Source organism: Zea mays, chromosome 7, assembly GCF_902167145.1.
Source record: "Zea mays cultivar B73 chromosome 7, Zm-B73-REFERENCE-NAM-5.0, whole genome shotgun sequence".
Lineage (NCBI taxonomy): Eukaryota > Viridiplantae > Streptophyta > Magnoliopsida > Poales > Poaceae > Zea > Zea mays.
In genome coordinates, this window is record NC_050102.1 from 170610613 (window position 1) to 170682701 (window position 72089).

At 44.3% G+C, this 72089-nt stretch overlaps 3 protein-coding genes across 3 annotated transcripts in view; 2 read left to right on the top strand and 1 right to left on the bottom strand.

Moving 5' to 3' along the window:
- Positions 1-17759: 17759 nt before the first annotated feature.
- On the top strand, positions 17760-25109 carry LOC100382399 (Putative MO25-like protein). Its single transcript, NM_001175144.1, has 11 exons — positions 17760-18216; positions 18840-19001; positions 19153-19271; positions 21660-21734; positions 22369-22462; positions 22544-22603; positions 23547-23615; positions 24110-24208; positions 24493-24537; positions 24619-24721; positions 24935-25109. The coding sequence occupies exons 1-11, from the start codon at positions 18091-18093 to the stop codon at positions 24991-24993; spliced, it is 1011 nt and encodes a 336-aa protein (NP_001168615.1). The 5' UTR covers positions 17760-18090; the 3' UTR covers positions 24994-25109.
- Positions 25110-27420: 2311 nt separating this feature from the next.
- On the top strand, positions 27421-28957 carry LOC100280995 (uncharacterized). Its single transcript, NM_001367155.1, has 3 exons — positions 27421-27631; positions 27781-27952; positions 28648-28957. The coding sequence occupies exons 1-3, from the start codon at positions 27583-27585 to the stop codon at positions 28691-28693; spliced, it is 267 nt and encodes an 88-aa protein (NP_001354084.1). The 5' UTR covers positions 27421-27582; the 3' UTR covers positions 28694-28957.
- A 37666-nt stretch (positions 28958-66623) lies between these two features.
- LOC103633364 (probable amino-acid acetyltransferase NAGS1, chloroplastic) overlaps positions 66624-72089 on the bottom strand; it is a 5840-nt gene continuing 374 nt past the window's right edge. Inside the window, exons 1-10 of the mRNA XM_008655067.3 lie at positions 72072-72089; positions 71396-71483; positions 70714-70922; positions 70249-70400; positions 69534-70050; positions 68488-68585; positions 68044-68155; positions 67766-67925; positions 67369-67441; positions 66624-67252 (exon numbers count right to left, since the gene is read on the bottom strand). The exon at positions 72072-72089 is cut by the window's right edge and continues 374 nt beyond it. Of these exons, the coding sequence (XP_008653289.1) occupies positions 67144-67252; positions 67369-67441; positions 67766-67925; positions 68044-68155; positions 68488-68585; positions 69534-70050; positions 70249-70400; positions 70714-70922; positions 71396-71483; positions 72072-72089 (1536 nt within the window). The 3' untranslated portion in view covers positions 66624-67143. The remainder of the gene's footprint in view (positions 67253-67368; positions 67442-67765; positions 67926-68043; positions 68156-68487; positions 68586-69533; positions 70051-70248; positions 70401-70713; positions 70923-71395; positions 71484-72071) is intronic.

The following is a 72089-nucleotide window of genomic DNA, read 5'->3' on the forward strand; positions in this document are numbered from 1 at the left end:
ATGATCAAGGGGGAGATGCAAATAATCAAGACAAGGAGGATGAAGAGCAAAGACCGCCACACCCAAGAGTCCACCAAGCAATCCAACGAGATCACCCCGTCGACACCATCCTCGGCGACATTCATAAGGGGGTAACTACTAGATCTCGGGTTGCTCATTTTTGTGAACATTACTCTTTTGTTTCCTCTATTGAGCCACACAGGGTAGAGGAAGCTCTCCAAGATTCGGATTGGGTGGTGGCGATGCAAGAGGAGCTCAACAACTTCACTAGAAATGAGGTATGGCATTTGGTTCCACGTCCTAACCAAAATGTTGTAGGAACCAAATGGGTCTTCCGCAACAAGCAAGATGAGCATGGTGTGGTGACAAGGAACAAAGCACGACTTGTGGCCAAGGGATACTCCCAAGTCGAAGGTTTGGATTTCGGTGAAACCTATGCACCCGTAGCTAGGCTTGAGTCAATTCGCATATTATTAGCCTATGCTACTTACCATGGCTTTAAGCTTTATCAAATGGACGTGAAAAGTGCCTTCCTCAATGGACCAATCAAGGAAGAGGTCTACGTTGAGCAACCTCTCGGCTTTGAAGACAATGAGTACCCTAACCATGTCTATAGGCTCTCTAAGGCGCTTTATGGGCTCAAGCAAGCCCCAAGAGCATGGTATGAATGCCTTAGAGATTTCCTCATTGCTAATGGCTTCAAAGTCGGAAAAGCCAATCCTACGCTCTTTACTAAAACTCTTGAAAATGACTTGTTTGTATGCCAAATTTATGTTGATGATATTATATTTGGGTCTACTAATGAGTCTACATGTGAAGAGTTTAGTAGGATTATGACACAGAAATTCGAGATGTCTATGATGGGGGAGTTGAAGTATTTCTTAGGATTCCAAGTAAAGCAACTCCAAGAGGGCACCTTCATTAGCCAAACGAAGTACACTCAAGACATCCTAAGCAAGTTTGGAATGAAGGATGCCAAGCCTATCAAGACACCCATGGGAACCAATGGGCATCTCGACCTCGACACGGGAGGTAAGTCCGTGGATCAAAAGGTATACCGGTCGATGATTGGGTCATTGCTTTACTTATGTGCATCTCGACCGGACATTATGCTTTCCGTTTGCATGTGTGCAAGATTCCAATCCGACCCTAAGGAATCCCACCTTACGGCCGTAAAACGAATCTTGAGATATTTGGCTTATACACCTAAGTTTGGGCTTTGGTACCCTCGGGGATCCACATTTGATTTGATTGGTTATTCGGATGCTGATTGGGCAGGGTGTAAGATTAATAGAAAGAGCACATCGGGGACTTGCCAGTTCTTGGGAAGATCCTTGGTGTCTTGGGCTTCAAAGAAGCAAAATTCGGTCGCTCTTTCCACCGCCGAAGCCGAGTATATTGTCGCAGGCCATTGTTGCGCGCAATTGCTTTGGATGAGGCAAACCTGCGGGACTATGGTTACAAATTAACCAAAGTCCCTTTGCTATGTGATAATGAGAGTGCAATCAAAATGGCCGACAATCCCGTCGAGCATAGCCGCACTAAGCACATAGCCATTCGGTATCATTTTCTTAGGGATCACCAACAAAAGGGAGATATCGAGATTTCTTACATTAATACGAAAGATCAATTAGCCGATATCTTTACCAAGCCACTTGATGAACAATATTTTACCAGACTTAGGCATGAGCTCAATATTCTTGATTCTAGAAATTTCTTTTGCTAGCTTGCACACATAGCTCACAAATGTACCTTTGATCATGTCTCTTTCATATGCTATGACTGATGTGTTTTTCAAGTCTATTTCAAACCAAGTCATAGGTGTATTGAAAGGGAATTGGAGTCTTCGGCGAAGACAAAGGCTTCCACTCCGTAACTCATCCTTCGCCGTCGCTCCAAGCCACTCTCCACTTTTGGGGGAGCAAGCAAAAGGACTTCATCTTTGGTATAATCTTAACTCATTTACTTATGACCAAAGGGGAAGATAGTACTTCGAGGGCTCTAATGATTCCGTTTTTGGCGATTCATGCCAAAAAGGGGGAGAAATGAGCCCAAAGCAAAAGGACCACACCACCACCAATTTCAAAAACTTAGTACTTTCCAAAAGTATCTTTCAATTGGTATCCTATTGTGTTCAAAAGGGGGAGAAAGTAGTATTTCAAAAATGGTATATCAAAACCCTCTTGAACACTAAGAGGAGTATCTCATTTAGGGGGAGTTTTGTTAAGTCAAAGGAAAAGCATTTGAAACAAGGGGAGAAAATTTCAAATCTTGAAAATGCTTTGTAAACTCTTACTCATTTACCTTTGACTATTTGCAAAAGATCTTTGAAATGGATTTACAAAAGGATTTGCAAAAACAAAACATGTGGTGCAAACGTGGTCCAAAATGTTAAAATTAGAAAGAAACATTCCATGCATATCTTGTAAGTAGTTTTATTGGCTCAATTCCAAGCAACCTTTACACTTACATTATGCAAACTAGTTCAGTTATGCACTTCTATATTTGCTTTGGTTTGTGTTGGCATCAATCACCAAAAAGGGGGAGATTGAAAGGGAATTAGGCTTACACCTAGTTCCTATAATATTTTGGTGGTTGAATTGCCCAACACAAATCTTTGGACTAACCAGTTTGCCCAAGTGTATAGATTATACAAGTGTAAAAGGTTCACACTCAGCCAATAAAAAGACCAAGTTTTGGATTCAACAAAGGAGCAAAGGGGCAACCGAAGGCACCCCTGGTCTGGCGCACCGGACTGTCCGGTGTGCCACCGGACATGTCCGGTGCACCAGGGGGACTCAGACTCAAACTCGCCACCTTCGGGAATTCCCAGAGGCGACTCGGCTATAATTCACCGGACTGTCCGGTGTTCACCGGACAGTGTCCGGTGCGCCAAGGGAGGTCGGCCTCAGGAACTCGCCAGCTTCGGGAAACTCCAACGGCTAGTCCACTATAATTCACCGGACTGTCCGGTGTGCACCGGACTGTCCGGTGCGACTCCGGAGCAACGGCTACCTCCGCGCCAACGGCTCTCTGCCGCGCATTTAATGCGCGCTCTGCGCGCGCAGATGGCAGGCTCGCCCATGTTGGCACACCGGACAGCAAACAGTACCTGTCCGGTGTGCACCGGACACCCAGGCGGGCCCACAAGTCAGAAGCTCCAACGGTCAGAATCCAACGGCAGTGATGACGTGGCAGGGGGCACCGGACTGTCCGGTGTGCACCGGACTGTCCGGTGCACCATCGAGCAGACAGCCTCCCAACGGCCACATTTGGTGGTTGGGGCTATAAATACCCCAACCACCCCACCATTCATTGCATCCAAGTTTTCCCACTTCTCAACCACCCCACCATTCATTGCATCCAAGTTTTCCCACTTCTCAACCACTTACAAGAGCTAGGCATTCAATTCTAGACACATTCAAAGAGATCAAATCCTCTCCAATTCCACACAAAACCCTAGTGACTAGTGAGAGTGATTTGTCGTGTTCATTTGAGCTCTTGCGCTTGGATTGCTTATTTTCTTTCTCACTTGTTCTTGTGATCAAAACTCCATTGTAATCAGGGCAAGAGGCACCAATTGTGTGGTGGCCCTTGCGGGGAAGTTTTGTTCCCGGCTTTGATTTGAGAAGAGAAGCTCACTCGGTCCGAGGGACCGTTTGAGAGAGGGAAGGGTTGAAAGAGACCCGGCCTTTGTGGCCTCCTCAACGGGGAGTAGGTTTGAAAGAACCAAACCTCGGTAAAACAAATCCGCGTGTCACACACTTCATTATTCGCTTGCGATTTGTTTTGCGCCTTCTCTCGCGGACTCGTTTATATTTCTAACGCTAACCCGGCTTGTAGTTGTGTTTATATTTGTAAATTTCAGTTTCGCCCTATTCACCCCCCCTCTAGGCGACTATCAGTATGCTTGCAATCGCATAGAGAACGATCCGGTCGAAGAGCCCGAGGAACTCGCAGGAGAAGCCCCTGAGCAGCAGTCGGTTGGTGGAGGCAAGTGTCCTTTGACCTATCTCTGTCCTATTCATTATTTAATTCACCTCCCGCATTACACATTTATACCTAAGGATTGACTAGCTTTTGTTATCCATGTCCTTGATTACCTATTTGGGTTGGATTATTATTACCTAGCTTTATGCTATTGCTTAACTCTAATCAATGAACATGATGAGATTATCTATGATACATTGTTTTCCCTTCTCTTATTATGATGTTGTACTTGTGGTCTTCAAGGGGGCTCGAGCGGTTTCTCGAGTGCCTCTCCGTAAGGACCTGTTCTATGGATGACCGCCCGGGAAAACAGTGCAACCATGAGGGTAGAATGGGGTGCCCTTAGCTGAATAATTAGAGGATCCGGGGTGTAGTTCACTTAGCCGTCGTGCCGTCAATGGGGCTCGGTGTATGCGGCTCGCTCTGCCAAGGTTGATTTGTCCCTTGGGGAGGAGTGCGGTACATTTAGGAAACCTAACGGGTGGCTACAGTCCCGGGGAATCTTTGTAAAGGCTACGTAGTGAAACCCTGCCTATTCACCTTGGTAGTGTTTAAGGGTTTGATCGGCCCGAGGCAAGAGGGAATCACGGCTTGTGGGTAAAGTGCACAACCTCTGCAGAGTGTTATGAAACTGATATATCAGCCGTGCTCACGGTTATGAGCGGCCAAGGGAGCTCCAGTGATTAGTGGTACTTGATCAGAGACATTATGGTACAGGTGGTTATGAGATCGATGGTTCTGGTTATGACTATGGTGCTGGTAAGTGGTATTCTTTCCGTTTGGAAAGGGTATATCGGGCTAATAACTTGGGTTAATGCTAAAACTTGGCTTTCTCTACTAGTAATAATAATCTGACCAACTAAAAGCAACTGCTTGACTTATCCCCACATAAAGCTAGTCCACTACAGCCAAACAGGATACTTGCTGAGTATGTTGATGTGTACTCACCCTTGCTCTACACACCAAACCCCCCCCCCCCCAGGTTGTCAGCATTGCAACCACTGCTCAGGCGAAGATGAAGCTGTGGAAGGAGACTTCCAGGAGTTCCAAGACTACGACGAGTTCTAGGTGTGGGTTAGCGGCAACCCCCAGTCGGCTGCCTGTGAAGGCCGCGTTTATCTACGTTTCTTTTCCGCACTTTGATTTATTGTAAGAACTATATGGACGTCTCAAACGTATGATGTAATCGACTATTATCCCTTTTAATACTATTTTGAGCACTGTGTGATGATGTCCACGTTATGTAACTGCTGTGTACGTGAATAACTGATCCTGGCACGTACATGGTTCGCATTCGGTTTACCTTCTAAAACCGGGTGTGACAACCTCTCCTCCCCCCTCCTCGGCCGCCTATAAAAGGACCGCCCGAAGCTTCCCCAACTCCTCACACCGGCCTCGGCCTCCCCACACCCCTCCCCTGAGCTCAATCGAGCCACGCCGCCACGCCCTTCCTCTGCTCCGATGAGTGCTCCCTCCCCTCTCTAGTAGCCTAGGATTCAATTGAGTTAGCTCATGAGCTTCACCACCTCCCCACGGTATCGAGACACCATTTTTCGCCTCCCCCATCGCAATGCGTGGCCTCACCGGCGACCTCACCGCCGTGAAAGTAGCCACCCGCCGTGGGCCGGCCATACCGAGCACTCAGCGGCCAAATTGACCCCGCCACCATGACCCCTACCTCTGGCCACACTAGCCCACCTCCCCGACCACCCAGAACCAGAACCACGGCGGAGAACCACCGCGGAACCTCGTCGACGGTCGGTTTTTCCCGACCACGGTCGGTTCTCCCCCTCCCCCATCAGACCGCCCGACGCCGTCAGCCCTCCCCCTCTCTCTAGCGCGTGGGCCCGCGCTCACGGCGTCCATCCGCGTCGTCCCCCCTCCTCGTCGGCCGCCTGGGCCCATTCGGCCGCAGCGTCGCGCGCCCGCGCTCGGCTGGGCCAAAATCCCCCTGGCCCAGCTAACCAGAATTCCTTTCCCTTTTTCTTTTCCTATATATATATTGATATTTTATGCACCAAAAATTGTCTAAATAATTTATAAGGCACAAATTAATGATATTTAAAACTTGGCACACTCCACTAAGCCACCATGGTTGATGTATTGTTCTTTACCTAATTTTGCTAAGGGAAGAGGGATCTGCTCCTCCAAAAATTGTAGCTCCGAAAGAAGGGCAGGAACCCGACCTCTCAGAAATAGACCTTTCGTGCCAGGAGAACTTCGACGAAGGCAAGTCCATTCTTCCCTTACCTACTCTTTCGATCACTACCTAAGCCAGGAATAAGGGTTGGGTCCTTTACATTGTGAGAAGAGAGATAACCCACATTAAAGAATATCTTTTGAGTACAAAATGTGGGTTGAGAAAAAGGGGTGGTGTTTTTAATGAATAATGTTTTTAAAAAGTGTATGATGAAGGGTATTCACCCTTATCACCTTTTGAGTGGGATAATCCTGGACTCCCTGGTTTAGGGGAGGGCCTCAGGTGTTGGCTCAGCCGGGTTAGGTGTGAGCAGAAAGATTGTCCCCTCATATAAGGACCGGTTTGTCATCCTTCACTACCTATACTCATGACAAGTACAACCACTCGAGACTGTATGGGCAGTCACTTAATCCGAACTCGTACGGTCCAAACCCTAGGGTTATGATTGTTGGGGAGCACCGGGAGGATAAGGAGGGGGAATGTTTTTCCGGTTTGGACATGGCGGTGGCCTGACTCCTTCCGGTATAACCGTTAAGGTAAGGACGTGCGTGGAAAGAAAGAGATTTGGATTCGGATCTCATTGGCCATGAGACCACAGAGCCGGACTAGTGGGTAAAGTGTACCCCTCTGCGTAGAGTTCAAACCTATTCGAATAGTCCGTGTCCACTGGTATGGACGAGTCTGGTGTGGTATGACAATTAGTGTTTATGATCTCCGTAAACAAGGAAATGTGTGTGTGAGCGTTTTTGGAAATGAAAACAATGCCACGAGAGCGGGAAGCTCAGTGGTGGTTGAGTGTGAAAATATGCTACTTCTTTCTTTGGGGTAAAACCATCAAAGTATTGCCTTTCTCTGAAAAAGAAGAGTGACTTCAACTCCACCATACCAAGGATGTACTATATAGGTCCCTCTCTTTTTACGTGCGGGATGGGCTTGCGGAATACCTCGTGTATTCACCTAGATTTATTTATGTTTTTCAGCAGCCGAAGACTTCTTTTCTGCTATGTTCGACTAGAAGGGGGCTGTGTCCGCACCAAGTCTGCTTGTGGCTTGGGCTAGATGGTCTTCCACTGTGCTTTGTATTTCAGGCTCGCTATAGCTTGTATTTTGGTATTGTAATGACTTTTATTCGAAACTTTGTACTATTTGAAGTAAGGAATTTGGTTACTAGCCTCCTGGGACTAGTAATGGTTTCACATTTGAGTCCCAAAGGATAGGGACGCTTTATGTGGTATCAGAGCCATAGGACTGGTCGTAGATCGCAGCCTCGACCTTAAAAGTTTGCCTTAAAAGAAAAGACCTCTTACCCTCTAAAAAGAATCTTCTCTTCTTTCCCCGATATTAACAAACCCTTCTTCTCTTGCTACCAGATGGAAGGCTTTTTGTCATTAGGACATCCTACTGCTCAGAGGTGGAAGGATTCCCTCATCTTCTACGGAGTTGCGTGCTTCGCATAGGGATCCGCAAGAAGCTGGAGTACGTCTGGAAAGAATACCGTGAGAACGGAATTGAGAAATGCTCTATGACAGTCTACCTGGGAGAAAGCCGAAACTACCCAAATCACCCTCCCTTCCAAGTCACCGCCACTAGACACCGCTTTCCAGACACTTGCCAAAATGCTGCCCAAAGAGCCCTCCGCCAGCTATGCCAAAACTACAACAGGGAAGTCTTTGAGACACCCCTTCGCTACTTCCCACCCAGCAACAAAAACACCCCTACCTTGAGGAAAAGACTTCAGGCCTTGTCAGGGAGAGATTCTAATGAGGATGACCCCACCATAGTCTACATGGCCAGATATCTCCACACCCTTAACAACCACTATGACGACATTTTCTCCCACTGCACCCACCTAAATTCCCGGGTGGAAAGCCTCTAGAGCAACAAATCAAGGAATTAAAAGAAGAAAAGGCGTCCCTCCAAGAGAGTCTCGAAATAGCAGAGGGCGAAGAGGCCAACACTCGCGAGGCCTACCAAACTCTAAAGATGGACTACGTGAAGAAGTTAAAGAAGCTCGCCCCCGCCAAGAAGATCTGGAAGCGGACAAAGAGCCGAGGATGCCAGGCTGACCGAAAAGAGGAAGCCCCACCAACACTGCCTCCCTCCAGGGTAGAAAACTTGTCAGACGTTGAGGAGATGTCCCTAGCTAGCCTTGACGATCTTCTTAGGGAATTTGGGGACACCTTAGAAAGGGAGTTTGGAAGCACCATAGAAAACGCCCGTGCGTAGCGCGATCTGTGACAATTGCATGCTTGTAATGAACTTGAGTGATGAATAAAATAATGTGTTTGAAAAAAGTATGGCATATGCATAGTAGTAATCCTTTCTCCCCCTGGTAGATGGCTTCGGATATAACCACGCCTACCGCCTCAGGGATTGGAGCAAGGTCTCCCCTAGGTGCTGAAGAAGAAGTCGGTGGAGAAGGGAGTGAAACCCACCTCCCCGCACCTCCAGAGCTGCCATTAGATTTAGCCCAAGTTCTAGCCAACCAAACCTGACTCATTGAGGTCCTCACAAGAAGCCTTGAGAACCAGCGCCCGAATGGTGGAAGACCTCAGGACAAAATGGGAGATTTTCTAAGGCTCAAGCCTCCCACATTCGCCGGATCTAGCAACCCACTCGACGCTGATGACTGGCTGCGCACAATAAAAAGGAAGTTAGAGGCCATCGGATGCCCTAAAAACCAACGTGTTCATGTTGCTGTTCATCAACTCTCCGGGATGGCCCTGTCCTGGTGGGATACCTTCAGCGCTGCCGTTAGAGATGCTACCTGGGCAGAATTTGAAGCCACCTTCCGAGAGCATCATGTGCCCCTAGGGATCGTCCAGCTCAAGGAAGAAGAATTTCGGGAATTAACCCAAGGAGGGAGATCTGTTAGTGAGTACATCCACAAGTTCACAGAATTGGCTCTCTATGCGCCTAATGATGTCAGCACAAAAGCCAAGAAGATGGCCCGTTTCTTGAAGGGGCTAAGACCAGAACTCAAGACTATCCTCGCCAGACAAGATTTTCTCAGCTTCTCGCACCTCTCAAACAAGGCCATACAAGTGCAAAGGGCTAGAGAAGAAGAAAAGGATCACCTCAAGAGGAAGTTTCAAGTCCTCTGAGCTCAGCAGCAGGACAGGCACCAGAGAGTTCGATCTCTTGGGTTTCCACCCAAGGGACCAAGCTTCAACAAGCCAGCTGGGTCCACTCTGTCACGTTTCAGTCAGCAGGGTCAAAGTTCCCTCCAGGCCCCCTCCGTTGCAAGCAATCAACCCCCAGTCAATGCTTGTTGGCACTGCGGAGATCCCAATCACTACAAAAATAATTGTCCTCAGTTGAAGACGTCCGTGCCTACCTACTCCAACTCAGTGAATGGCACCAAGAATGCTCCAGCACTCGCCCCCAAGGCACCCTCCTCCAATAGTCAGCTGAGTAAGGCCCAGTTTCATGGCAGGGCACGAGTGAACCACGTCGACGCTCAAGAAGCTCAGCAAGCCCCAGGAGTAGTGCTCGGTGAGTTCCTAGTTGAATGTACCCCTGCTGCTGTACTTTTTGATTCAGGAGCATCCCGTTCATTCATAGCTACTGGTTTTGTGGAAAAGCATGGCATTCCCACTACATCTCTAGAAATTCTTTTGGTCACCCGAACCCCAGGGTCAGACCTTCTATGCCACCTCAAATGCTCCCAAGTCAGGATTCTTTTAAGTAGGGTAGTGTTCTCGGCAGACTTAGTCGTACTGCCATCCCACAGAATTGATGTGATCTTAGGAATGGATTGGTTAACCAAGCATAATGGCGTCATAAGTTGCGCAGATAAGACCATTCTTCTCACTGACCACCAAGGAAAGTCAGTTTCATGTAAGGCTCAGCCACCCACCCAAGATCCAATGGTGTTTAATCTAGCAGCAGAAAGCATATTTGTAGTAGAAGAATTCATGGATGTGTTCCCAGAAGAATTGCCAGGAATGTCGCCAGAAAGAGAGGTAGAGTTCTACATTGACCTAATTCTGGGTACTGCACCAATCACAAAAAGACCATACCGCATGGCTCCCATCGAATTGGCAGAACTAAAACTCCAGATCGCAGAACTTTAACAGAAAGGGTACATTCATCCCAGCTCATCTCCTTGGGGAGCACCAGTCCTGTTCATCACCAGGAAGTATGAGGATGTGCATTGACTATCGATCCTTAAATGAAATTACAATAAAAAACAAGTACCCACTACCTCAGATTGATGACCTCTTCGACCAGCTTCAAGGGGCCAAGTATTTCTCCAAGATAGATCTAAGGTCAGGATACCACCAGCTGAGAATCAAGGAAGTAGACGTTCAGAAGACGACATTTGTCACCCGGTACGGACAAATATGAGTTCACAGTAATGCCCTTTGGACTAACCAACACACCCGCCTTTTTCATGAATCTTATGAATAAGGTATTTATGGAAGAGTTGGATAAGTTTGTCGTAGTCTTCATTGACGACATCCTTATCTACTCCAAAAGTCGCAAGGATCATGAGCATCACCTCCGAATTGTCCTCGGATGACTCAGAGCACATCAACTCTATGCTAAGCTCAGCAAATGTGAATTCTGGTTAGAGAAGATAGCCTTCCTCGGGCATATCTTAACTGTAGAGGGAATAGAAGTGGACCCATACAAAGTAGAAGCAATATCCAAATGGAAGCAGCCATCCAACGTTAGTGAAGTTCGAAGCTTTTTGGGAATGGCAGGATATTACCGCCGTTTTATCAAAGGGTTCTCCAGCATAGCAAGACCCATGACCAAGCTCCTCAAGAAAGACAATAAATTTGCGTGGACCCCAAAGTGTGAGGAAAGTTTCCAAATCATAAAGAAGAAACTCACGACCGCACCAGTATTGACACTACCAGACATCCACCTGAATTTCGTCATCTTCTGTGATGCTTCAAGGCAAGGTTTGGGATGTGTGCTTATGCAAAATGAGAAAGTCATCGCCTATGCATCACGCCTACTCAAGTCGCATGAGCAGAATTATCCAACACATGATTTGGAATAAGCAACCATAGTGCATGCCCTAAAGATATGGAGACACTACCTGATTGGAAACAAATGTCATATCTTCACATATCACAAGAGCCTAAAGTACATTTTCACTCAGCCAAACCTCAATCTCCGTCAGCGAAGATGGCTGGAATTGATTAAAGATTATGACATTGAGATCCACTACCACCCCGAGAAGGCCAACGTGGTAGCAGACGCCCTCAGCCGAAAACCTTTTGGGGAGAAAGCAACCAACTTCTTGGAAGACTGGAAGAGAGAATCAGCTCAACTGAATGCTTGTTTAGGAGACAGTGGTAGCCTAGAAGTTAAGTCGATGCTAGAAGATCTCATACGCAAGGCTCAGCGCCTGGACACCGAGACGACGAGTCTTGCAGAGAGAACTCGCAAAGAACAACTCCTGGACCTCAAGACAGATAACAAAGGAACCCTCTGGTTCATGGACCATTTTGCGTGCCGAAAGGAGAGGCACGAGGAATCTCGCTCGATGAAGCCCACAACTCAGCCTACTCTGTCCACCCAGGGACCACCAAGATGTATCTAGACCTCAAGACCAGATACTGGTGGAGAGGGATGAAAAAGGAGATAACTCAGTATGTGGCCTGGTGTGACACTTGCCATCGAACTAAGGCAGAGCATCATAGGCCTGCAGGTCTACTGCAACCCCTCCCAGTGCCCAAATGGAAGTGGGAAGAAATAGGCATGGATTTCGTAATCGGACTGCCTCGGACCCAAAAAGGGCACGATTCTATCTGGGTCGTCTTACCAAGGTAGCTCACTCAATTCCAGTAAAAACTACCTTCAGAGGAGCCACCCTTGCCCAGATATATCTTAAAGAAATAATCAGACTCCATGGTATTCCACGAAAGATAGTGTCAGACAGGGGAACACAGTTCACCTCAAAATTCTGGATAAGTCTTCAGCAAGCTATGGGCACCAAGCTAGACTTCAGCACCGCCTATCACCCCCAGTCAGATGGACAGACAGAAAGAGTCAACAAAGTCCTCGAGGATTTATTGAGAGCTTGTGTATTGACCTTTGACAAGAGTTTGGAGTCCAGTTTGCCGTATGCAGAGTTTTCTTATAACAACAGCTACCAGACCAGTATCAAGATGTCACCGTTTGAAGCCTTGTATGGAAGGAAGTGTCAGACCCCTCTGATGTGGTCCAACGTAGGGGAAAAGACACTAGAAGGGCCTGCTTTCATCAAGGAGGCGGAAGAGGAAGTTGCCCTGATCTGAAAAAGACTACTCGAAGCTCAGAGTCGGCAGAAGAGTTACGCAGACAACAGGAGAAGAGAACTCAATTTCGAGGAAGGAGACTTCGTCTACCTCAAGGTCTCCCCAATGTGCGGGGTCAAAAGATTCCAAGTTAAAGGGAAGCTAGCTCCGCGATTCGTCGGCCCCTATTCTATCATTGGCAAAATAGGGCCCGCAACCTACCGCTTTCAATTGCCAGAATCCCTGTCAGATATCCACAATGTGTTTCATGTATCGCAGCTCTGCAAATGCTTGAAAGTACCAGAGAGCCACCTCGCAGAAGAAATAGTCCAGATTCAGAAGGATCTGCAGTACCGAGAAAAGCCAGTGAAGATTCTCGATTCAGCCATCCGAAAAACCCGAAACTCAGAAGTAAGGCTTTGTAAAGTTTAGTGGAGCAAAGAGGGAGAAGAGGAGGCTACCTGGGAGAGTGAGGACTCTTTGAGGAGGGAATACCCTTACCTTTTCTCGAACCCAGTCTGAATCTCGAGGGCAAGATTCTTTTAAGTGGGGTAGGTTTGTAACATCCCAATTTTGATCCCAAGGTTAGAAACCCTAAACTCCTAACCCCCCTTTAATTATCTCCTAAGACCCCATCTCATGAAACATTTCCTTCATCATATGCATACACCATGATTGCTAGTAGCACTTCACATAGAATATTTTGACACCCAAGAAATCTAGATAAATATTTGTTTAAAGGAAAAAGATATTATTGAAAAAGAGAAAGAGAAATAGAATTGGAAATAGAAAAAGAAAAAGGAATTTCACCTCCCCCCGGTTGCGCCGATTCTGGCCCAAGCTTCCCCCCTCTCTCCCGCGCGCTCATCTCCCCCGCCCGAGGCCCAGCTCGGCTCACCTCCCGCGCGCGCCCGCGCCACGCCCAGTGTCAGCCCGACCCCACCCATCAGCCGCTCCTGCACTTTCCTCGCATCCGCTCTCTCTCTGTCAGCCCGACCCCGCTTGTCAGCCCCTTTCCCCCTCGCCCGTGATCAGGCTATCGGCACGTTCGTCGCCGGCCATCGCCTGCCCCGTCGCCTCGCCATTAACACGCTCGCCAGCTCGGTTTGGCGCCTTGCATCCCCGCGCACTGTGCCCGAGCCGTCCTGTCGCCACCGCCTGCCCGAGCTGTCCCGTCGCCACTGTGTGCCATCATCGCCGCCGCGGCAAGCGTCGCCGGTGCTCTCCACCTCTCCTCCCCATCCCCGACCGCCTATAAAAGGACCACCTCGAGCTTCCCCAGCTCCTCACACCGGCCTCGGCCTCCCCACACCCCTCCCCCGAGCTTAATCGAGCCACGCCACCGCGCCCTTCCTTCGCTCCAGTGAGTGCTCCCTCCCCTCTCTATTAGCCTAGGATTCAATTGAGTTAGCTCATGAGCTTCACCACCTCCCCACGGTCCTGAGACACCATTTTCACCTCCCCGTCGCACTGCGTAGCCTCACCGGCGACCTCACCGCCGCAGAAGCCGCCACCCGCCGTGGGCCGGCCATACCGAGCACTCAGCAGCCAAATTGACTCCGCCACCATGACCCCCTACCTCTGGCCACACTATCCCACCTCCCCGACCATCCGGAACCGGATCTACGGCGGAGAACCGCCGCGGAACCTCATCGGCGGTCGCTTTTTCCCGACCCCGGCTAGTTCTCCCCCTCCCCCGTCAGACCGCCTGACGCCGTCAGCCCTTCCCCCTCTCTGGCACGTGGGCCCACGCTCACGGCGTTCGTCCGCGCCGCCCCCCTCCTCGTGGGCCGCCTGGGACCATTTGGCCGCGGCGCCGCGCGCCCGCGCTCGGTGGGGCCAAAATCCCCCCTGACCCAGCTAACCAGAATTCCTTTCCCTTTTTCTTTTCTCCTTTTTCTTTTCCTATATATATATTGATATTTTATGCACCAAAAATGGTCTAAATAATTTATAAGGCACAAAATAATGATATTTAAAACTTGGCACACTCCACTAAGCCACCATGGTTGATGTATTGTTCTTTACCTAATTTTGCTAGGGGAAGAGGGATCCGATCCTCCAGAAATTGTAGCTCCGGAAGAAGGGCAGGAACCCGACCTCTCAGAGAATAGACCTTTCGTGCCAGGAGAACTTCGACAAAGGCAAGTCCATTCTTTCCTTGATGCATAAATTACCTACTCTTTCTACCACTACCTAAGCTGGGAATAAGGGTTGGATCCTTTGCATTGTGAGAAGAGAGATAGCCCGCATTAAAGAATATCTTTTGAGTACAAAATGTGGGTTGAGAAAAAGGGGTGGTGTTTTTAATGAATAATGTTTTTAAAAAGTGTATGATGAAGGGTATTCACTCTTATCACCTTTTGAGTGGGATAACCACGGACTCCCTGGTTTAGGGGAGGGCCTCAGGTGTTGGCTCAGCCGGGTTAGGTGTGAGCAGAAGGATTGTCCCCTCATATAAGGACCGGTTTGTCATCCTTCACTACCTGTACTCACGACAAGTACAACCACTCGAGACTGTATGGGAAGTCATTCAATCCGAACTCGTACCGTCCAAATCCCAAGATTATGATGGCTGGGGAGCACCGGGAGGATAAGGAGGGGGAATGTTTTGTCCCGTTTGGACATGGCGGTGGCCTGACTCCTTTCGGTATAACCGTTAAGGTAAGGACGTGCGGGGAAAGAAAGAGATTCAGATTTGGGTCTCATTGGCCATGAGACCATAGAGCCGGACTAGTGGGTAAAGTGTACCCCTCTGCGTAGAGTTCAAACCTAATCGAATAGTCTGTGTCCACTGGTATGGACGAGTCTGGTGTGGTATGACAATTAGTGTTTATGATCTCCATAAACAGGGAAATGTGTGTGTGTGTGGGTGTTTTTGGAAATGAAAACAATGCCACGGGAGCGGGAAGCTCAGTGGTGGTTGAGTGTGAAAATATGCTACTTCTTTCTTTGGGGTAAAACCGTCAAAGTATTGCCTTTCTCTGAAAAAGAAGAGTGACTTCAACTCTACCATACCAAGCATGTACTGTATAGGTCCCTCTCTCTTTACGGGCGGGATGGGCTTGCAGAATACCTCGTGTATTCATCCAGATTTATTTATGTTTTTCAGCAGCCGAAGACTTCTTTTCTACTATGTTCGACTAGAAGGGGGTTGTGTCTACACCCAGTCTGCCTGTGGCTTGGGCTAAATGGTCTTCCACTGTGCTTTGTATTTCAAGCTCGCTAGAGCTTGTATTTTGGTATTGTAATGACTTTTATTCGAAACTCTGTACTATTTGAAATAAGGAATGTGGTTACTAGGCTCCTGGGACTAGTAATGGTTTCACATTTGAGTCTCAAAGGATCGGGACGCTTCACCCTGGCACTATTAAATGGGTCGTGTCTCGGACCGGCTCGCCAGACACAACCCATTTGGTCATCTATACCTCTGCACAATAATGATGGTACTCGTCTCAGTTGCCACCACCTCGTTCGTCATTCTACTTCTTTTCTCTCTCTCCTCATGCCTCCACCTCCGTGCCACCCCATTCTCGATAGAGGGTGTAGGAGCAGGCATCTCCTCCTTGTATTCGTTCGACACCAGCCCCGACATCGACTCGTGCAGTGGCTATTGTACGTCCACGAGGATGTTTCACATCATACGCGCACCATCATTTTCGCCGTCGTCGGACGTCTCGTTCATCTTCCCTGCCTTCGCCCTGTTCTTCCACCCAACCTGCTGCCCTCGCCCACGATCGCAGCCGCGAGCCGACCGACGCTCGTCGACGCAGGTACGGGCGAGTCGGTCACGCTCCTGGCCTTTCTTCATGCGTGTTGTCGAGGAGGATATGGTGGCGCCTGCCATGCAGGAGGTTATCTTAGCGATGAGGAGTCCAGGTCTGAGATATTGGACAACTACGGCCCGTAGCGTGGCAGCAGTCGGCATATGCTACAGAGTTGGTGGTGGTGTTGTGTCGCATCGGCGGGTCCAGGGCTGGGAAGACACTCACATTCTCTCGCCCTTCTCAGACTGACGCCTGACACATGTGACTTTTGGTTTGGAGCTGCTCTGGTTGGACTTCTTTCTCCGCTTGCATGCTCTCTCCCTATATATCTAGCGGTATACTACCTATGTCGCATCCAGATGCTCAGGTCTTCGTCGTGTCCTTCTCCGGCAACGAACAGGTATGCCCGCCTCTTCCCTTCCCCTCCCGCTCTACGAAACCTCGGAAGTGGGGGAGACGATGGATGGGGTTTCTGATTTGCTGACTATGATACTCGTGCATTCATAAAAAATATTATGCGAAGAGTAAAGACAATCAATAAAAAATCTTGATATCTTTTTGGTGGATAATTTACGTGGGTATTGTTGTGAGCCGTCGCAACGCACAGGTAACCGACTAATATTCAATAATGCTCTACTTGTTAGAACAATTAGTCTGTGTCACATTGGCTGATTAAATAACAATTACGAGTATTAAATATAATTTAATTATAAAAATAATTACATAGATAAAGACTAAACGATAAGATAAATTTATTAAACTTAATCAATCTATGACTAATTGTTGTAGCATAACACGAGAGAATTATGGACTAATTATGTTTAATAAACTTGTCTTACCATTTAGTGCTTATCTATGTAATTAGTTTTCCTATTAAATTATATGTAATATTTCTAACTAGTACTCAAGCATTTGATGTGACGGAACTAAAGATTAGTCCCTATGATCCAAACGGGCTCTTAAATATACAACCGACTTAAGGCGATGATCATAAGATCTATAACTATGTGAGCAAGAAATGGACCAGCCATGAAGTGATTAAATTGATGCTCCAGACTTTCACGTTAAGAAATGCTATTCTAGTTACACTAATCCGTTTAGTTAGAGGGTGTTTATTTTAAAGAATCAATTCATTCTAAATAAGCTGATGAATCATGAGTACATTTCATAAATTTGGTGAATGAACTTATTTATCATATTATTACTAATTATTAGTTTATAAAAATAAAATGGTAATTTATTTTATTTCATAAATCAAACAAAAAAATGAGTAAAAAGATGATCATTACTCAAACAAACACGCTATTAATTGATCACGATTCAACATAAATACCAAATCACATTCATGGACGGCCGTGGAGACGTGGATTTGCGTTGATCCATTCATGGAAGGATCCTCGTCTTCGCCACTGAATCCAAAGATGGTGTGCGAAGAAGGCGGCGGTAGAAAAGGAACGTAGAGCACAGAGCGCAAAGCTGAGACCGAGACAGCGAGACGTTGACAGGCACAGGCAGGATAGGAAGTGTCGCGAAACGCGACCGGCCTCGTCCTACCACCGGTCGATAGGGATCTCGGCCTCGTGCCCCACCGCCCTCTGTCTGCCCATCACCGGATCACCCCTCGTCCCCACCCAGCGCGTCACGGGCACGAGCTCGAGCCCTCGTACCCTCGCGTCCGCGCTCTCCCTCCCTCGCTCGCCGCGCTCCGATCGAACTCCCGTCCCCGCGTGGAGGAGAGCAGGGCCCCACGAGGGCCCTCTCGCGCGGCGACCCCGTGGCGTTCCTGCGCGGCTGCTTCTCGTTCGGGTCGGCGGGGCGGAGGCGGCCCAAGGCCTCGCCCTTGCCCTCCCCGCCGCGCCTGACCGCGGCTGCGGCGGCAGCGGACGACGGGGCCAAGATGAAGGGCCTCTTCAAGTCCAAGCCGCGGACGCCCGTGGACATCGTGCGGCAGACGCGCGAGTGCCTCGTCTACCTCGACCTCCACTCGGACTCCAGGAGCGGCGATGCCAAGCGCGAGGAGAAGGTGAGATCGGGTCTGCCCCTATGTCTAGGGATTTGGTGGCCTCGATTCCCCATTTGCCCGCTGGTTCGACCCTGATTGCGCGTGAATGTGGGCTGAACTTCACTTAACTTGTGGTGCATAACACTAATCTCGCGGTGGAAATAGTGCTGGCAGCCACAGTGCCGTAGTTTCCTTTATGTCATTTGTGATCAAATTGTAGCAAATATAGGGGGAATATCTCGTGGAACTCCTAGAAATATGTCTTCGGTGTTTCAGCAGAACTGATCTACATAGTTATGATAATACTTGGCACAAATATAAGCATCTCATAGGTTATCAGCCGTCAACTTGTCACCAAAAGTTCATAATTCATTGCAGAGTTACTAGTGGGTATGAACATCTGTAAGCAAACATATGTAATACATGGATACCCTGAACACCTAAATTCTGTCTAAGTTGCCACCAGCCAACCACCACCCTGCACGTTGTACGAACAGCTTCATGCTCATAATTATATGCTATATCTGAACCTTTGGATACATGTAGAGGCCTGTGGCCGTCTATTGGAAGAAGAAAAACAGATTGTAAATGACAATGTCTTATATCCTTTAGAATGAACTGTGCCTAAGGATGAGTTTATGCAGATGACAGAGCTAAGCAAAAATATCAGGGATATGAAGTCTATCCTTTACGGCAATGGTGAATCAGAGCCTGTAACTGAAGCATGTGTACAATTGACCCAAGAATTCTTCAGGGAGAACACTTTACGGCTATTAATCATACATCTTCCAAAACTAAATTTGGAGGTATGTAATTTGACCTGTTTTTGCATGTAGATTGACAGTACTACTGGAGTAGCTTTTATTACATACATAATACATACCCCTCTTGTTATCGTTTTTACACAAAAAAACTGATACATTCGTATGGATGTATCTCTACTTCTGATTGTTGCAGACTAGGAAAGATGCTACTCAAGTTGTTGCAAACTTGCAAAGACAGCAAGTATCCTCAAAGATAGTAGCGTCTGAGTACCTAGAGTCAAATAAAGATCTCTTGGACATTTTAATTTTAGGGTAAGACTACTGTCCAATAAAAAATAACTAACGACGGTTAGTTTTCTCTCCTTTTTTTATCGAAATAAATCATTGGAAACATTTATTATATTGCTTGTTTAACTCAGTTTTATCTTTGAGATTATTAGTGTTATCCATGTATTCACTGATCCATGTGTTCCTGACTCTTTGATTGACTAAATGAGGCCATTGAAACATAATTGTTGCATGCTCTTAGACTTCTTTGGTCTGATTTTGGTTGCATTTCATCCCCCAGATACTTTCTTGGTGCTTAAATCTCTGTATTTGAAGAATGTTTCCCCCCTTATACACTTCAATTTAACACTTTACGGTTATCGACTTATTGTCATTTGATGGATTATATTACTTTGTATGTTCATGCAGTGCTATAAAGTCGTCCCATTAATCACGATTAGTTGTCCTAGTTGGTATCCTGGATTAAACTAGGGGCTACGACTCGATTAAGGTGATCAGTTTCCTGGCCATCTGATTAGTTATCGACTAATCACGATTAGTTGGTCGACCAGCAACAGCATGGAATTGCTGGGCAGCTGCGAACATGGGCTGCATCTGGGATGGCTTATGCCACTTGGGCTCATGTTTTTCAGCCAATTTGCAACCCTACATGCACCCACCACCCTAGAGTTATCTGCATGCTTGATTTATATTCTAGAACATATAGTATATCCATAATATATTTGGTATATTAGCTTTCATATATATAGGACGACTATGACCGACCAGCGCTAACTAGCGCCCTGGTCCATAGGCAGAGCGGTGGCAGTGTGTTCCATGGACCACCCTAAAATCTAATCCAAGGTTAAACTGTAGTAGATACTATTTATATAAAATTACAAAGATTGTACATGGACCATCCTATAATTTGGTTTTAGATCTAAGATGAACCACCCTAACTATAAATCCTAACTACGCCACTGCCCTGGCTGACGACTAAGGCTATCTCTAGTAGTATCCCTATCCCACATCCTATCTCACTCCCTATTTCAAACTCCCTCTATAAACAGTGCAAAACAGTGTTTTGCACGGCCATATGCGCGCTCTGCTGAGCACAACTTAACTGCGACTAGTTGCCTGGTCGTTCCCATGGTGAGATGAAGACTGACTAGACAACGTGATAACATTGATCATGTATGTTAGTTAACACCTGAATTTATAAATATGTGCACATCATAGTTGTCAAGGTGTCGCCTAGGCGGTAAGGCGCCCCAGTAACTTAAGGGGTCCTGCTCGCCTTACTCCGGCACCTAAGGTGAGTGGGAGAGGCCATCGGTGTCTCTACCAGCGGCGCGGCGGCTGCTATAGCAGCGGCGCGATGGCTCCTCCATGGCGTGACGGTGGCTCCTCCAACATGGTGCGGCGACGACTCCTCCAGCAGCGGCGCGCGGCAGCTCCAGCACAGCGGCGGCGCCGGCACAAGAGAGAGGGAGCCTGCGTGGAGAGAGAGAAACACTAGCGGGGTGAGAGGGATCGGCGGCTGGGAGGATGGAGTCGTGCGGCTGTGGACTGAGGAGACAGATGGAAAGGCTTAGGAGAGAGGGAGAGGTAGTGGGCTTACCCTAGAACAGCGACGCCGGCACAGGAGAGAGGGAGCCTGCGGGGAGAGAGAGAGAAACGCTAGCGGGGAGCCGGGGAGACAGGGAGCGGCTGCTGGGAGGATGGAGTCGTGCAGCTGTGGACTGAGGAGACAGATGAAAAGGCTTAGGAGAGAGGGAGAGGTAATGGGCTTACCCTAGATTTAATGGGACTAGTTTTTTCTTTTCCTTTTCTTTTTCTCTTCTTTATTAATGTTTTTATCCTAAATGCTTTCTTATATATTAATATTTTTCTATTTTTAACTACATTTAAGGCGTCGCCTCTCCTTACGCCTTATCGCTTAAAGAGAACGTATCTAATGCACATGGAATTTTAGTGCACATGATGCACATATTAAATCATCATCACTCATTTTAGATCTAACGTCTGTAGTTGTTTGGTTTATTTGCTAAGGACACCCTCCGACGTGGTGGGCTGTAGTGGTGGAAAGTGTTATTTGTAAATTACAATGATCAACCAGAGACGTTATATCTGGGATAGATAGTGGTGATTTAATATGTGCACCATGTGCACAAAGTTTTTATGTGCACTGGATATGTCCTCTCGCTTAAAAGGTAAAAAGGGGGTCAGTCGCTTTACCGCATTTACAACTATGGTGTGCAGAGGTGAAAATCACCGTATAGCATTACAGCACAAAAATTATGTGTTTTTAGTTTTGTAACGTCTCATTAGCTTGTTCTGGAACTGGAATTAGCTGTGTAGTGTAATATGGGATTAGCTTTATTTATTTTACTCATTGTTTGATCTTCCCCTATATATTTCTTTGCCGTACAGGTATGAGAACATGGACATCGCTTTACATTATGGTGCTATGTTGAGGGAATGTATTCGCCACCAAAGCATTGCAAGGTGATACTACTGATTTTAAATTTTGGTAGTACGTTAATATTTATATATCACTTGATTGATCAAGATTCAAGCATCACGTCATTTGTATCATTAGCAAAGACGGTCATGCCCATAAAATGCTCATTCAAGAACCATCCATGGAAATCCCTATTTGTCAAATATACATTCTCGTTTACCATAATAGAACTCTATTTCTAAGTCTCTGAGCAGCAGAGAACATCAAAGTTGTTAATTAATAAAAGGAATGCATGTGGCAGAATGCCTGCTTTGCAGATGTCATTTTTTTGGTGGTGTCCTTTCATATAGCAGCTCCATGTTTTCTTAGTTGTTTTCCTATATCTGATAGATGTCTGATCGCACCCAATTCAACAAAGGGTGTGCATATTAGCAGTGTGGTTCTTTATCATACGGAATTTTTTTGTGTACGTCTAGAATCACTATGAATGATTTAGAGAAATTCATGATTTTATTTGTATTTGTCCACAGGATATTACAGGTTATCAAAACAAATGATAAATTAAATAAAGATTACTAAGCTAGACATCCATGATCCATAAGTGCAAAATTTTTGTTGGAGTTGGAAGCTCCTGTGGACTTTTGGTGCTATTTTCTTATAGAACTTGTTCATTGACAGGTATGTTTTAGAGTCTGAACACATGAAGAAGTTCTTTGACTATATACAGCTTCCAAATTTTGACATAGCTTCTGATGCTTCGGCTACCTTTAAGGCAAGTTGCTTCATTTTTTAACTCATAAGTACTTTTCATATATTGTGGTCTAGTCTGGTCATATTATGCTACTATAAGCAGGAACTGTTGACAAGGCATAAAGCAACCGTGGCTGAATTTCTCTCCAACAATTATGATTGGGTCAGCATTTTTACCTTGGGAACATTATTCAATCTTATTTCGTTTACAATGAATTTGTATTCTTCCTCGTATATATTCAAACTATATATGATCTTCGTGAAGTTGTAGTGCAACATTAAATTCTATGGTTGAATGTTTCAATCTCTACCTGGTTTTACTATTGTCTCTAGTTAGATCTAAACTGATGGAATTAGTTAGATCGTCAAATTGTTGGCGAGCTGAATTCATTGTATTGCCCTTGTGATGGGGCATTAATTAGGGGGCCAGGGGCCACATGATCAATTAGAGGGACTTGATCGGCTAGAGATAGGATTAAATTCGGGTCAATTTGAGATAGGATTGGATATGATTTGATTGAGCGTTCCTTAGGTCCTAGGAGTCCTCTATATATAAGCGAGGTGATGTACCAAGGAGAGAAGGCAAGGAAGAAAGAACAAACAATTTAATTCCCCCAAGTACTTCAGTCATCCTCCAAGTCGACTATGTCCGGCTATGTTCCTGGCAATGGTTACCCCCCCAATGATATAAGTATCATAACATCCCTCTTAGAGGATTAAACCCTAGTGGTGAACTACTGGAAGTTCTGTATTGATGGATCTTAGTTATGAACCACCAGAAATTAATGTAGACGGCCCTTTGGATAATGGAACAATTGGATCTATACCATTAAAAGATCCAAACTTTAGATATATACCATGGACCCTACATGTCATTAACTCATGTGGACCCACATGTAAGTGAGATAGTAATGGTATGGATCCAAAGTGGTGATCTTTTAATGGTATGGATCCAAATTTCCCTTGGATAATTGGCTTTCAGTCCCTAGTTTGGCTAGCATCATAGCCTATTCTAGTCTACTTGATATGTTGTAATTAGCACCATGATTTATTTGTGTGCAATTCTACTTTTCTAATCTTAACCCTCTTTCATTTTCATTCCTTAGTTCTTTGAAGAATTTAACTCTAGGTTGCTGTCATCAACCAACTACATAACAAAAAGGCAAGCTATCAAGGTACTGCTACCTTCGTATTATGATCCGTTTTGTTTCTGCTTTGTTTATATGTACTCCCTCCATTCTAAATTATAGCTTGTTTTGGCTTTTCTAGATACATGGAAAACACCTATGATCATTTGATTTCTTGTACCATAATTAGTTTTTTATGTATTATTAATTTATTATGAATAATTTCAAAATCTTATATGCTCCCTTCGTTCCACCATACTTGTCTATAGCCTCGGGAGAAAAGCGTATTATCCAATGAAGATATCAATGATCTGGTTATCATAGTATTTCCACTCCTTCACATGAACTCAATGCTCCGATAAAAGAGAGATGTCCCCATTATTTTATTTTACAGGCGGATGGATAGTTGTTTCACATTATTTCTTTTGCTTAATACCAACGCTTACTTTTTTCACACGGATCTGCTATGCACGGATGTTGTAGAACAGAGGGAGCAAAAAATTTTTTATCAAGATTCTCATGTAATGATCTTTTCGTTTCAGTTGTTGGGAGATATGCTGCTGGATAGATCAAATGCTGCAGTCATGATGCGCTATGTTAGCTCCAAAGACAACCTTATGATTTTGATGAATCTCTTAAGGGTCAGTGTACCTTATTTCGCTAGTGGCAATTTGACCTTACAATCTACCACCCTCTGTCCCAAATTATAGGTCCATTTGGCTTTCTAGATACATAGCTTTTGTTATGCACCTAGATAATGATATATCTAGTTACATAATAAAATAATGTGTATCTAGAAAAGCCAAAACAACCTAAAATTAGAATGAGGTAGTACATGTCATCCACGCTTGAAGCGTTCTACCCTTCAAGTAAGTCCTTGTACTATTTGCCGCCCCTCTCAACTTTTTAGTGTTTATTTTGCCAGGATTCGAGTAAAAATATTCAAATTGAAGCATTTCACGTGTTCAAGGTATGTTTAACAACCTTAACATCTTTTTTGTCAACAAAAGTTCGCTTAAACTCATTTTTTATTGTACATTATGCATCGCAGCTGTTTGCTGCGAATAAAAACAAACCGCCTGAGGTCGTGAACATACTGGTCACCAATAGAAGCAAGCTACTTCGGTTTTTTGCTGGATTCAAGATTGACAAAGGTATATACCTGCTTTAACTTCCGTTTGTGTGTTTGCTTGCTTATCTACTCACAGTACCTTAGGTGTGGAGTCGTGGTTCAGTTATATTTTCAGCCGCCTGAGCTGTTTTTAGTGTTGATCTAATTTAGTCACTGTAGTCGTTTACTATTTGGATTTAATCTGCCAGTATAACAGTTTGACATTAGCTAACCTTATCACTGTATTGTGAATCAGAGGATGAACAGTTTGAAGCAGACAAGGAGCAAGTCATAAAAGAAATATCGGCACTTTGAGTATGCTTGAGGTTGTAATTAGTTTTTGTGATGAATTTTCTTTTGCTAAGAAAGTGCATGTGAAATAATAAACTTCTGTGTAATATTCTGTTGGACCAAGAGGAACAATGTTACTCATTGACTCTAGTACTTGGATACTGCCAGCAAATGTGATAATTTTAATAGATTTTGTGGTTATCCATGCCCTTATTTTATGGGCGTGTTCCACTGATACAAAATATTGAAGGATTTAGAGACAAATACTGTATGAGACAAAGGCATAATATCTAATCTCGCCCAAACAAGGTGCATGACCTGATGCTCGCACTTGCCCCTGAGGGCGACGGGAGTATTAGAAGGGGGTGTTTGGGACGGTTTCGCTCATCGTTCCACCGATCGTTTTCCAAACACCTTATACTCTGGCACCTTGCTTCAAAAAAATGTGGAGCTGTCCAACTCTAATTAGGTGGAGCAACAGCAAAATAGGTGCTCCAGGAAATATACTTTTGTACGTCCTCATAGAGTTAAGGATAATTAGTCATCGTATCACTGGTTATAAAAAATGCTTCGTCCCTCTCTACCCCGTTCCTATTTATGTTCGCCTCGACGCCAAGTGATGATTCGACGCCAAAAAACGTGTCTCCTGACGTCTTTTATCCTAATCTCTGACATCTCTTTTCCTAATCTCTGACATCTCTTCTCCTGACGTTCTTGACATTCGCAGGAAAGCGGAGCTGACAGGACGGTCCCACGGTGCAGCGAGAGGGAGTGAGCGCACGGAGGGAGCCCCATCACGTTGATGAGACGGACCCGCAAGGAAGAGAGGGAAAGGGGGCGCGGACGAGGGCAACTGGTATCGACAGAGCGGCTCCACTGGGTAGAGAGAGGGAGGGAGCACGCGGCCTGGCTGGGCCGAGCTAGACCGGTTTGGGCTGAAATGGTTTTCTCTTTTTCCAGGAAATTTCTCATTGCTTTTCTTTTTATTTTCTCTAGGATTTTCAATTCAAATTTAAACCAAGTTTCAAATTCAAACAAATTCAAACATATGCAACAATTTAAAGAATGTTTAAGCTCAGCATGATGCAACATTTCATGACTCATAATGTTTTGACAAAAATAAATAATTAATCCCTTACTAATTAAGCTAAATCTACTCAAAAGGAAAAGATAGAGATACAAGAGTAACACATGAATTTGGTAGTTATTTAGAAAGAAATTTTATACCCAAATTCAGGGTGTTACACAAGCTTACTGTGCCTGGGAGCTAATCGGGTCATGCCCGTGCCGGTCTAGTGTGCTCGAGACGGTTCATGTACGACACTAGCCACTAGATTGTACCAGTATAGGCCTGGCACCGACCGTGCCATGTGGAGATGGCAACGGGGAATTACTCGTCGGGTTTTAGCTCCCTATACTCGTCCCTGCGATGAAAAAATTTCTCCGCGGAGATCTCCACAAACGCTTGCGGGGGACATTTCTTCTCCATCCCCGTTCCCCATGAGACAAATCCCCATCAGGGATTCCATCCCCGCTTAAATTATAATTAGATCGTACTTCATTTATTATTAATATAAAACATTGTCACTTATACACATTGTTACAAGTAAAAATCATTATGTGTACATTAAAATGAATGTATTTGTATAACGGTTGATCTCTTGACAAGATAATTATTTATTTTTATCATTAACTATTACGTGAAAACATCGTCACATGATAGTTTAACGGGTCTCCGCGGAGAACGGGGATGGTCATTCCCGTTCCCGTTTACCCGTTGGGGGAACTTTTTCCCCGTTTACATCCCCATATGGGAAGAAACTTTCTTATCTCACCCCCTAATAAAGGAATTTCACGCGGTGAATCGGGGATCGGGTCCCCGTTGCCATCTCTAGTGTCGTGCCTAGGCACTATAGGTCGTGTCATGCCCTAAACTGGCCCGGTAGTCCGACACTTTTGAGCATCTATAAGTTGGAGAGAGTGAGAGAGGCTAGGTCGTGGGAAGTCGAGCTAGGCTAAAAGCGCGCGCCGACACGTTGTAGGTCAGCGTTAATAGTGACGGTGTCGACCTAAGGGTCCATAGAAAGAGCGTATTTGTAAAAATGAAATTTAAAAAGGGTTAAATTGTGAAAAAGACGGGCAGGAACGCGAGCTGGGCAGAGCGTGCTTAACGGAAGCGCGAGCGTGACAGGGACGCTTCCGTGCCCCGCGCACGACACACCCCTGCTTTCCGCCCAACTCCCTGACTCCCTCCTGCAGTCCTGCGGCGACTAACACGCAAACGCAACGGCAAGCCAAACAAAAGCCGGGTCAGCAACGGACGCGCAAGATGATTTGCAAAACGGCCCACCAGCAGGGACGAAGCAGCCATGCCAGACCGTGGGCCACCACCACGTCCCCGACGCGGTTCGCCCGAGGGCCACCCGGAGAAAGCACCAGGAAACATCAAACAGCCGCCGTTCCGTTCCCTTGTTTTCTATAAAACCGCCTGACCCGACGGCTCCGTCCATCGTCCATCCGTATTCCCGTCACAACTCACAACCCGAGCCCCCCAAACCCGAAGCAGCAGGAGCTCCCCTGACCCTGCTCCGCCTCCGATCAAGGAAAAGGAAGATGAGCTACTACGGCCAGCAGCCCCCCGTCGGCGTCCCGCCGCAGCAAGGTGCGACACCGTCTCTTCCCGCCCTCGATCCATCTGCTTTATTATCTCCGTCCGAACCTTTGTGTTCCTTCGCTCGCTTTCCGTGGTAGGGATATTTAATAAGGCTAATTATCTTATTATATTTGGGTTGTGGATCTTGATTTCTCCAGGCTACCCGGGGAAGGACGGCTACCCGCCAGCGGGGTACCCGCCGGCCGGCTACCCCCCGCCGGCGCAGGGCTACCCACCGCAGGGCTACCCGCAGCAGGGCTACCCGCCGCAGTACGCGCAGCCGCCTCCACAGCAGCAGCAGAGCAGCGGGCCTTCCTTCATGGAAGGATGGTATGTTCTTCATCCTCCCCGTTCCCTCCACTCATGTGCCGCTCTTCGAAATTTCCTCGCCGTATTAGATCAAAAGTAGTCGGGGCTAACCGGCCAGATCCGTCCGGCGCCGGCGGCCGCCGTGCTGGTGCGCGCCTTGGCCGCTGTAGCGTGGGTGGGGTCTTGACTCGACGCGTGAACCACCCTTGGAAAAGGGAGCCGCCGCCCACGTGGGTCGCCTGGCTTTGCCGTGGCGACGTGTCGGTTGCTACACGCAAGGTAATGAGGTATCCTAGGCCGTCCGATCTGAGACTGGCGGTGCTGATTGCGAGCTCCCGCGGTCACATTTTTCTGCTGCCGTTTTGCATGCGTTCGGTTCGGTGGAGATAGCTATCCAACGGCTGGGTTGCTGCCAGTTGCCCAGTTCCTTTGTTTTTTTGGGTAGGTTTGGTTGAATGGATGATAATACTTCTGTTGACGCGCTAATACCAGTGAGATAGATGACGCCGTAGCACCCACTTTAGATTTAACATATGACCACAATTGGAGATCGGAATATTATTGCAATTGATGGCTAGGCGTTTGGAAGAAGCGTGTTAAAGCTCATCATCATAGTGATCTTTAGTTGTGCACTTTGACAACGCATATTCTGGAACGGGAATATATGCTCTTCTTTACTTTATGTAAAATGGCTGACTGTATTCTTGCTTGAACAGCTTGGCTGCCCTCTGCTGCTGCTGCCTCCTGGACGCCTGCTTCTGACGGAACCATCCGTGCCGGGTCCAACACGGCTGCAAGTGAAGCAACCAGCTTACGGAAGAGCTGGAACTGGGCCGTGCTATTCTAGCTTTGTCCTGCGTTATCGCCCTCTTTTCTTTTTTTTTTCTCTCTCTCTCTCTCTGTTATGAGACTACTGGTACTCTGTCGATGTCGATTGGATTAGACTAGGGCTGGTGTGTATTCTGTGGATGCTCCGTGTTTCTGGTGGGATTCAAGTTCAACCCTGGGATTATTGTATTTCTTCTACCTGTCGCATGGATGCGTTTCTTTGCTGTTACTCTGTTGCCGAGCACGTTTCGCTTGCGTACATGATTCGTAGCGCTCCGTAGGATGTTCGACTGTAGCGCAATTTATTCGGATCGACTTATTTGACCTGGCATTTTGGACGAAGTCTTGTTTAGAAAAAAAAAAATCCCAGCTTCTCTCTAGAAGCTCGAGGCAACCTGGTTAGCTTTTTGCGTGTTTGACTTGCTGGTCAGCGTCCGTTCTTGCGTGAGGGCGTGAGGCATCCAGCTTTGTGATGGACACGTTCAGTATAACAGCGAGTCATTATTAACAACGTCCTGTTGTCGAAAGACCAGTGTCAGTATGGTGGTAGGGGCCTTTGCCAACTCATGAGTTTGGCCACAGTGTTTTGCGGCGAATTTTGAAAGGCTGCAAATGAACTTAAATTTTTTTTGGATATCAGTTCTTTCTTTAAAAAAACGTGAGAAGATTAGGATAAACCACGTCACTATGTTGGTAGACGCTTTACAATCACCCAACTGCAAACGGCACGTCTTTAATTAATCACCTCTTTTTCATCGTCTTTCTTTGTCATGGTCGATATCGACTTTCGCATTTGTGTCGCTAAAAGTTAGTGGGCGAAACTCTGTAACACGGACGTTCTTCGGTGTCTGCTGTGGACCCTCTGATATTACTTCGAGTCTCGAGTTTTTACATTCAAGACCCTGCAAGTCTGCTGCACCTTCACGCCTCCATGGCTCCGTCGAAAGAAACTTAACCAGTTCAGTTGCGCTATCAAGTACTAACTCAGACAATCCACACAAGTAATCTGACCAATTGATTCTTTCAGTCGGTCGCCTTGTATAATTCCTGCCTCCGGACGTGGATGAGGCCCCGGTGTCCGGTGCACAACAGCGCGACGCCGACGCATCCACCCAAAAAAATAAGGAGTAACTAAACTAAACTCCTACAGTATATTGTATACATTTTATATTATAGAAATCTCTAGTAGAGGTCTATAGGATCAGAAGCGATAGGGGGCTCGAGCCCTGCCTGCGGGCCTGCCCCCACCGCTGGACGCACCCATAGCATTCAACTTGAAAACACTATGATCTGTATCGGAGACTTATTGCATGTACAGTCAATCTCACGCTCCGGACCTCCATTCACCCAACAGGTATAGTTGTATATTTAGCTCGAGCCCGCTGGTCCGACACGAGCCCTATGCTTTTTGTCTAGCCCAAACATGGTCTGGCCCGGTAGCTAGTGGGAGCTGGCAGACCCAATAGGGGACAGCCGGGGCAAGTGCACCCCCTACACGTCCATGAACCTAGGTACCTGAGAGCACCTAGAGAGGGTGAATAGGTGATCCTGTAAAAATCAAATATTTGTAGCCACAAAACTTGGTTAAGTGTTAGCTCAATAGAATCAAGTGGCTAAGGACCAAGCTCTTATGAAACACAATGGTCACGAAGAAAACAAGCACAAGAGACACGGTGATTTATCCCGTGGTTCGGCCAAGTATAATACTTGCCTACTCCACGTTGTGGCGTCCCACTGGACGAGGGTCGCACTCAATCCCTTTCAAGTGATCCAATGATCAACTTGAATACCACAGTGTTTTCCTTTCTTTTACTATCTCCCGTTCGCGAGGAATCTCCACAACTTGGAGCCTCTCGCCCTTACAATTGATGATCACAAAGAAGCACGGAAGTAAGGGAGGGGAGAGCAACACACACAAGACTCAAAGCACGAGCACAAACACGCACACAAGCCACAACTTGAGCTCACAATACAATGCGAGGAGTTCTCTACTCAATTAGAGCTCAAGTCACTATCACAAAGAATCGAATACGTGAGAATGGAGTCTTGGTGCTTAGAGATGATCAAAGAATGCTTGTGTGACTCCTCCATGCGCCTAGGGGTCCCTTTTATAGCCCCAAGGCAGCTAGGAGCCGTTGGAGGCAATTTGGGAAGGCAATTCTTGCCTTCTGTCGGGTGGCGCACCGGACAGTCCGGTGCACCACCGGACAGGCACTGTTCATGGTCCGGTGCAGATCGCCTTCCTGAAATGGCACAACCGACCGTTGCAGAATTGTAGCCGTTGGCGCACCGAACACTGTCCGGTGCCTCCTGCCGACCGTTGAAGCGGGCCACGCGTCGTCCGCGGATTTGGCGGCCGACCGTTGCGCTGGCGGCCATTGGCTCACCGGACAGTCCGGTGCACCACCGGATAGTCCGGTGAATTATAGCCGTACGCCGCCGATGAATTCCCGAGAGTGGCCAGTTCGCCAGAAGCCAGCCTGGCGCACCGGACACTGTCCGGTGTACCACCGGACAGTCCGATGTGCCAGACTGCGCTGAGTCTTGGCTGCTCGAGCCAAGTCTTTTCCTTTTTCTTTTTTCTCTGATTCTAGCACTTAGACAAATATATTAGTACACAAAACCAATGTACTAAGTCTAGAATCATACCTTCTTGTTGATTTGCACTTCATCCATCATTTGACACATAATTACTCACTCAATATATGTTGGGCACTTAATCACCAAAACTATACTAGAGATGGCCCAAGGACACATTTCCCTTTCAATCTCCCCCTTTTGGTGATTTATGCCAACACATCAAAAAGCAACAAATAGAAGTGCAACATCAATGCAATTGAGAACAAAAATTGTCTTTTACAAGATTTGACATATTTGGATCGTTCTTTGCCACCACTTGGTTTGTTTTTGCAAATCAAATTCATTTTCCTATCTCTAAGTCAAACTCACTTGTTTGGGCATAAAGAGAGATAATCCAAGAGAGAAAATGATCAAGATCCAAAAACTCCCCCTTTTTCCCATAATCATAATTTCTCCCCATAAGAGACCAAGTTTTGACAATAAGAGTATTTTGACAAATCAAAAGTTCTAACTCTACTATTTTCAAAGTTCTCAAGTGGTAGCTGATCCATTTGCTTTGGCCTTAATTTCTCCCCCTTTGGCATTAAGCACCAAAACGGGATCATTATTGGCCCTTAAACCCCATTGCCTCACCAAAATCGTCAATTAAGAGTAAAAAAAGGCAATAAGAGCATGGAGATGAACTTGGAGTAAATTACCCTCTCATCGGAGTGCGGTGGAAGTCTCGCATGGTCCAAGTTCACCTTTCCCTTTCAATCACCTTTGAGACTAAATTAAGTAAACTCAAGCACACGGTTAGTCTCAAAGGGTCAAGTTGTAGCATTTCTCCCCCTATATATGTGCATCATTCACACATGGACTTGTGAGGTCCGGGGATCCCTTGCACAACTTGAGCACCATAAATAAGCAATAATATGCATAAAGGAACATGATCAAGGACATAAAACACATGTATGCTATAGATCAATCCAAGTTACGCGAATCTAAGACATTTAGCTCACTACGCAGCCTGCAAAAGGTCTTCTCATCTAAAGGTCTGGTAAAGATATCGGCTAGCTGGTTCTCGGTGCTAACATAAAACACTTCGATATCTCCCTTTTGCTGGTGGTCTCTCAAAAAGTGATGCCGGATGTCTATGTGCTTTCTGCGGCTGTGTTCAACAGGATTGTCCGCCATGCGGATTGCACTCTCATTGTCACATAGGAGTGGGACTTTGCTCAAATTGTAGCCAAAGTCTTGGAGGGTTTGCCTCATCCAAAGTAGTTGCGCGTAACACTGTCCTGCGGCAACATACTCGGCCTCAGCGGTGGATAGGGCAACGGAAGTTTGTTTCTTTGAACTTCATGACACCAGGGACCTTCCTAGGAATTGGCACGTCCCTGATGTACTCTTCCTATCAGCCTTGCATCCGGCATAATCGGAGTCTGAATATCCAATCAAGTCAAAGGTAGACCCCTTTGGATACCAGATCCCGAAGCAGGGCGTAGCAACTAAATATCTAAGAATCCGCTTAACGGCCACAAGGTGACATTCCCTTGGGTCGGATTGATATCTAGCACACATGCAAACGCTAAGCATAATATCCGATCTACTAGCACATAAGTAAAGCAAGGAACCTATCATAGACCGATATGCCTTTTGATCAACGGACTTACCTCCTTTGTTGAGGTCGACATGTCCGTCGGTTCCCATTGGAGTCTTTGCGGGCTTGGCGTCCTTCATCCCAAACCGCTTGAGCAAGTCTTGCGTGTACTTCGTTTGAGAGATGAAGGTGCCGTCCTTGAGTTGCTTCACTTGGAACCCAAGGAAGTAGTTTAACTCGCCCATCATAGACATCTTGAATTTCTGTGTCATCACCCTGCTAAACTCTTCACAAGACTTTTGGTTAGTAGAACCAAATATTATGTCATCGACATAAATTTGGCACACAAATAGGTCACCATCACAAGTCTTAGTGAAAAGAGTTGGATCGGCTTTCCCAACCTTGAAAGCATTAGCAATTAGAAAATCTCTAAGGCATTCATACCATGCTCTTAGGGCTTGCTTAAGTCCATAGAGCGCCTTAGAGAGCTTACACACATGGTTGGGGTACCGTTCATCCTCAAAACCAGGGGGTTGCTCCACGTACACCTCCTCCTTGATTGGCCCATTGAGGAAAGCGCTCTTCACATCCATTTGGAACAACCTGAAAGAGTGGTGAGCGGCATAGGCTAATAGAATGCGAATAGACTCTAGCCTAGCCACAGGAGCAAAAGTCTCCTCGAAATCTAAACCTGCGACTTGGGCATAACCTTTTGCCACAAGTCGAGCCTTGTTTCGTGTCACCACCCCGTGCTCGTCTTGCTTGTTGCGGAACACCCACTTGGTTCCCACAACGTTTTGCTCGGGACGTGGCACTAGTGTCCAAACTTCATTTCGCTTGAAGTTGTTGAGCTCTTCCTGCATGGCCAACACCCAGTCCGGATCTAGCAAGGTCTCTTCTACCCTGAAAGGCTCAATAGAAGAGACAAACGAGTAATGCTCACAAAAATTAGCTAGACGTGAGCGAGTAGTTACTCCCTTGCTTATATCACCCAAAATCTGGTCGACAGGATGATTCCTTTGAATCGTCGCTTGAACTTGAGTTGGAGGAGCCCGTGGTGCTTCTTCCTCCACAACTTGGTCTTCTTGTGCTTGAAAGTCACCTAGAGGGGGGGGGTGGATAGGCGAAACCTGAAAATTAAAACTTTATCCCCCAACTAGATCCCTTGATTAGTGGTTAGAACAAGATATACAATTGTTGGAGTATAAAAACTAAGTTCTTGCTAGTAAAGAGTATAGCTTTCAAATAATGCGGAAGTGATTAATTAATACAACTAATAAGTCTATGATAATAAAGCAAGAAGGCTTAGATGAGAAGAGTAACGACTTAAGTTCTTTCTTGCGAAGTGTTGCTTCACTAAATGAGAATTTATCTTAAAGCAACACCAAATGGGTTAGCAAAGAATAGTGCAAGAAAAACTTAGAGTGAAGGAAAAACAAGCAAATCACAAGCAATAAACACAATGGACACGGGTGATTTGTTTTACCAAGGTTCGGCCCTCGAAGGCCTAGTCCCCGTTGAGGAGTCCACTAAGGACGGGTCTTTTTCAACCCTTTCCCTCTCTCCATCGATCACTCAAGACCGGCGAGCTCTTCTTCTTCTCAAGGATCACTCTCGATCCCGCAAGGACCACCACACTCTTTGGTGTCTCTTGCTAGCTTTTACAAGCCTCCAAAACTTTGGAGGAAGTTCAATGGGAGTCAAAACTCCACGCGCAAATGAACACAAAGATGTAGCACACACTATCTCTCAATGAATCTCACAAGGCACTAGTGCTCAACTCAAATGAGTAGCTCTCTATTGCTTGCTCTCTCTTTTGTGGCACTTGTGTTGGTTGTAGTGGTCTAAATCTTGTGTATAGGATGTATCAATGAATATATATGGTTGGGAGGGCTTGAGAATGTCAACTAGATGACTTGGAATGTTGCTTGGGCTCCCACCCTCTTGAAGTGGCCGGTTGGGGTGGTATTTATAGTCACCAACCAAATTGTAGCCGTTGGAGAAGTCTGCTGGCGATGGGCGCACCGGACAGTCCGGTGCGCCACCGGACAGTGTCCGGTGAGCCGCCACGTCAGCTTCCCATTAGGGCTTGGAGCTGGTCGACCGTTGGAGGCTTTGTCCTCATGTGGCACCGGACAGTCCGGTGCGACACCGGACAGTCCGGTGCCCCTCTGACCGTCTGCTCTAACATCTGATTTGCACTGTTCACTTTGCAGAGTCGACCGTTGCGCGCAGTTAGCCGTTGCTCCGCTGGTGCACCGGACAGTCCGTTGGCACACCGGACAGTCCGGTGAATTATAGCGGAGGTGCGCCTGGAAAACCCGAAGGTGAAGAGTTTGAAGTCGATCTTCCCTGGTGCACCGGACACTGTCCGGTGCGCCAGACCAGGGAGCATTTCGATTTCCTTTGCTCCTTTCTTCTTGAACCCTTTCTTGGTCTTTTTATTGACTTATTGTGAACCATTGGCACCTGTAGAACTTATAGACTAGAGCAAACTAGTTAGTCCAATTATTTGTGTTGGGCAATTCAACCACCAAAATCAATTAGGAAAGAGGTGGAAGCCTAATTCCCTTTCAATCTCCCCCTTTTTGGTGATTGATGCCAACACAAACCAAAGCAAGTAGAGAAGTGCATAATTGAACTAGTTTGCATAATTGTAAGTGCAAAGGTTACTTAGAATTGAGCCAATATGCATTTCATAAGATAGGCATAGATGCTTTCTTCAAATACAACATTTTGGACCACGATTGCACCAAATGTTTTGTTTTTGCAAATACTTATGTAAATTCTTCTCAAGGTTCTTTTGCAAATAGTCAAAGGTAAATGAGAAGATTTTTTGAAGCATTTTCAAGATTTGAAATTTTCTCCCCCTATTTCAAATGCTTTTTCCTTTGACTAAACAAAACTCCCCTTCAATAAAATTCTCCTCTTAGTGTTCAAGAGGGTTTTAAGATATCAATTTTTGAAGGTGCTACTTTCTCCCCTTTTTGAACACAATAAGATACAAGATACCAATTTGAAAATCATGAGTTTTAAAATCAGGTGGTGGTGCGGTCCGTGGTGCGGTCCTTTTGCTTTAGGCTAATACTTTCTCCCCCTTTGCCATGAATCGCCAAAAACGGATACTTAGAGTGAAATATAAGCCCTTTGAAGTGTTCTCCCCCTTTGGCAAATAATATATGAGTGAAAGATTATACCAATGTGGAGAGACAGAGTGGAGTGATGGTGAAGGGTAGATAATACCGATAGAGTTGAGTGGAAGCCTTGTCTTCGCCGAAGACTCCATTTCCCTTTCAATCTACGACTTAGTATAGAAATATACTTGGAAACATATTAGTCGTAGTCATGGTACGAGAATAATAGGATATATGTGTTTGTACCAAAATGAAAGAGATATGATCAAGAGATATATCAATTAAGCATGATCATAGTTTTATATAACATAGATTGCTCCCCCTAAATATGTGCATGGAGAGGAACACATATTTTGGCCTTAAGTGCCAATTGCACATAATTAGATTAATGAGAACATATCTATATTATAGAGAATGTGAAGTGCATTTGTGTCATAGAATAAGTGTGATGCTCATGACAGTTTATGCACTTATGAAAGCATGTTATGAACAATTTAAGCATTTTCCTTAAGGATTTCAAAGAGGCTTAAGGACCATCTACCTTTGGAACAAAGGTAGCTTATCCTCGTTACAAGGTTAAGCTTTAAGCTCTTTGACAACAAAATCACTTCATTTAGTTTAAGCAAAGATGCATTAATGCAGGAGTGAAATTTTTAAGAGGTTAAACTAGGTATGAAGCAGGGATAATGCATGGACATGCTTTCTCTTCCTTTTATACAAGATATGTAAAGAAGGAAGATTTAGGTACAAGTTTAAATGAAAGAAGATACTTTTACCCTTTTGTACCTTCACATAGAGACGCTCCCTTCATTGTGATTGTCCTTAGTCTTAGATGCTTAAGACCTATACTCAATGACAATATATGGAAATATTTTGCACAATAGAGAGTTCTACAACTAGTGATCTTTTTCAAAGTTATTGTTAGCATATGGCAAATGGATCACAAATTGCATACATGAGTCATGAATTCTCTTTTTAACTTAGTGCACATCAAGAGAGATCGATTGATAGTATATGCGACACTAAGAAACATACGTGTTTAATCAATAATTAACAGATGTGATCAAAAGAACAACATATGCATTAGATAAGATTGAAATAGGAGAATCCAGTAAATATGCTACTTTGGCAATGAAAGCTACAATACTTGATAAAGATGACATTACTTTAACAAGATGGATTAATTTGAAGTAGCATACTTCATGAGAAACTTAATTTCATGCAAGAGACTTTATGAAATTACTAAGATAAAGCAATAGTCTCAACATAATCAAGATATAAGAATAGACTCCCCCTAAAGATATGCATCGAGTATTTGAAAGAATTGATTCAATGCATTCACTTTTAAAGACATATAGGGAGAAGCATTATACATCTTGATCAAGGCTTATAAAATTTGCAATAAACAACTTAAGCCTGGTAATCTCATTACGAAAGGATTTAGAACACTCACAACCACACCATTGATTGTTTTGAGGATCTTATTATCCAGGTGAGTGTTGTTGTTCTTGACGTCCTTCTCTTTCATGTGAGCGTCCTCCCTTTGTAGTTGTTTCTTTTTCCTTTCAAACTTATTGAAAATACTCAAGAAAGATGTTAATAGCACAAGGGAGCATATGATGAAGGACGATTTCTTTAGATAGGAAATAAACAATTTATCATTCATAAGTCACACAGACATGAAGTAAAATCCTTAACATTAGTGCATTTCATTTGGGAAGGAGGAATATGCATTTTTTAAGCATTTTAATCAATCATTGGAAATTTTACTTCATCATGTTGAATTTAGTAATCATTACTTGGAAGCAAATCAATATGATAACATATATATATATCGCAAAGGCATGACTTAGATCCTGATGGACATGAGCATTTAAAAGAATGATATTGAATGCACGTCTTGCTGATTTAGGTCCAATAAAGAATCTATTCTTCACATGGGTAGAATATGATAATTTAGATTAAATAGCCATTGAGATGGGAACTAAATTTGATTAAGAGGATGAGTTCCCATACCTTTGCTTTTACCTTTCTTCCTTTGGGTGAAGAGCAACCCATGAGGCTTGTGCACTTTCTCTTTTGTAGATATTCATAGGTAGGCTCAAGAGATATGTTATTAGTAACACAAGCACTAGTTTCCCTTTTTGTAATCGTTATTGAGAAAGAATGAAAGACATATATTACTAAAACATGGAAACTTTCTAGCATGAACTAGATTATCCATAGATGATGTTATGCTCAATTTTAATTCTTAAAACAAGCATAGATAATCCTTTAAGATTGAGGGAATAAATCTAATTCATGATATGGAAAGCGATAAATGTGAAAGAACCATGTCCAATTTAAGCAAGTAGAAACACATCATTAATCATTGGATTGATTTTTCTTTTTCATGTTAGATTACACATTTCTAAAGAGAAACTTATTCTCTACAAGTGAGACTACTTGGGTTACTTAAATAAAATCATTAGTCTCACTATTCTAGTTATAGAGAGAGTTTTCCTTTTATAAGTGTCCTAAGGATTTGAATTCCTTACATGACACCTTATTCTTTTAAGAACATGAAATATCTCTCTATATCTAGAATCATGGCAATAATAGAATGACTAGTGAGAAACACGCCATGAGGTACTTCAACAATTTAAAGCATGTAGATTGTCATAATATATAAATGATGAATGCACAATCTACCATATAAGAGGAATTTCTTCAAAGAATGGTGACATAATTTAGAGACATTTTAAGTGCTTCCTATTTCTACGTGACTACATAAGACACATGATATCTTTAAGATAATTGCACTTAAAAACATAGATATTACCATCCTTTGACTTTCCTCCATGTTGTAGGCCTTGATTTTTCCGCACATGAAAATTCTCTTGGGTCAATCATGGATATAGATTATTGAAGATTGATAGCTTGAGTTGATAAGAATTGAATGGACTCTCTCAAGCACCCCAAGGCTTCATATCATCTCCTTCTCCTACAAAGCTTGTCAAGCATATTTTGGTACCCATCTCTTGATGGGTCCATCAAGGTTAGTCAACAAAGATCTAGGAACCCAAACGTCCTTTGTGTTAGCACTAGGTAAACTCATTACCTTACTAGCACAAGTTGCAATTTTGGGTTGCCTAGTGTCATGAGAATTAATTGACAAGCTAGGAGTAGGAGATTTACCTAAGGGACAATCCTTGCATTGATGTCCCTTCTTTCGGCATATGTAGCATAGGCGATCTTCAACTCTTGAAGATTTCTTCCTTCCTTGTTTCTTGCTTGCTACATGGTTAGTGAATGTTTTCTTTTCTACCCTATGCCTCTTTGTTTTAAATGGGGACAAGACTTAATTAAGTGTCCTTTCATTGAGCATTTAAAACAAAGTCTATCATCCTTGTTAATAATCAAGCCATTTTTAATGTAGGGACATGACCTAATCAGGTGCCCCTTTTCAAAGCATTCACTACACCTCTTATTTCTCTTAGTGTGAAGGGTGGCTTGATCATTACCTTGGATGTTACCTTTTGTGGAGGCGTGGTTGAGGCTTTTGGAGGAGGTATTGAATTTCATCTTTTGTTTCTTCCTCTTGGCAATCCTCAAATCCTTGACATTTTCTTCAAGGGATGTAGTGCATGCCACAGTTATCTTGAGAAGGTTGAGCAATGCATTTTCCTTTTAGTTGTGTTAAGCTCATCTTTAGCCTCTCATTTTCTTCTTTGAGCTCTTGATATGTATCATCTTTTGTTCCTGCAAATTCTAGCTCAAAGGAAGGTTTGCTTGTCGACGGATAACAAGCATTAGCACATGGTAATATAGAATCAATTTGAATACATGTGCATAGGTGAGGTTGTTGGGATTTTAAGTTTTCTAATACAACCTCATGAGCAATATTTAATATGATATGATCATCCATAAGATTTTCATGAGAACATAGAAGCATATCATATTTTTCTTGAAAAGCTAGATTTTCAACTTTTAGCTTTTCTACTTGATCCTTAAGCAAGGTATTCTTATTTACTAATTGAGTGATACAATGTAAAGCGTTATCTTGCTCAATTGAAACAGTTTCATACCTTTGGACCAAATCAACATGAGAGCACTTTAGCTCCTCATGTTCTTTAGTCAACTCGTCAAAGTGTAGCATTTTCGTGGAGAGAACATCTTCTAGCCTTTGACGAGCTTCGCTTTGCTCTCTCGCTCTTTCTAGAAGTTTGAGCATGACCGCCTTATCTTCTTGGCTTAGGCGAGCGTAGAGATGCAAGAAGCTTCTTTCTTCCTCCTCATCCTCATTTGTCCTTCCGCTATCATTTTCATTAGCCACACAACATATGTGGGAATCGAAATGGAAAGACAAACCTTTTGGAGAGGTGGATTCATCGTTTGGTCTCCATCGTTCATTTTCTTCTTCTTCCTTGCAAAGGTTAGTATCACAAATACCAAAGGAAGTAGAGGCACAAAATGAACTATCATGTTTGGACTCATCAAATTTATTTTTAATTCTAGTCCAAATATCATGCGCATCATGAATGGATTCATTATAAGTCGATATGAAGGCATGATAATCTTCATTGCTAAGAGAATTACTTAAGATGTCATAAGCTAGGTAGTTTAAGCGTATACATCTTTGATCTTCCTCGGAAGCATTTTTCCTATCATAACTAGGAGGAATAATACTCTTGTATAAGATTTGTTCCAAGCGAGGATCTACGGTTCTAAAAGCATTTATCACACTAGTAGACCATGAATCATAGTTAGAACAATCATCAAATAAAATCTCAAGAGTTACCTCCTTCCGAGTTGTGTTCTCCTGGGTCTTCTTGTTCTTTTGGGATCTTCTACGAGCCATCACTTCGAGTTGTTAGACTTAAGATGAAGTGCCTAGCTCTGATACCAATTGAAAGTCGCCTAGCTAGAGGGGGGGTGGATAGGTGAAACCTGAAAATTAAAACTTTATCCCCCAACTAGATCCCTTGATTAGTGGTTAGAACAAGATATACAATTGTCGGAGTATAAAAACTAAGTTCTTGCTAGTAAAGAGTATAGCTTTCAAATAATGCGGAAGTGATTAATCAATACAACTAATAAGTCTATGATAATAAAGCAAGAAGGCTTAGATGAGAAGAGTAACGACTTAAGTTCTTTCTTGCGAAGTGTTGCTTCACTAAATGAGAATTTATCTTAAAGCAACACCAAATGGGTTAGCAAAGAATAGTGCAAGAAAAACTTAGAGTGAAGGAAAAACAAGCAAATCACAAGCAATAAACATAATGGACATGGGTGATTTGTTTTACCGAGGTTCGGCCCTCGAAGGCCTAGTCCCCGTTGAGGAGTCCACTAAGGACGGGTCTGTTGGGGGCCTTCGGCTTCCGAAGGTCCTCAAAAACATGATTTAACAGTGTTTCTAGAGTATAATGTGTGAACAGGTATCTTCGGACTCGTATCAGAGAGGGAGAAGCTCAAAAGATACGAAGGTTGACACAGCGCCGAAGCTGTGAAGCAGGAAAGCTTCGGCATGTTCGCAGAAAAAGGGAACCGACTTGAAGATGAAAAGGCCATTTAAACCTCGATAGATTACTTTAGAATTACCACCAAATGTAAAGGGCATGTATGTAATTTTGTATGGGTTGTACCCCGTGCCTATAAATAGGTGAACAGTACCCCCGTACTGTTCACGCTGATTTGGTGTTCACTTTTGCATCACGCTTGTACTTTCATTTCCTTCAAATTGGAGGTACATCTGTAATTCAATGTTATTTTTATTTATATATAATAATGATATATGATGATCTACGTAATTCTTTATGTTTCTTGTAATTCATTCTTCGTCAATATGTAATGCATTTATAAAGGTTCGCCCTTTGTGACCTTCGTCCGAAAATCATTATATCCCAAGGGAAATAATGCTTCGTAGGACGAAGGACTTAACCGATTAACATTTTCTGTGTTGCCTTGTTCTTGAAGCATTTGAGAACAAGTCCCCAACATTGGCGCCCACCTCCGGTGAACTCACTTCCACTCTGAATTTTTTGAACACCTTCAGCGATCATAAACCTTCGTTATGGCGCCGAAGAAAGCTTCAGCGACTGGGGCTGCAGCTCTGCAACCACTGGACCACAATCAGGAAACAGTCTCCCTGCGGGAGGCCCGAAGCCAGAAAAGGAAGGCTGTCAGCCCAACACCACCAGAGGACGAGATAGATCAAGAAATCAGAAATATGGAGATGCTTCATCAAGAAGTACAGAGGAAGAAGGAAAAGATGGCCAGGCTGGCTGAACTGCAGAGGCAGATAGACGAAGCCTCTGAAGAAGTTCGTCATCTTGCTCAGGATGAGCAGCACCGAAGGCCTCAGCACCAAGATCTTCATCAGGAGGGTTTTCCCAACGAAGATGACTGGTATGACAATTTCCATCATGCTCCACACCAAAGGGACTTCCGAGAGCAGTCCGAAGCTCGTACAGTCAACAGCACCGTGCCAGAGTCAAAGCACATCTATTGACAAATATCCTACCCTAATAGCAATCTTTTCTATCCAGTTTTGTTTTCTGTAATAAAGGATATTGTTTAGGTTTCATATAAATACTTTCGTTGATTCCCACAAGGAAAATGTATTTTTCTCAGGCTTAAATTGTTAAAGTTTAAAGACTTGTGATAATCAAGAGGACCTTCGGACTACCGAAAATTATTCGAAACAGCAAAAAGTCGTTCTAAGGAACGCAGAGTAAGTTGCCGAAGTCACAAAAAAGTCGTTCCAAAGGGAACGCAGTGTAAGTTTTTTGCTCCAAAGACGTTCCTAAGGGAATGCAGAGCTTACAGCGAAAAGTCAACGCTGATTCCGCCAAAAGTAAAGGCGAAGAAGCTCCAAAGACGTTCCTAAGGGAATGCAGAGCTTACAGCGAAAAGTCAACGCTGATTCCGCTGAAGTAAAAGGCGAAGAAGCTCCTAAGGGAGGCTTATAATGAAAAATTTTGTATGTTTTGTCACAGGAACGCGTGTATCTTCGGAATAAACAACATCTTACTCAGCATAACATCATCGCATCATTTCGCATAACATAAGCATCATACATCATATTGCATAAAGCACAAGAAGGGGACGTGACATCGATCTTCGGAAGAATGTTTTGAAAAGGGCAAACCATGCTAAGTAGCTTCACATTGTCAAGAAGCCTGGATATTATTCATCAGAACACTGGATATTGTTGTGACAAACAAAAATCCTTCTTCACGAAGCATGAAAAGAAGGGAAGGTGTTTTTTCGTCAAAGACTCAAAAAGCGGTACGTGTAAAGTTTCATGCATCGTAAAGAATTAAGCAATAAAAAGGGTATATTACATTCAGGATTACAAAATGTTACAATTCAGAAGTTTAATTTACAATAGTGTTCAATTTTCTTTTAGAACAACTTCTGCAGCCTCATTCAGGAGTCGATTGACGACTTCGTCCATGATTGCTTCGGCCATCTTTTTAATTTCATCGTCTCCTTTCGGCTGAGGGCCTGGAGACGCTTCAGCAGGATCTGAAGGACAGGACACGGCTATGCTGCTATTACAAACGGAAAACGAGGCTTAAAACCAAAAATTACAACACAATACAAACTATTAGTTAATACCTAATTGACCTTCGGGCTCTGTGCTCTTTTCAGCAGCCTTAGCCACTTCTCTAGCATCGTGAATGCCCTTTTCACTTCTTTGAATAATTTCTCCTGCCATTTCTCGGCCACCATTATCCCAGATATCAGTAAAAAACTTTCCACCAATTATGCTTGCTTCGGCCGAAGGGTCTTTTGCGTCTTCAAAGGACAAAGCAGTTTCGGATTGTGCTAAGATTTTTACGTGTTCACAGCCCTTCTTCTCTAGAATGGTGGCAATTCCTCTGGCCCCAGAGAAAGCACATATATCCCCACGGCTATTTAAAATTTCTTCGAAGGCTTCAGCTTCGTGGTCGATCCATTCAATAGGACCTTCGGGATTGCCTCTTATAAAGTTTTCTTCACTAGAGAAGGCGCCGACCCTGGCGAAGCTAGCCTTCAACTTCTTAACACATTCTATAGATTTGTTATAGCACCTCTTCTTGGATGAACGAAGCTCTTCAACAGTTGCTTCCAAGTGATCCGCCCATTGGTCGCTGAGCTCTCGCCTTGTTTCTTCAAGTATACGTTCTTCCCTGGCTCTGGCCAGTTGTTTCCGAAGATCTTCTATTTCGCGTTTCTGAGCTTCAGCCTGACTCTTGAACGCAGCTTCGTCTTCCTTTATTTTATTTACCAATGAGTGTAATATTTTATCTTTTTCAAGGCCTTCGTTCCTCAGTTCAATTACTTCGGAACGAAGGTTGCTCAGGGCTATAGTACACCCTTCGTCTTCAGCATCTTTTTGTGCCCTGAGGGCATTACTAAGTATCAGGCCCTGCAAAGAGAAGTATGTGTGTTTCAATAAAACAAGCAAAAGGTTTTTTGGTATCAATAAAGAATACAAGGATCCCATTTGTCGCACCTTTAAGCTATTGTAGGCCAGGCTGTCGGCCAAATCGTTCTTCGACAGCACCGAGAGCCCGTCTTCTAAGGTTGGGAATCCGAAGCTCTTGCTCATCTCCCGGCAAACAGAAATTTCCTTGTTGTCAGGGAGACAATACAAAAAGTCTTCTTCTCCACTACCATTGAATATTAACGCCCCCTTTGGATACTTCAGCTTTTGGGCGTAATGCTGGGCCTCTTGCTCCTCTTTTTCTGAAAGTTTCTTCCCCGAAGCATGACGAACAATATAATCACGAACTCTGATGGATGCTTCGGGGGCAATGACTCTGATCTCTTCAACAAAAGTTGGCTTTGTTATTTTTTCCTCAGTTTCCAAGGATTCTATCTTCGCGGGCTCTGAGGACCCAGCTTCGGCTTCAGTCCCTTGCACTGGAGTTTTGTTATAAGAAATTTCAGTTGTCGTTTCAGGAATGGCAGCAGCCTTCTTCAGAGGTGTGCTTGAAGTTTTAATTGTTTCTAGTACATCTAGCACATTGGCCATTCTTCTTCTTTTTGGAGTCACTGCTGGCACTTTTTGATTTTTTATTGTCTCAACATTTGCTGCAGGACTCACAATTTCTGGTACTTTTTCTTCAGTTGGTTTTTTCACTTCTGCAATTTTTTCTGTGGATGGCGCTTCGGCCATTTCTTTGGTTTCTGGCAGCGAAACCTTCGGTTCTTCTAGTTCTATTTTTTCGCCGTTTCGGTCATCCCTGCAGCTGCAGGCGGCGTGATTGGTCTGGTTGGCTTCTTAGCCTCGGTAGCCGAAGAAGATTTTTCGGTAAACTCCGGCACCGAAGCTGGTTCGATATAGCGCGGCCGGTGAGTGAGGACTTTTATTTTCTTTCTTTCAGGCTCTGGCTCGCTAGGAGCAGTTGCAGCTTCTTCTTTTGCAGAGGTTGGGTTCTTTCTTTTCTGCCTTCGGACGGGGTAGCAATAGTCAGGGTAAACAAACCCAATTGCATCAAATACCCGATTCAGCCTCTTCTTTTTTCGGCCTCCGAAGGCTGCTGACATCGCAGTATCTTCGGCCTTCGAATAAGCACCAAGCAATTCGTCACTTAAATTTTCAATACTCTTTAGCCAGTCATCATCTGGCTCAGTAAATTTATCTCCAAACTTGAAGGTGTACTTCAGTCTCACAAGCCCACCTTCGTCGGCCTCTTTTATGGTTTCTTGAGGCATTTCCCATTTCTCCGCAAGAGGCCACACCCGGAAGGCAATATGCTCTTGTACTAAATCTCTTGTTCCAATAAAAGAGCAGATGACGCCGAAGGCCCTCTGGCATTCTTCGGCAGCGTCATTCATTTCCACCTTCGGCCTCCGAAGGCCGAAGCTTTGCCAAATAGGACGCATAATTATACCTTTGATATCTTCTCGTGCTGATAGGTCATTCTTCACATAAAACCATTCTGTCATCCAATCCCCGGGCCATCTCTTCCGAAAGGTTGGTACGGGACAGCTTGCCCCGGACCGAGAGACGAAACTGTAGCAGCCAAAGTTATTATGGTACTGTTCTTTGCCCCAAGGCTTTGTTTCATATAATAATTCGTGTATATTACAGAAGCTTCTTGCATCAGGCTTCAGACCTTGGCTTCTCGCGGCCCACACGAAGATATTTAGCCTTATAATTGCCTCGGGAGTAAGTTGATGAAGATAGACTTCGAAGATTTTCAACACCTCCACGACGAAGCTGCTCAAGGGGAATCGCAATCCAGCTTTCAAAAAGCTTCGATACACCACAACTTCATTTTCTTCAGGGTGTGGACAAGTCTTTTCCCCTTCGTCCGCCCTCACAATGGACAGATCCCGGAAATACCTTCCCCTCATGTTGGCAAGATGGTTTTCTTTGATAGCTGATTTGCCGAAAACCGCATGACTTGGTCGCCAGGGGCGATCTTCGGAGTCTTCACCGCCACTATCTACATCATAACTGTCACTGTCACCAGTATCCTCAGACAAGCCTTCCAGAATTTCCTTGGTAATTTTTTCCGTGTTTGTCTTCGACATCGCTATAAGAAACCCCAAGTTTTTCTCCTCATCAAGAGTCAGCTTCGTCTCACCAGCAGTTTTCTTTTTCTCTTCATCAAGAGACAGCTTCGTCTCAGCAACAGCTTCCTTGTCTCCAGACATCTTCGGAAATACTAAAAAACTGTTTTCAAAGCCGAAGCTTTAAAACTAAAGACTCAGGGAATCTTAGCGCGCAAAAGCTAAAAATCGAGCGAGCGAGAGCAAGTGACAAGAGAGCGTACCAAATGAGCTCGCGGTATGCTCTTATTTATACGCTCGGTGCGGTAAAAATTGAAAGACCCCACTTGTCAGTGAATGTTGCTATTCTAGCAAAGGGAAGGTGTTTTTTCGGACCTTCGGCTTAAAGCCTTCGTCCATGTCGCAATCTAAATTTATTATTTTAACAAATTAATATTGCGAGGGGCTACTGTTGGGGGCCTTCGGCTTCCGAAGGTCCTCAAAAACATGATTTAACAGTGTTTCTAGAGTATAATGTGTGAACAGGTATCTTCGGACTCGTATCAGAGAGGGAGAAGCTCAAAAGATACGAAGGTTGACACAGCGCCGAAGCTGTGAAGCAGGAAAGCTTCGGCATGTTCGCAGAAAAGGGAACCGACTTGAAGATGAAAAGGCCATTTAAACCTCGATAGATTACTTTAGAATTACCACCAAATGTAAAGGGCATGTATGTAATTTTGTATGGGTTGTACCCCGTGCCTATAAATAGGTGAACAGTACCCCCGTACTGTTCACGCTGATTTGGTGTTCACTTTTGCGTCACGCTTGTACTTTCATTTCCTTCAAATTGGAGGTACATCTGTAATTCAATGTTATTTTTATTTATATATAATAATGATATATGATGATCTACGTAATTCTTTATGTTTCTTGTAATTCATTCTTCGTCAATATGTAATGCATTTATAAAGGTTCGCCCTTTGTGACCTTCGTCCGAAAATCATTATATCCCAAGGGAAATAATGCTTCGTAGGACGAAGGACTTAACCGATTAACATTTTCTGTGTTGCCTTGTTCTTGAAGCATTTGAGAACAAGTCCCCAACAGGGTCTTTTTCAACCCTTTCCCTCTCTCCACCGATCACTCAAGACCGGCGAGCTCTTCTTCTTCTCAAGGATCACTCTCAATCCCGCAAGGACCACCACACTCTTTGGTGTCTCTTGCTAGCTTTTACAAGCCTCCAAAACTTTGGAGGAAGTTCAATGGGAGTCAAAACTCCACGCGCAAATGAACACAAAGATGTAGCACACACTATCTCTCAATGAATCTCACAAGGCACTAGTGCTCAACTCAAATGAGTAGCTCTCTATTGCTTGCTCTCTCTTTTGTGGCACTTGTGTTGGTTATAGTGGTCTAAATCTTGTGTATAGGATGTATCAATGAATATATGTGGTTGGGAGGGCTTGAGAATGTCAACTAGATGACTTGGAATGTTGCTTGGGCTCCCACCCTCTTGAAGTGGCCGGTTGGGGTGGTATTTATAGCCACCAACCAAATTGTAGCCGTTGGAGAAGTCTGCTGGCGATGGGCGCACCGGACAGTCCGGTGCGCCACCGGACAGTGTCCGGTGAGCCTGAGAGCACCTAGAGGGGGGTGAATAGGTGATCCTGTAAAACTTAAAACTTATAGCCACAAAAACTTGTTTAGGCGTTAGCACAGTAATTTGCCAAGTGGCTAGAGAAGGATCTCAACACAACACAATAACCAAGAGATATCAATCACAGAGATGGCACGGTGGTTATCCCATGGTTCGGCCAAGACCCACGCTTGCCTACTCCACGTTGTGGCGTCCCAACGGACGAGGGTTGCAATCAACCCCTCTCAAGCGGTCCAAAGACCAACTTGAATACCACGGTGTTGCTTTGCTTTTCTTAATCCCGTCTGCGAGGAATCTCCACAGCTTGGAGCCTCTCGCCCTTACAAAAGATGTTCACAAAGAATCACGGAGCAAGGGAGGGATTAGCAACTCACACACGACACAAAGATCACAGCGAATACGCACACACAAAAACCAGACTTGAGCTCAAGAGACTAGCACACTAGAACGGAGCTCAAATCACTAGAATGTCGAATAAGTGCGCAAGAATGAAGTGTGAGTGATCAACAATGCTCAAAGGATGCTTGGTGTTCTCCTCCATGCGCCTAGGGGTCCCTTTTATAGCCCCAAGGCAGCTAGGAGCCGTTGAGAGCAATCAGGGAAGGCAATTCTTCCCTTCTGTCGTCTAGCGCACCGGACAGTCCGGTGCACACCGGACACTGTCGGGTGCCAGATTTCTTTCCTTAAATGGCGAAGCCGACCATTGGCAGACCTGGAGCCGTTGGCGCACCGGACATGTCCAGTGCACACCAGACAGTCCGGTGCCCCCTTCTAGCCGTTGGCTCGGCCACGTGTCCCGCGCAGATCGCGCGGCCGACCGTTGGCCCGGCCGACCGTTGGCTCACCGGACAGTCCGGTACACACCGAACAGTCCGGTGAATTATAGCCGTACGTCGCCGGTGAATTCCCGAGAGCGACCAGTTCGCTCGAACCAGCCTGGCGCACCGGACACTGTCCGGTGCACCACCGGACAGTCCGGTGCTCCCAGACTCAGCAGATTCTTGGCTGCTCGAGCCAAGACATTTCCAATTGGATTTCTCCTGTTTCCAGCACTTAGACACAATACATTAGTCCATAAAACAATGTACTAAGTCTAAGAAACATACCTTTATTCTTGATTTGCACTTTGTCCACCTTTTTACACTTAGGCACTTGTGTTTGGACACTAAATCACCAAAATACTTAGAAATGGCCCAAGGGCACATTTTCCTTTCAATCTCCCCCTTTTTGGTGATTTATGCCAACACAACATAAAGCAAGTAGAACAAGTATAAAATCAATTTAAATTAGAACTCAAAATTGTTTTGATTCAATTTGACATATATGGATCACTCTATGCCACCACTTGGTTTGTTTTTTGCAAATTAAACTCAAATTCCTATCTCTAAGTCAAACACACATGTTAAGACATAAAGAGAGTCATTCCATAAGAAATTGATTCAAGATTTCAAAAACTCCCCTTTTTCCCATAATCAATACTTCTCCCCACGAGAAGCCAACTTTTGACACGAGAGACAATAAATGAGTTTTGACAAACCAAAAGCTCTATTCTACTATTTTCAAAATCTCTCAAGTGGTAGCTGATCCATTTATAATTTTGGCCTTTATTTTCTCCCCCTTTGGCATCAAGCACCAAAACGGGATCAATCTTGGCCCTTTAACCCCATTGCCTCACCAAAATCTTCAAATAAGAACACAAGAGCAATAAGAGTATAAAGATGAACTTGGAAAAGTTACTCTTTTCATCGGAGTGCAGTGGAAGTCTTGCATGGTCCAAGTCCACCTTTTCCCTTTCAATGCTCCTTGGAGACTAAAACAACCAAACTCAAGTACATGGTTAGTCTCAAAGGGTCAAGTTGTAGCACAGCTCCCCCTAAATATGTGCATCACTTGCAAACAGGACTTGTGAGGTCCAGGGAGTGTTTGTACAACTTGAGCACCACAATAAGCAACAACATGCAGAATGAACATGATCAAAGGCATAAACACATGTATGCTACATTTCAATCCAAGTTCCGCGAATCTAAGATATTCAGCTCACTACGCAGCATGCAAAAGGTCTTTTCATCTAGAGGCTTGGTAAAGATATCGGCTAGCTGGTTCTCGGTGCTAACATGAAACACTTCGATATCTCCCTTTTGCTGGTGGTCTCTCAAAAAGTGATGCCGGATGTCAATGTGCTTTGTGCGGCTGTGCTCAACAGGATTTTCCGCTATTCGGATAGCACTCTCATTGTCACATAGGAGTGGGACTTTGCTCAGATTGTAGCCAAAGTCCCGGAGGGTTTGCCTCATCCAAAGCAGTTGCGCGCAACACTGTCCTGCGGCAACGTACTCGGCCTCAGCGGTGGATAGGGCAACGGAGGTTTGTTTCTTAGAATTCCATGACACCAGGGACCTTCCTAAGAATTGGCACTTCCCCGATGTACTCTTCCTATTGACCTTACATCCAGCATAGTCGGAATCTGAGTACCCAATCAAGTCAAAGTTAGACCCCTTTGGATACCAGATCTCGAAGCAAGGCGTAGCGACTAAATATCGAAGAATTCGCTTCACAGCCACTACGTGACACTCCTTAGGATCGGATTGAAATCTAGCACACATGCATACGCTAAGCATAATATCCGGTCTACTAGCACATAAATAAAGCAAAGAACCTATCATGGACCGGTATGCTTTTTGATCAACGGACTTACCTCCTTTGTTGAGGTCGGTGTGTCCGTCAGTTCCCATCGGCGTCTTTGCGGGCTTGGCGTCCTTCATCCCAAACCGCTTTAGCAAGTCTTGCGTGTACTTCGTTTGGGAGATGAAAGTGCCGTCCTTGAGTTGCTTCACTTGGAACCCAAGGAAGTATTCAACTCGCCCATCATCGACATCTCGAATTTCAGCGTCATCACTCTGCTAAACTCTTCACAAGACTTTTGATTAGTAGAGCCAAATATTATGTCATCGACATAAATTTGGCATACAAAAAGATCACCATCGCAAGTCTTAGTAAAAAGAGTTGGATCGGCCTTTCCGACCTTGAAAGCATTAGCAATTAAAAAGTCTCTAAGGCATTCATACCATGCTCTTGGGGCTTGCTTAAGTCCATAGAGCGCCTTAGAGAGCTTACACACGTGGTCGAGGTACCGTTCATCCTCGAAGCCAGGGGGTTGCTCTACGTACACCTCCTTCTTGATCGGCCCGTTGAGGAAAGCGCTCTTCACATCTATTTGGTACAACCTAAAAGAATGGTGAGCGGCATATGCTAGCAAGATACGAATTGATTCTAGCCTAGCCACAGGAGCAAAAGTCTCCTCAAAGTCCAAACCTGCGACTTGGGCATAACCTTTTGCCACAAGCCGAGCCTTGTTCCTTGTCACCACCCCGTGCTCGTCCTGTTTGTTGTGGAACACCCACTTGGTTCCCACAACATTTTGCTTGGGACGAGGCACCAGTGTCCAAACTTCATTGCGCTTGAAATTGTTGAGTTCCTCCTGCATGGCCAACACCCAGTCTGGATCTAGCAAGGCCTCTTCTACCCTGAAAGGCTCAATAGAAGAGACAAAGGAGTAATGCTCACAAAAATTAACTAATCTTGAACGAGTAGTTACTCCCTTGCTAATATCACCCAATATTTGGTCGACGGGATGATCCCTTTGGATCGTCGCTCGAACTTGGGTTGGAGGTGCCTGAGGTGCTTCTTCCTCTTCAATTTGAACATCCTGTGCTCCCCCTTGATCATGCGCCTCCACTTGAGGTACCTTTTCGTCATCTTGGGTTGGGGGATGCACCATAGTTGAGGAAGACGGTTGATCTTGCTCCAATTGTTCCTGAGGCCGTACATCTCCAATCGCCATGGTGCGTATCGCGGCCGTTGGAACGTCTTCATCTACATCATCAACAACTTGCTCTTTTGGAGAGCCATTAGTCTCATCAAATACAACGTCGCTAGAGACTTCAACCAAACCCGATGATTTGTTGAAGACCCTATACGCCTTTGTATTTGAATCATAACCTAATAAAAACCCTTCTACAGCTTTGGGAGCAAATTTAGAGGTTCTACCTTTCTTCACAAGAATGTAACACTTGCTCCCAAATACACGAAAATAAGACACATTGGGTTTGTTACCAGTTAGCAGCTCATATGAAGTCTTTTTGAGGAGGCGGTGAAGGTAGACCCTGTTGATGGCGTGGCAAGCCGTGTTCACGGCTTCCGACAAAAAACGCTCGGGGGTCTTGAACTCTCCAAGCATAGTCCTCGCCATATCAATGAGCGTCCTGTTCTTCCTCTCTACCACACCATTTTGCTGAGGTGTGTAGGGAGCGGAGAACTCGTGCTTGATCCCTTCCTCCTCAAGGAACTCCTCCACTTGAAGATTCTTGAATTCGGACCCGTTATCGCTTCTTATCTTCTTCACCTTGAGCTCAAACTCATTTTGAGCTCTCCTTAGGAAGCGCTTGAGGGTCCCTTGGGTTTCAGACTTATCCTGCAAAAAGAACACCCAAGTGAAGCGGGAAAAGTCATCAACAATAACTAGACCATACTTACTTCCTCCTATACTCAGATAGGCGACGGGTCCGAAGAGGTCCATATGCATCAGCTCCAGAGGTCTTGACGTGGTCATCACATTCTTGCTGTGATGTGCTCCTCCCACTTGTTTACTTGCTTGACAAGCTGCACAAGGTCTATCTTTTTCGAAATGGACATTGGTTAGACCTATCACGTGTTCTCCCTTTAGAAGCTTGTGGAGGTTCTTCATCCCCACATGTGCTAAGCGGCGATGCCACAACCAGCCCATGCAAGTCTTAGCCATTAAGCATGCATCTAGACCGGCCTCTTCTTTTGCAAAATCAACTAAGTAAAGTTTGTCGTCTAGTACACCCTTAAAAGCTAGTGAACCATCACATCTTCTAAAGACAGACACATCTACATTTGTAAATAAACAATTATATCCCATATTACATAATTGACTAACAGATAGTAAATTATATCCAAGACTCTCAACTAAAAACACATTAGAGATAGAATGCTCATTTGAGATTGCAATTTTACCTAACCCTTTTACTTTGTCTTGATTCCCATCACCGAATATTATTGAATCTTGGGAATCTTTGTTCTTGACGTAGGAGGTGAACATCTTCTTCTCCCCCGTCATATGGTTTGTGCATCCGCTGTCGATAATCCAGCTTGAACCCCCGGATGCATAAACCTGCAAGGCAAATTTAGGCTTGGGTCTTAGGTACCCAACTCATGTTGGGTCCTACAAGGTTAGTGCAAATATCCTTAGGGACCCAAATGCAAGTTTTGTCTCCCTTGCATTTTGCCCCTAACTTCCTAGCAACTATTTTCCTATCCTTTCTACAAATAGCAAAGGAAGCATTTAAAGCATGATAAATTGTAGAAGGTTCATTAACTTTCCTAGGAACATTAACAACATTTCTCCTAGGCATATTATGAACAACATTTCTCCTACCAACATTTCTATCATGCACATACGAAGAACTAGAAGCAATCATGGCATGAGAATCAAAGGCATCATATGCATTATAACTCCTATCGTGGTACATAAAGGCATGGTTCTTTTGCACACTACTAGCCATAGGGTCCTTCCTTTTCTCCTTGGCGGAGATGGGAGCCTTATGGCTTGTCAAGTCCTTGGCTTCCCTCTTGTAGCCAAGTCCATCCTTAATTGAGGGGTGTCTACCAATCGTGTAGGCATCCCTTGCAAATTTTAGCTTGTCAAATTCATTCTTGCTAGTCTTAAGTTGGGCATTAAGACTAGCCAATTTCTCATTTAATTTGGAAATTGAAACTAAATGATCACTACAAGCATCAATGTCAAAATCTTTACACCTATTACAAGTTTCAACAATTTCTACACAAGAATTAGATTTACTAGCTACTTCTAGTTTAGCATTTAAATCATCATTAAAACTTTTTAAAGTAGCAATGGTTTCATGACAAGAAGATAATTCACTAGAGAGCATTTCATTCTTTTAATTTCTAGAGCAAGAGATTTTTGTGCTTCTACAAATTTATCATGTTCTTCATACAACAAATCCTCTTGCTTTTCTAAAAGCATATTCTTATCATTCAAGGCATCAATCAATTCATTAATTTTGTCTACCTTGGTTCTATCTAGGCCCTTAAACAAACATGAATAATCTATTTCATCCTCATCACTAGATTCGTCCTCACTTGAAGAAGCATAAGTAGAGTTTCGAGTACATACCTTCTTCTCCCTTGCCATAAGGCATGTGTGACGCTCTTTGGGGAAGAGGGCCGATTTGTTGAAGGCGGTGGCGGCGAGTCCCTCATTGTCGGAGTCGGAAGAGGAGCAATCCGAATCCCACTCCTTGCCTAGATGCGCCTCGCCTTTTGCCTTCTTATACTTCTTCTTCTTCTCTCTCTTGTTCCCTTGTTCCTGATCACTATCATTGTCGGGACAGTTAGCAATAAAGTGACCAAGCTTACCGCATTTGAAGCATGAGCGCTTCCCCTTGGCTTTGGTTTTGCTTGGCTGTCCCTTGCGACCTTTAAGCGCCGTCTTGAAGCGCTTAATGATGAGGGCCATCTCCTCATAATTGAGCCCGGCCGCCTCAACTTGTGCCACCTTGCTCGGTAGCGCCTCCTTGCTCCTCGTTGCCTTGAGAGCAATGGGTTGAGGCTCATGAATAGGACCGTTCAACGCGTCGTCCACGTATCTCGCCTCCTTGATCATCATTCGCCCGCTTACGAACTTCCCAAGAACTTCTTCGGGCGACATCTTGGTGTACCTAGGATTTTCACGAATATTGTTCACCAAATGAGGATCAAGAACGGTAAAGGACCTTAGCATTAGGCGGACGACGTCATGGTCCGTCCATCGCGTGCTTCTGTAGCTTCTTATCTTGTTGATAAGGGTCTTGAGCCGGTTGTATGTTTGGGTAGGCTCCTCGCCCCTTATCATTGCGAATCTTCCAAGCTCTCCCTCTACCAACTCCATCTTGGTGAGCAAGGTGACGTCGTTCCCCTCATGAGAGATCTTGAGGGTGTCCCAGATCTGCTTGGCATTGTCCAAGCCTCTCACCTTGTGATATTCGTCCCTGCACAAAGAGGCTAGCAACACAGTAGTAGCTTGTGCATTTTTATGAATCTGTTCATTAATAAATAAAGGGCTATCCGAGCTATCAAATTTCATTCCACTTTCCACAATCTCCCAAATGCTTGGATGGAGAGAAAACAGGTGAGTACGCATTTTGTGGCTCCAAAAACCGTAGTCCTCTCCATCAAAGTGAGGGGGCTTGCCAAGTGGAATGGGAAGCAATTGAGCATTTGAGCTATGCGGAATGCGCGAATAATCGAAAGAAAAGTTTGAGTTAACCGTCTTTCGTCTGTCGTAGTCGTCGTTGTCCTTTTGGGAGGAGGAAGATTCGTCGATGTCGTAGTAGACAATTTCCTTGATGCGCCTTGTCTTCTTCTTCCTCCTGTCTTTTCTTTTATGGCCCGAGCCTGAGTCAGTGGGCTTGTCATCATTGGGCTCGTTGACGAAGGACTCCTTCTCCTTGTCGTTGATCACCATCCCCTTGCCCTTAGGATCCATCTCTTTGGGCGGTTAGTCCCTTTCTTGAAGAGAACGGCTCCGATACCAATTGAGAGCACCTAGAGGGGGGGTGAATAGGTGATCCTGTAAAACTTAAAACTTATAGCCACAAAAACTTGTTTAGGCGTTAGCACAGTAATTTGCCAAGTGGCTAGAGAAGGATCTCAACACAACACAATAACCAAGAGATATCAATCACAGAGATGGCACGGTGGTTATCCCGTGGTTCGGCCAAGACCCACGCTTGCCTACTCCATGTTGTGGCGTCCCAATGGACGAGGGTTGCAATCAACCCCTCTCAAGCGGTCCAAAGACCAACTTGAATACCACAGTGTTGCTTTGCTTTTCTTAATCCCGTTTGCGAGGAATCTCCACAGCTTGGAGCCTCTCGCCCTTACAAAAGATGTTCACAAAGAATCACGGAGCAAGGGAGGGATTAGCAACTCACACACGACACAAAGATCACAGCGAATACGCACACACAAAAACCAGACTTGAGCTCAAGAGACTAGCACACTAGAACGGAGCTCAAATCACTAGAATGTCGAATAAGTGCGCAAGAATGAAGTGTGAGTGATCAACAATGCTCAAAGGATGCTTGGTGTTCTCCTCCATGCGCCTAGGGGTCCCTTTTATAGCCCCAAGGCAGCTAGGAGCCGTTGAGAGCAATCAGGGAAGGCAATTCTTGCCTTCTGTCGTCTGGCGCACCGGACAGTCCGGTGCACACCGGACACTGTCCGGTGCCAGATTTCTTTCCTTAAATGGCGAAGCCGACCGTTGGCAGACCTGGAGCCATTGGCGCACCGGACATGTCCGGTGCACACCGGACAGTCCGGTGCCCCCTTCTAGTCGTTGGCTCGGCCACGTGTCCCGCGTAGATCGTGCGGCCGACCGTTGGCTCACCGGACAGTCCGGTACACACTGGACAGTCCGGTGAATTATAGCCGTACGTCGCCGGTGAATTCCCGAGAGCGACCAGTTCGCTCGAACCAGCCTGGCGCACCGGACACTGTCCGGTGCACCACCGGACAGTCCGGTGCTCCCAGACTCAGCAGATTCTTGGCTGCTCGAGCCAAGACATTTCCAATTGGACTTCTCCTGTTTCCAGCACTTAGACACAATACATTAGTCCATAAAACAATGTACTAAGTCTTAGAAACATACCTTTATTCTTGATTTGCACTTTGTCCACCTTTTTACACTTAGGCACTTGTGTTTGGACACTAAATCACCAAAATACTTAGAAATGGCCCAAGGGCACATTTCCCTTTTAGAGCCGCCATGTCAGCTTCCCATTAGGGCTTGGAGCTGGTCGACCGTTGGAGGCTTTGTCCTCATGTGGCACCGGACAGTCCGGTGCGACACCGGACAGTCCGGTGCCCCTCTGACCGTCTGCTCTGACATCTGATTTGCACTGTTCACTTTGCAGAGTCGACCATTGCGCGCAGTTAGCCGTTGCTCCGCTGGTGCACCGGACAGTCCGGTGGCACACCGGACAGTCCGATGAATTATAGCGGAGGTGCGCCTGGAAAACCCGAAGGTGAAGAGTTTGAAGTCGATCTTCCCTGGTGCACCGGACACTGTCCGGTGCGCCAGACCAGGGAGCATTTCGGTTTCCTTTGCTCCTTTCTTCTTGAACCCTTTCTTGGTCTTTTTATTGACTTATTGTGAACCATTGGCACCTGTAGAACTTATAGACTAGAGCAAACTAGTTAGTCCAATTATTTGTGTTGGGCAATTCAACCACCAAAATCAATTAGGAAAGAGGTGGAAGCCTAATTCCCTTTCAGTGCTCCCCCTTGATCACACGCCTCCTCTTGAGGAACCTGTTCATCATCTTGAGTCGGGGGATGTACCATCGTTGAGGAAGAAGGTTGATCTTGCACTTGGTGTTCCTGTGGTCGCACATCTCCAATTGCCATGGTGCGAATTGCGTCCGTTGGAACATCATCCTCATCTACATCATCAAGATCAACTTGCTCTCTTGGAGAGCCATTAGTTTCATCAAATACAACGTCGCTAGAGACTTCAACCAAACCCAATGATTTGTTGAAGACTCTATATGCCTTTGTATTTGAGTCACAACCTAGCAAAAACCCTTCTATAGCTTTGGGAGCAAATTTGGAATTCCTACCTTTCTTCACTAGAATGTAACATTTACTCCCAAATACTCGAAAATAAGACACGTTGGGTTTGTTACCGGTTAGAAGTTCGTATGACGTCTTCTTGAGGAGGCGATGAAGGTAGACCCGGTTTATGGCGTGGCAAGCTGTGTTCACAGCTTCCGACCAAAACCACTCGGGCGTCTTGAATTCTCCAAGCATTGTCCTCGCCATGTCTATGAGCGTCCTGTTTTTCCTCTCTACCACACCATTTTGCTGTGGTGTGTAGGGAGCGGAGAACTCGTGCTTGATTCCTTCCTCCTCAAGGTACTCCTCCACTTGCAAGTTCTTGAACTCGGACCCATTGTCGCTTCTTATCTTTTTCACCTTGAGCTCAAATTCGAGCTCTCCTTAGAAAGCACTTAAGGGTCCCTTGGGTTTCTGATTTATCCTGCAAAAAGAATACCCAAGTGAAGCGGAAAAAATCATCAACAATAACAAGACCATACTTACTTCCCCCGATGTCGAGGTAGGCGACGGGTCCGAAGAGGTCCATATAAAGTAGCTCCAGAGGTCTTGATGTGGTCATCACATTCTTACTGTGATGAGAGCTTCCCACCTGTTTACCTGCTTGACATGCTGCACAAGGTCTATCTTTTTCAAAATACACATTTCTCAGTCCTAACACATGTTCTCCCTTTAGAAGTTTATGGAGGTTCTTCATCCCAACATGTGCTAGACGGCGATGCCACAGCCAGCCCATGCTAGTCTTAGCTATTAAGCATGTATCTAGATCGGTCTCCTCTTTCGAAAAATCAACTAAGTAGAGTTTGCCATCTAGTACACTCTTAAATGATAATGAACCATCACTCCTTCTAAAGACAGATACATCAACATTTGTAAATAAACAATTGTAGCCCATGTGGCACAATTGACTAACAGACAACAGATTATAGCCTAGCGACTCTACTAGAAATACATTAGAGATAGACTGCTCATTTGTGATGGCTATCTTGCCTAAGCCTTTGACCTTGCCTTGATTCCCATCTCCAAATATGATTGTATCTTGAGAATCCTTGTTCTTGACGTAGGAGGTGAACATCTTCTTCTCCCCCGTCATGTGGTTTGTGCATACGCTGTCGATAATCCAGCTTGAGCCCCCGGATGCATAAACCTGCAAGGCAAATTAGGCTTGGTTTTAGGTACCCAACTCTTGTTGGGTCCTACAAGGTTAGTTATAATAGTCTTTGGGACCCAAATGCAAGTCTTGTCTCCCTTGCACTTGGCCCCCAACTTCCTAGCAATCACTTTCTTATTCTTACAACAAATTGCAAAAGAAGTATTGCAAGCATGGTAAATTGTAGAAGGTTCATTACATACTTTCCTAGGAACATGAGCAATATTTTTCCTAGGCATATTTCTACCATGCACAAAAGAAGAACTTGAAGCAATCATATCATGTGAATCATAAGCATAACTCCTATGAGCATTTCTAGAAAATTTTCTATCACTATAGATGAAAGCATAATTCCTTTGAGCACTATTAGTCATAGGGGCCTTCCCTTTCTCCTTGGCGGAAATGGGAGTCCTTTGACTTGTTAAGTTCTTGGCTTCCTTTCGAAAGCCAAGCCCATCCTTAATAGAGGGGTGTCTACCAACAGTGTAGGCATCCCTTGCAAATTTTAGTTTATCAAAATCCACCTTGCAAGTCTTAAGTTGAGCATTAAGACTTGCAACTTCATCATTTAATTTAGTAATGGATGCCAGATGTTCATTACAAGCATTAACATCAAAATCCTTGCACCTATTACAAATTACGACATGTTCCACACATGAACTAGACTTATTAGCGACTTCTAACTTAGCATTTAACTCATCATTAACACTCTTCAAACTAGAAATAGACTCATGGCAAGCAGAAATTTCAGAAGATAAAATCTCATTCATTTTAGTTTCTAAAGCAACAGATTTTTGTACACTAATAAACTTATCATGTTCTTCATACATTATATCCTTTTGCTTTTCTAAGAGTCTATTCTTTTCATTTAAAGCATCAATCAATTCATTGATTTTTTTCTACCTTGGCTCTATCTAAACCTTTAAATAAGCTAGAATAGTCTACTTCATCATCACTAGAATCTTCATCGCTAGAAGTAGTATATTTAGGAGTTTCTCGAACGCTTACCTTTTTCTCCTTTGCCATTAGGCAAGTATGGCGCTCGTTGGGAAAGAGAGACGACTTGTTGAAGGCCGAGGCGGCGAGTCCTTCATCGTCGGAATTAGAAGACGAGCAGTCCGAGTCCCATTCCTTTCCGATGTGTGCCTCGCCCTTTGCCTTCCTATAGTTCTTTTCTTCTCTTTCTTCCCGCCCTTTCCTTGTTCCTGGTCACTAGAGTTATCGAGACAATTTGCTATGAAATGACCAGTCTTACCACATTTGAAGCAGGAGCGCTTTCCCTTTGTCTTGCTCTTGTTGGGATGCTCCTTGCGTCCTTTTAGCGCCGTCTTGAAGCGCTTGATAATAAGGGTCATTTCATCCTCGTTTAGCCCGGTCGCCTCAACTTGCGCCACCTTGCTAGGTAGTGCCTCCCTGCTGCTTGTTGCTTTGAGAGCAACGGTTTGAGGCTCATAGATGGGCATTGGGTCATTCAATGCCTCATCAACGTATCTTGCTTCCTTGATCATCATACGCCCGCTTACAAACTTTCCGAGTATTTCCTCGGGCGTCATCTTTGTGTACCTAGGATTCTCACGGATTGAGTTCACAAGATGAGGATCAAGAACAGTGAAGGACCTGAGCATAAGTCGAACGACGTCGTGGTCCGTCCATCTCGTGCTTCCATAGCTCCTGATCTTGTTGACCAGGGTCTTGAGCCTGTTGTACGTTTGCGTTGGCTCCTCTCCCCTGATCATTGCGAACCTCCCCAGTTCGCCTTCCACCAACTCCATCTTGGTGATCATGGTGGCGTCGTTCCCCTCATGAGAAATCTTGAGGGTGTCCCAGATTTGCTTGGCGTTGTCCAAGCCGCTCACCTTATTGTACTCGTCCCTGAACAAGGATGCTAGCAAAACAGTGGTAGCTTGTGCATTTTTATAGATTTGCTCATTAATGAAAACGGGGTTGTTAGTACTATCAAAAAGCATTCTGTTTTCAACAATCCCCCAAATACTTGGATGGAGAGAGAATAGGTGACTACGCATTTTGTGACTCCAAAATGAGTAGTCTTCTCCATCAAAGTGTGGAGGTTTCCCAAGTGGAATTGAAAGTAAATAAGCATTGGAATTAAACGGAATACAAGAATAATCAAAAGAAAAATTCGAATTAACCGGTTTCTTTTTCTCGTCGTATTCGTCGTCTCTTGGGGAAGAAGAAGACTCGTCGCTGTCCTAGTAGACGATCTTCTTAATGCGCCTTTTTTCTTCCCGTCTCTTTTCTTATCGAGCCAGAGTCCGAGGGCTTATCATCTCTTGGCTCGTTGACGATGGACTCCTTTGTCTTGTCGTTGACCACCATCCCCTTTTCCTTAGGATCCATCTCTTCGGGCGATTAGTCCCTTTCGTGAAGAGAACAGCTCCGATACCAATTGAGAGCACCTAGAGGGGGGTGAATAGGTGATCCTGTAAAAATCAAATACTTGTATCCACAAAACTTGGTTAAGTGTTAGCTCAATAGAATCAAGTGGCTAAGGACCAAGCTCTTATGAAACACAATGCTCACGAAGAAAACAAGCACAAGAGACACGGTGATTTATCCCGTGGTTCAGCCAAGTATAACACTTGCCTACTCCATGTTGTGGCGTCCCACTAGACGAGGGTCGCACTCAACCCCTTTCAAGTGATCCAATGATCAACTTGAATACCACAGTGTTTTCCTTTCTTTTACTATCTCCCGTTCGCGAGGAATCTCCACAACTTGGAGCCTCTTGCCCTTACAATTGATGATCACAAAGAAGCACGGAAGTAAGGGAGGGGAGAGCAACACACACAAGACTCAAAGCACGAGCACAAACACGCACACAAGCCACAACTTAAGCTCACAATACAATGCGAGGAGTTCTCTACTCAATTAGAGCTCAAGTCACTATCACAAAGAATCGAATACGCGAGAATGGAGTCTTGGTGCTTAGAGATGATCAAAGAATGCTTGTGTGACTCCTCCATGCGCTTAGGGGTCCCTTTTATAGCCCCAAGGCAGCTAGGAGCCGTTGGAGGCAATCTGGGAAGGCAATTCTTGCCTTCTGTCGGGTGGCGCACCGGACAGTCCTGTGCACCACCGGACAGGCACTGTTCATGGTCCGGTGCAGATTGCCTTCCTGAAATGGCACAGCCGACCGTTGCAGAATTGTAGCCGTTGGCGTAGTGGACACTGTCCGGTGCACACCGGACAGTCCAATGCCTCCTGCCGACCGTTAGAGCGGGCCACGCGTCGCCCGCGGATTTGGCGGCCGACCGTTGCGCTGGCGGCCGTTGGCTCACCGGACAGTCCGGTGAATTATAGCCGTACGCCGCCGACGAATTCCCGAGAGTGGCCAGTTCGTCAGAAGCCAGCCTGGCGCACCAGACACTGTCCGGTGCACCACCGTACAGTCCGGTGTGCCAGACTGCGCTGAGTCTTGGCTGCTCCAGCCAAGTCTTTTCCTTTTTCTTTTTTCTCTGATTCTAGCACTTAGACAAATATATTAGTACACAAAACTAATGTACTAAGTCTAGAATCATACCTTCTTGTCGATTTGCACTTCATCCATCATTTGGCACACAATTACTCACTCAATATGTGTTGGGCACTTAATCACCAAAACTATACTAGAGATGGCCCAAGGGCACATTTCTCTTTCAGTACCCCATGTAACAATTTATCCTTTTTTAGCTGAACGACTAGAAAAAGTAAACTAAATATATGTGCTAACAATAAGCCCATGGCCATAAAACAAATCGAACGTTTTCAAGCCATGAGTAAACGTAAAATGACATTGTCTACTACTCGCATTAATGCTCATGGCTAACAAGTTGCAACTCAGTGGTATATTATATAATGTTTTCTTGCTACTCATGTCTACATATATGTTATATTTTTGTTAGACTAGCACCTCCTTAATTTTAGTCCTGCATCTGCCATTGCTAGTGTGTCTAGGCTGGCACAACCTAAAGGAACAAGCTGTGCCTAGGCCGAAAGCAGGGTACGTAAGCCAGCACGGTATGGTCCGCTCCTCAATGGGAGGCTCGGTAGCGACCTGTTCCTTGCCCCCATATAAAAGAAAAACGCATCCCCACCACCTGGGCCACCTCCTGTCGCCACATGCTTGCACATCGCACTCTCTCAACCCTAACCCCATCAACTGTGCCGCTCTTCGAGTCGGAGATCTCCTCGCTATCATCCCGTCCCCGACTTCGATGGCCTCGATCCACCACCTGTCGTCCACGTCCCCCTCCATTCCTGAAAGGAAAATGATGTTTAACTCATTTCTAGATTTGTTTTGGTGCTTGATGACTATCACAACCAAATGGACTAACTAGTTTGCTAAGCATATGATCACAGGTTCATATGACAAGAAAAGATGGTTCAAAGAATGACATCATTATAAGGGTAGAAACTCAAGCTCTAAAAATTTCAGGTCTCGTACCATCCAGACCGTTAGGCCACAGGATGTTTGACACTAAGGCGCAGACTGTCCGTAGTGCATTTTCGGAAACTGGACATGAATTGTGTTGATTCACACATTTGAACTACAGACTGTCGGTATCCAAGTCAAGCATTGTTTGCCCCTTTGCACGGACCCTCCAGCTATAATTCGTGAACCGCCCGTTTATTCAATATTGGTTCAACTCAAAGGTGACAAGTTGAAGAAATGAATTATAATGTCAGTCACGAACCATCCAAAACCACAGGATGGACTATCCGCATGACATCACCTAGCATAGAAAACCATTGACATGTCAATTATAGCCATTGGATTAGCTGTTATATCTGTTGAGTTAGCAGATCTAACCGTTGTGAGAGGCACATGACCGTTCATCAGTGCACAAAACGGTAGAGAAGGCGGCTATATGGGTGGTTGGGGGCTATAAATACCACATGTCACACCCGGATTTAAGGGCAAACCCGGACGCGTCTCAAATATGTGCTAGGATCAAGTCTCACACATATAATGACTCATTGTACAGAAATCAATGTCACATATTTATTATATAATAGAAGTTCTGTACAAAATAGCTAAATGAATACATCATATGACGGCACGATCCTCCGCAACCATAGTTGACTAGGACAATATGGCCTAGACCTCTCCGAACTCATCGTAGCATCTTTTATGTTTTTTCAGCGATACCTATTTTTGACCTGGTGTGATTATAGCAGGGTGAGCTCACATACATTCATCGCTCAACAAGTGTAGGGAATAATGTACATGAGCTCACTTACGGCGGGGCTCATGTGAAGTGTAAGGCTTACCGAGGACCAATGGTTTAGGCTCAGCATTGCTTTTAAAGATGTTGGTCAAAATTTTATTAGCAATTTCTAAGTATAAGTAGATACCAACCCAATTAAATAATTGATCACAATTAATAATAAATTCCACAATGCAATGCAAATGACAAGTTAAGTTTAATTCCATAAATTACTCATATGAGGGTCTTAGCCGCTCTTGATCGTGAGCACGAATGGTATACCAGTTTTATACTCTACAGAGGTTGCACATTTTTACCCACAAGTCATGTTTACCTATCTGCCATGGGGTTGTACGGACCTCATACACCTCTACAAAGGAGGCAAGACAGGATAACACTACGAGGACTTTCCAAATTTCCACTAGCATGAGAGAACCCGCTATGGTTTCCGGACCGAAGGCGATATAGGAATCCCTCGTCCAAAAAGCTATCACAAACAGATCAATCCGAGGACCTCTCTATACCGGCAGCTTCTCCACCCTGCTTGCCCCTTTCGGAAAAAGATTAACTGACACTAGCTTTCCTAATTAATCAGCCAAGAGCGTCTCATTCCACACTTACGGTAACACTGTTTTCTCGGATGGTCGCTCATTGTTCCAATTAACACAATAATCTTATCATGAACAATAACTAAACCAACAATAATAATAGAGCAATGATAATAATTCAGATATAATATTAATCCCTAAAACAGGTAGAGCAATAACAAGACTACTCAATAGTTCATTTGTTTGCAAGGTGTAGGGTGAACAAAACTAGGTAACCTATTAGGTCCCATCAAGTTAACATAAGCATGCCACGATGATTATCTTGAATATTATTAGGTAAAGAAAGTGATCAAGGGCACAACTTACCTTTACTTGCAAATCCAGGTACTCCTGCAATGTTGATGCTTCAGATTCCTCATCATCTCGCCTCTACTCGTAGCAATAAATACAATCAAGCAAATAATAGGTATGCTAATATTACACCAAAACATAAGAATAAACTATGTAGGATTATTCTACGCGCAGCTACGAGATTGTAGGTTCGAGAACCACTAAAATCAGAGTTATGGTTGAAAAGATATAGTTTTCTAAATATTTACCCTGATCCCTTTGTCATCCACTCCTCCCTTCTTGTCGTGTGTCGTCCTATGAACGTGAATGAAAAATTTTAAATTCTGTTATCAAAAGGGTCTGTGAAGATGTTGGAGGATGCTTATCGGATGACAGGCTGACATGACACGTTGTTTTTGTCGTGCTCAGCAGACCGGCACGGCATGAAAATCAACCCATATAGCTATGCCAACTTTGCCTAGGTTCGAAGGCCAAACACGTGAGCCATGTAGCCTGTAGGCACGGCCCGGCGCCTCAGACCATGCCAGCACGCCCGTGCCGGCCCGTGCCCGTTGGCCATCTCAGGCGACGTCTTTCTTTCATCACGATAAAGCGTGCAGCTTGGGAAAGCGCTCACCGACAGCTAGTTCACCCGCATACATTAGCGCGCAACAAACTCGTCTCCCAGAAAAACAAAACTCGTCTCCAGGATCTGAACCCGAGACCGCTTCTTCGATGTATCGTGTGGGCCCTGTGTTCCAGCACTTGGTGTTCATTTCTGGCATTTCTAGCTACGGGTATACAGGTCCCCATCGGAGGGAAACCATTTGCAGACGAATTAGGCCATCAATCGTTTGGCAGCAAACGACATCACTCGGCACGGTGTTGGTGGCTGGGCAAGTTAAAGAACCTCACCTAAGTACTGAAATCTGCAGTGAAGCTGATTCCTAATTTGCTTTTGTCACCTTTGCGCGTTCTGGCGCTGCATCATGTGGCTGGTTCGCTCGCTCACTCCCGTGGAATCTTCGTCCACGAATTCCATCGACACGGCACCCAACTTGTTGTTGTTGGTACCTGACGCAACACACACGAAATCTGCAGCACGTGTAGTCCATATATGCCCAACACCAGCATCTACATCTCATCCCACTGGGAAAAATAAAAGCTCTGATCTCAGCGAAAGAATAAAGCCTCGCCAATGATATGATATCACCGTCACACGCTACTGACGTTCTCCTTGATTTTCTCTTTGTACGGGGAAAAGTAAGTAGAAAAGCATTGCCTTTGGTCTCAGCGGAACACAGTCATTATCAGAACAAGCAATTCCACTTTTTCCAAGCTTAATTAAAGAAAACCAAACTCTTGGTTGGCACCAAAACTAGAGAACCTGTCAGTCCAGCTGGCGGGTAACAAAATCCGCCTCTTTTTTGCAGACCCACACACGCGAAGAGAAAAGGGCAACTTATCTTTTATTCTTTCCTGATGCACGCAGTGAGCGACCAACCAGAGATGATAACAGACGAGCACTTCATATTTTTTGTTTTCATTCAAGGATACTTTGACATCTGATACAAGAGAACCAATTGTTTCACTAGCTCTTTTTTTTCTCTCAACAAAAGTAGAAAAGATAAGGCCAATCAGCTATGAGTGGAAAAGGCAAGTTCAATCATCTATGATGCACACAATGAGGCACCAACCAGAGATGATACTGTACGAGCACTTCATCTTTGGTATTGCTTGTTAAATAGGGTCTACATATAATTCAATCAGCTATTTCTTCTCTGCCTTGATTCTATTGGCAAAACAAACTTCTGTCACATACTTAAACAAAGACAACCATCTTTCAAACACAGTGACAGTAAAATGGTGTTTTGTTTCTTTGTGCAATTATATGCCTTTGGGCAACCGCGAAATTGGTGTAATCTTGGCTGGTACCATCTTAATTAAGTGGAAGTGTGGAACCAAACTCTGTGCATGCTGCTGAGTCACCTGATGACAAAATTGTTGGCGATAATCCCAGCAGGCTTTGGCTACAGCTGCTTTATGTAATACTTGGATCCACGGGACAAGTTGATACGTTTTCTCCTCTGCTCAGGGATAGATCCAATTGAGCACTCTGAAAAGCCACGTCGCACAAACCTGCGACATCTCAAAATTAAGCAAAGTAGAAGCAAGCATATGGAAAACTGAAAAAATGGGAGCATTGCTACTATTTGCACATAATGATGAGTCAAGAGAAGAACAGAGGTAAATACCAATCTGCAGTTCGTGTAGTAAGCAAGAATAATTTCTTGAGACCCAGGGATAATGCCATCTTTTCCACGTAATCTGAAGAATGGCAACCACCATGAGTAACAAAAAAAGGACTTCTTAGCTTGTTCTAGTACAAATGCCACAAGACTGAAACCCCTTTAAAATGGGTGAGAAGATACGCTTACTGAAAAAACAGAGAACCCCCACTTTAACACCACATTACTGGTAGGCGGTCTGTTATCTTGTTATAATATTTAGGGATTGTATGTGCATGTGAGAAAGTGCACACAGGAACATGTGGGCATGTGTTGGAGAAATGGTTGTGGCAACCTGGTAGAGGGGTTGCAACAACCAATCAAGAGAATGGATTCTGATTATCCATGTAAGCAAAGAACATACCAAGTAACTTGTCCCCCTGACCTCTTCCTCGGCATTCTTCAGATACAGCAATTGCAGCAACTTCACCAGATTGTTCCTCAGGGAATGGAAATAGAGCAGCACAAGCAATGATTGAACCATCTCTTTCAACAACATAGAATGACTCTAGCGCTTCAAGAAGCTGAAGAGAAAAGAAAAGAAAGATCCATTATAGCAGTAGCAAGAACAAAATTAAAGCATACCGCAAGGAGTGGGTACAAAAGAATGTTAGAATCAAAAGTATTTAACCACTAACTCACCTGTGCATCTGTTCTCCGCACCAAAACACCAGAATCCTCCAGCGGCCGAATAATTTTTCTAATGCCAGGAAGATCTTCCGCTGTAGCCATCCTTGTTCCTTCATAAACATCCCTGAAAACATATGGTAGGGAATTCCCATGACAGATTGTAGACGCTAAATTTCCAAAGGTTCTTATCACTTCAAACTTTTCATGGCGAACCTTTGTCACACAAGTACAAACTTCAGCCAAAAATGTCTCCATACTTGACACATACTAAGGCATTTCATTACACATGAAAATATTTCTTTATAATAATAATGACTACAAAAAACGAATTATACTGCATATCTAGGATATGCATCCATGTTGATAAAAGATAATGCAGGCACTGGATTATTGAAATGAGCACTAAAACAACAAATTTGAGCAAAACATTTTAAAAAAACAAGAGCTTCAAAATACCTAGCAATCATTGTTCCTGCTCCATCTCTCGTAAACAATTCTAATAGAAGTGATCCATCAACACATCCATCTATAATATGAACTCTTTGAACACCACCCTGACATTTGGAAGGAACAAATGGATAATCACCTAACAAATAGAGGCTTTAACCAAATTGTAAGCTTAAATATTCCAAAGCAAGATAGTAGCGGTTCATTGGACAAATATTGCTTTCGTTCTAGAAAGAGAAAAAATCCAAAGATCATAGCGCATGTTGCCTCCGGCAAACTAAGCTCAACCTCTAATCTCCAGGTGAACTTCATAGCTACATGCTACACTGCACTACAACATGCTGCTGCAATTCAAACAACCAATAAGTGGAGAAACTGTGTTAATTCCAGCCTTCCTCTTTGCAATTATTTCCACCACCACGGACGAATCGAATCTCATTACCCAAGAGAGAAAAATACAAGAGTTCAAAATCCCACAGTATGTACGTAACCAGAGCCAACCAAACTGCCAGTTGTCCACTTTGCAATATATTAATTCTCTATTATCCACCAAACTCATATATCAAAATCACCTATCCGCTAATATCCCACAATGCAAACAGACAGTAAGTTGAGAAGCTACACTAATTTCAGCTCTCCATCATTCCCACTTTGCAATACATTAACTCTATTCTCCATCAAGTTCATATCTCAATCCCTATCCCATTCCCATCCTCTTATCCCACCATGCAAACAGCTAGTAACTTGAGAGGCTGCATGCATATAACATACTACAAAGTGCTATCTTCCTTAAGAAAAGACTTCAGGAAGCATGACAGCATCAACCATGAATGCAGATCCCATATACGAAGCATGATCACTATATATTAATCAAGAACACTAATTGTAGGGGGGAATTTCAGAAGACAATTTTACTGATTTTTACAGGATAACTTCTAACAGGTGAATGTACATACTAACTTACTAAGGCACTATATAGAAAAGTATCAGTGTTCAGTCAGGGCCACAGAATTTAACATAATAAAGAGTATCATGTATAAGGGCAAAACACTTACATGGCACACATATGCTGCCGCGACCAACTCAGAAAGATAGCCATTTGATCTGCTTAACCTCTCTTCACCACCAATAGCGAACCCTTGCTCACCAGAGTAAATACCATTTCCATTGTTAAAACCCAACCCGTTTTTAAAAGGATCAGCATTTGATCTGCTTAACCGCTCTTCACCACCAATAGCAAACCCTTGCTCGCCAGAATAAATACCATTTCCATTGTTAAAACCCAATCCGTTTCGAAAAGAAGCAGCATACCCATTTATGTAAGCCTTGGGACTCAATGATGGTCTGTCGTCCCCTTTATGCAAAGAATTGATGCCTTCCTCATCCACAACCTTGACATAACTTGCAGCAATATCACTTTGCCTAGCACGCTTTCTAATCAACAAATCAGCCTCCTCAATAGACATGTATTGAATGGCCCGTCCATGATCATCAAATACCTGACCATCTACAACGCAGATAAGTTTATCTGCCTCCAAGGCTAAAGCACATGCAGTAGCAACCTCGTAGGTGCTGAATTATTGCAAACAACACAAATCAATTTTGTTTAGTATGGTAGCTGCAATATATGCAAAGGAACAAGTTTTACGAAAATTATTTGCATTCATATGATATTATGCTTGACTTGGTAGCAAGCATACAACTACACAATTTTGATGTATACATTGTACAATCATACGAAAAAACTTAAAAATAATTAAGAAAATATACTTGCAATTTAACACATCTCCCGATGAACTGAAGCCCATGTTGCTGATAACAACTATGCTATCACTATCAAGCCTTTCTCTTATCCGTGAAACGTCTATTTTCGTAACTTCCCCGGTGAATCCGTAGTCAATACCATTAACCACCCCTCTTCTCTGCCAAATACATACATATATTCAGTATTGCCGTTGTGCAGTCGAGTAAAGTTCAGCAGAACTAATAAATAGCAAAAACAAAGGAACGAAATGAACACAAACAATAAGCATATTCCTATTTGTGGAGCATCTGGTTTCACTATTGTATGATTTATTACGATGTAATGAAAAGGAAGGAAAGAGAAGTAAGGTTATCTTTCTTCTGAAGAGACATCTGCAAACATTGAAATTCACAAAAATATGCTATAAAAAACGATATAGTAACTACATGGAAGCCAGATATTCAAAAGCTCATGTACTTATCAATACTCACCTTAGCACCAAGGAAATTGCCACTTGCAATGCTATCCACAAGACCATGCCAGCGTCCAATAACACCATGCCTACGAAGATTTAACATTGGAGGACCAGGAGAAAGTTTAGCTTCTATTGTCAATCGTATTCTACCAGCTGCATCCATTGCAGCCTTTCTTGCATCTTCATCAGTAATTCTGTACTGACCAACATACTTGGCCTTCTTCCCTACACAAAATTTAATAAGCTAAACACATGCTTTACAGGAAAGTAAGAGATATAGAGATGCATTAAGAATCATCAAACCAACAGATGTTAGCAAAGCAAAAAAAACAAAAAAAACAGAACAGTGTAAAAAATAACTCTGCGTGTAACCAAAAGCAACTGGAGGCCTAACAAAGCTTCAGATTTTGGCTAATGTACTTCACCAAAAATTCAAACTATAGCCATGATAGTCTGCAAGCATATTAAATATACTTCCTGGAGCTCTGAGGGCCAAATGTCTAAGACAACTATATGCCACAGCAGCTAAATGATTCTCTAACTTTCTTATAATAGGTTTTATATGATTAGTAGCCATCCTATATACTGGTTTGTTTTAAAATCTGGTAGATTTTTATGAGCACAAGCATGTGCAAACAGAGTGCTTGCTTAAGGATGAATTGTGAAGCTGCCCCATGAGGGTGTTGCACAGAACTGACCTCTTTCTGACAACAGCTTATCAATTTGAATATGTGTTCCTGGAACAAGAACAAATTTAATCCCCAGACCATGGAGAAGTGATATGTCCTGCGTATTTTTAAAAGAAAGTGTGGTTAGGAATGAGGAATCCATGACAACATAAATTCCTCATGACAACAAAAGAATATAAATATGTGGCAAAACACTATAAGCTCATCCTTAGAATAAGATTAACACAAAACTAATACCTACTAGAAAACTGATGTTGCCTACCCCCTTATTCCTTAGTAATGCTGTTGTTACTTAATATATATGGTCTACAATAGAGTTTTGCTTCCAAACAAGACACAGCAATAGACTCAACCTACAATTGTCATCCCAGTCAGGAACTCAGGATCCTCAAATTGTCAAGTCGATCGTGATGCTCAAGTCTCATCCCAACCATTGAAGTCAACAGTTGTGGTCTACACCACTGAACGAAATGGATTATAATCTACCAACATAATTTTTTGATGCAAATGATTCAATTATTTCGGTCGGACCATTTTTGTTTAGAAAAACAAAAGCTAAGCTGGCCAATTAGTACGAAGCAGCTAAATCAAATTCAACGCTTAACCTAAAATTACATAGCAGGACGTCAAATGTACTATCCTTTGAAGATCCAAAATATAACATCACAAGCAACCATTACAATACCTGCAGAACGCGGTAGAA

Excerpts from the sequence above, each read along its gene's own strand:
- LOC100280995 (NM_001367155.1), top strand. The coding sequence starts at position 27,583 with ATGAGCTACTACGGCCAGCAGCCCCCCGTCGGCGTCCCGCCGCAGCAA. Across the intron at positions 27,632-27,780 it reads CGGCGTCCCGCCGCAGCAAG|GCTACCCGGGGAAGGACGGC; the intron begins GTGCGACACCGT and ends TGATTTCTCCAG. Across the intron at positions 27,953-28,647 it reads CCTTCCTTCATGGAAGGATG|CTTGGCTGCCCTCTGCTGCT; the intron begins GTATGTTCTTCA and ends TTGCTTGAACAG.
- LOC100382399 (NM_001175144.1), top strand. The coding sequence starts at position 18,091 with ATGAAGGGCCTCTTCAAGTCCAAGCCGCGGACGCCCGTGGACATCGTG. Across the intron at positions 22,463-22,543 it reads ATGCTTCGGCTACCTTTAAG|GAACTGTTGACAAGGCATAA; the intron begins GCAAGTTGCTTC and ends TACTATAAGCAG. Across the intron at positions 24,209-24,492 it reads TTTTGATGAATCTCTTAAGG|GATTCGAGTAAAAATATTCA; the intron begins GTCAGTGTACCT and ends TTATTTTGCCAG.